This window comes from Biomphalaria glabrata, chromosome 2 (genome assembly GCF_947242115.1).
Source record: "Biomphalaria glabrata chromosome 2, xgBioGlab47.1, whole genome shotgun sequence".
NCBI lineage: Eukaryota > Metazoa > Mollusca > Gastropoda > Planorbidae > Biomphalaria > Biomphalaria glabrata.
The window spans coordinates 65,048,436-65,120,524 of record NC_074712.1 but is presented as its reverse complement, the minus strand read 5'-3'; the positions used below and the strand labels follow the sequence as shown (position 1 = coordinate 65,120,524).

The following is a 72,089-nucleotide window of genomic DNA, read 5'->3' as shown; positions in this document are numbered from 1 at the left end:
GTATTTTATTATTGGTATTTCCAAAACAACTTAATAAGGAAATTATAAGGCTTGTCTCCGAAAATCAAGATATCTCTTAAACTGTCGCTTCTATTCAAGTGAAATTTAGTACACAGGTTTCTTTTACCTCCTAGATGCTTACTAAGAACGGGTTTTGATAGAATAAAAACGTTGGGACCACAATTTGCGAAAAACCACAGGCTTGTTATCAAAGCTTTGTATTTTATTATTGGTATTTCCCAAATCAACTTAATAAGGAAATTATAAGGCTTGTCTCTGAAAATCAAGATATCTCTTAAACTGTCGCTTCTATTCAAGTGAGATTTAGTACACAGGTTCCTTTTACCACCTAGATGCTTACTAAGAACGGGTTTCGATAGAATCAAAACGTTGGGACCACAATTTGCGAAAAACCACAGGCTTGCTATCAAAGCTTTGTATTTTATTATTGGTATTTCCCAAATCAACTATAAATAAATATTAGGAGATTATAAGACTTGTCTTTGAAAATCAAGATATCTCTTAAACTGTCGCTTCTATTCAAGTGAAAATTAGTACACAGGTTCCTTTTACCTCCTAGATGCTTACTAAGAACGGGTTTCGATAGAATCAAAACGTTGGGACCACAATTTGCGAAAAACCACAGGCTTGCTATCAAAGCTTTGTATTTTATTATTGGTATTTCCAAAACAACTTAATAAGGAAATTATAAGGCTTGTCTCCGAAAATCAAGATATCTCTTAAACTGTCGCTTCTATTCAAGTGAAATTTAGTACACAGGTTTCTTTTACCTCCTAGATGCTTACTAAGAACGGGTTTCGATAGAATCAAAACGTTGGGACCACAATTTGCGAAAAACCACAGGCTTGCTATCAAAGCTTTGTATTTTATTATTGGTATTTCCAAAACAACTTAATAAGGAAATTATAAGGCTTGTCTCCGAAAATCAAGATATCTCTTAAACTGTCGCTTCTATTCAAGTGAAATTTAGTACACAGGTTTCTTTTACCTCCTAGATGCTTACTAAGAACGGGTTTTGATAGAATAAAAACGTTGGGACCACAATTTGCGAAAAACCACAGGCTTGTTATCAAAGCTTTGTATTTTATTATTGGTATTTCCCAAATCAACTTAATAAGGAAATTATAAGGCTTGTCTCTGAAAATCAAGATATCTCTTAAACTGTCGCTTCTATTCAAGTGAGATTTAGTACACAGGTTCCTTTTACCACCTAGATGCTTACTAAGAACGGGTTTCGATAGAATCAAAACGTTGGGACCACAATTTGCGAAAAACCACAGGCTTGCTATCAAAGCTTTGTATTTTATTATTGGTATTTCCCAAATCAACTATAAATAAATATTAGGAGATTATAAGACTTGTCTTTGAAAATCAAGATATCTCTTAAACTGTCGCTTCTATTCAAGTGAAAATTAGTACACAGGTTCCTTTTACCTCCTAGATGCTTACTAAGAACGGGTTTCGATAGAATCAAAACGTTGGGACCACAATTTGCGAAAAACCACAGGCTTGCTATCAAAGCTTTGTATTTTATTATTGGTATTTCCAAAACAACTTAATAAGGAAATTATAAGGCTTGTCTCCGAAAATCAAGATATCTCTTAAACTGTCGCTTCTATTCAAGTGAAATTTAGTACACAGGTTTCTTTTACCTCCTAGATGCTTACTAAGAACGGGTTTCGATAGAATCAAAACGTTGGGACCACAATTTGCGAAAAACCACAGGCTTGCTATCAAAGCTTTGTATTTTATTATTGGTATTTCCAAAACAACTTAATAAGGAAATTATAAGGCTTGTCTCCGAAAATCAAGATATCTCTTAAACTGTCGCTTCTATTCAAGTGAAATTTAGTACACAGGTTTCTTTTACCTCCTAGATGCTTACTAAGAACGGGTTTTGATAGAATAAAAACGTTGGGACCACAATTTGCGAAAAACCACAGGCTTGTTATCAAAGCTTTGTATTTTATTATTGGTATTTCCCAAATCAACTTAATAAGGAAATTATAAGGCTTGTCTCTGAAAATCAAGATATCTCTTAAACTGTCGCTTCTATTCAAGTGAGATTTAGTACACAGGTTCCTTTTACCTCCTAGATGCTTACTAAGAACGGGTTTCGATAGAATCAAAACGTTGGGACCAAAATTTGCGAAAAACCACAGGCTTGCTATCAAAGCTTTGTATTTTATTATTGGTATTTCCCAAATCAACTATAAATAAATATTAGGAGATTATAAGACTTGTCTTTGAAAATCAAGATATCTCTTAAACTGTCGCTTCTATTCAAGTGAAATCTAGTACACAGGTTCCTTTTACCTCCTAGATGCTTACTAAGAACGGGTTTCGATAGAATCAAAACGTTGGGACCACAATTTGCGAAAAACCACAGGCTTGCTATCAAAGCTTTGTATTTTATTATTGGTATTTCCAAAACAACTTAATAAGGAAATTATAAGGCTTGTCTCCGAAAATCAAGATATCTCTTAAACTGTCGCTTCTATTCAAGTGAAATTTAGTACACAGGTTTCTTTTACCTCCTAGATGCTTACTAAGAACGGGTTTCGATAGAATAAAAACGTTGGGACCACAATTTGCGAAAAACCACAGGCTTGTTATCAAAGCTTTGTATTTTATTATTGGTATTTCCCAAATCAACTTAATAAGGAAATTATAAGGCTTGTCTCTGAAAATCAAGATATCTCTTAAACTGTCGCTTCTATTCAAGTGAGATTTAGTACACAGGTTCCTTTTACCACCTAGATGCTTACTAAGAACGGGTTTCGATAGAATCAAAACGTTGGGACCACAATTTGCGAAAAACCACAGGCTTGCTATCAAAGCTTTGTATTTTATTATTGGTATTTCCCAAATCAACTATAAATAAATATTAGGAGATTATAAGACTTGTCTTTGAAAATCAAGATATCTCTTAAACTGTCGCTTCTATTCAAGTGAAAATTAGTACACAGGTTCCTTTTACCTCCTAGATGCTTACTAAGAACGGGTTTCGATAGAATCAAAACGTTGGGACCACAATTTGCGAAAAACCACAGGCTTGCTATCAAAGCTTTGTATTTTATTATTGGTATTTCCAAAACAACTTAATAAGGAAATTATAAGGCTTGTCTCCGAAAATCAAGATATCTCTTAAACTGTCGCTTCTATTCAAGTGAAATTTAGTACACAGGTTTCTTTTACCTCCTAGATGCTTACTAAGAACGGGTTTCGATAGAATCAAAACGTTGGGACCACAATTTGCGAAAAACCACAGGCTTGCTATCAAAGCTTTGTATTTTATTATTGGTATTTCCAAAACAACTTAATAAGGAAATTATAAGGCTTGTCTCCGAAAATCAAGATATCTCTTAAACTGTCGCTTCTATTCAAGTGAAATTTAGTACACAGGTTTCTTTTACCTCCTAGATGCTTACTAAGAACGGGTTTTGATAGAATAAAAACGTTGGGACCACAATTTGCGAAAAACCACAGGCTTGTTATCAAAGCTTTGTATTTTATTATTGGTATTTCCCAAATCAACTTAATAAGGAAATTATAAGGCTTGTCTCTGAAAATCAAGATATCTCTTAAACTGTCGCTTCTATTCAAGTGAGATTTAGTACACAGGTTCCTTTTACCTCCTAGATGCTTACTAAGAACGGGTTTCGATAGAATCAAAACGTTGGGACCAAAATTTGCGAAAAACCACAGGCTTGCTATCAAAGCTTTGTATTTTATTATTGGTATTTCCCAAATCAACTATAAATAAATATTAGGAGATTATAAGACTTGTCTTTGAAAATCAAGATATCTCTTAAACTGTCGCTTCTATTCAAGTGAAATCTAGTACACAGGTTCCTTTTACCTCCTAGATGCTTACTAAGAACGGGTTTCGATAGAATCAAAACGTTGGGACCACAATTTGCGAAAAACCACAGGCTTGCTATCAAAGCTTTGTATTTTATTATTGGTATTTCCAAAACAACTTAATAAGGAAATTATAAGGCTTGTCTCCGAAAATCAAGATATCTCTTAAACTGTCGCTTCTATTCAAGTGAAATTTAGTACACAGGTTTCTTTTACCTCCTAGATGCTTACTAAGAACGGGTTTCGATAGAATAAAAACGTTGGGACCACAATTTGCGAAAAACCACAGGCTTGTTATCAAAGCTTTGTATTTTATTATTGGTATTTCCCAAATCAACTTAATAAGGAAATTATAAGGCTTGTCTCTGAAAATCAAGATATCTCTTAAACTGTCGCTTCTATTCAAGTGAGATTTAGTACACATGTTCCTTTTACCTCCTAGATACTTACTAAGAACGGGTTTCGATAGAATCAAAACGTTGGGACCACAATTTGCGAAAAAACACAGGCTTGCTATCAAAGCTTTGTATTTTATTATTGGTATTTCCCAAATCAACTATAAATAAATATTAGGAGATTATAAGACTTGTCTTTGAAAATCAAGATATCTCTTAAACTGTCGCTTCTATTTATTTGAAATTTCGTACACAGGTTTCTTTTACCTCCTAGATGCTTACTAAGAACGGGTTTCGATAGAATCAAAACGTTGGGACCACAATTTGCGAAAAACCACAGGCTTGCTATCAAAGCTTTGTATTTTATTATTGGTATTTCCAAAACAACTTAATAAGGAAATTATAAGGCTTGTCTCCGAAAATCAAGATATCTCTTAAACTGTCGCTTCTATTCAAGTGAGATTTAGTACACAGGTTCCTTTTACCTCCTAGATGCTTACTAAGAACGGGTTTCGATAGAATCAAAACGTTGGGACCACAATTTGCGAAAAACCACAGGCTTGCTATCAAAGATTTGTATTTTATTATTGTTATTTCCCAAATCAACTATAAATAAATATTAGGAGATTATAAGACTTGTCTTTGAAAATCAAGATATCTCTTAAACTGTCGCTTCTATTTACGTGAAATTTCGTACACAGGTTTCTTTTAACTCCTATATGCTTACTAAGAACGGGTTTCGAAAGAATCAAAACGTTAGGACCACCATTTGCGAAAAACCGTAGGCTTGCTATGAAAGCTATGTATTTTATTTTTGATATTTCCCAATCAACTTAATAAGGAAATTATAAAGCTTGTCTTCAAAAACCAAGAAATCTCTTACATTGTCGCACCTATTAAAAAGAAATTTCTTGCACAGGTTCTTTTTACCTCCTAGATGCTTAGTAAGAACAGTTGTTGACAGATTCGAAATCTTGGAACAACCTATAGTGATAATCTGCAGGCTTGCTTTAAAGCTTTTGTATTTTATTTTTGGTATTTCCCGAATGATCTTAATTAAGGACTTAATAAGGCTTGTCTTCGAATCAAGAAATTTCTTAAATTAATTGTTGTTTGTAATCCATTTTTTTTTTTGTGATTGCTTTTTCGGAATCGACATTTTTGTAATGACTGTTATGTTGGTTTTTTTTTTTTTTTGTGGTTATTTAGAATCAACTTCTACTCTTTTGGGGGTGGCTGATTGAATAGACTTGTGCATTTTTTTTATATATGAACATTATTCGTAGTTTCTGTTTTGAATCGACCTGTTTGTTATTTGTAGTGGCTATTTGAAATCGTCTTGTGCTTTTTTTGGGGGGATGGATCTTTAAAATCGGACTTCTGCGTATTTAAGGGGGATGCACAGTGAGAAAACATCGATCTAGGTCAAAAATATCGATATTTTAAAATTAATTGATTTTAATAGTTTAAAATGTCTAGAAAACGAATTCCCTATCAGAATACTAAAAAAACTGCGCTTTATACATCAATTTTGTATTTTAAAAGTAGATGTATAAGCAAAATTTTGATGTTTTGGTTAAAAATCAACATTTTGTAAGCTAAAGTTGATAAGCTAATGTACGCTCTTATCCCTAACAGATGGTATCGATACAAAGGTCTACTTTTCTAGTTCCGATTATGTGCATGGTTTCTCATTCTATAAATATAAACTTTCAAAATACGTCACTACCTCTTTTTTTTCCCTATATCCTCATATACACACTCACTAAGCCATATTTACGCATGCGCACTATCAAAGCTACATTGGTAACTATGACAACAAAATTTACACGCATGCGCACATGACGTGAACCGGTCCTTCTTCTGTAAACATTTGAAAGCCTCGATTCATTATTCAAACTCAGAAATGCCAACAAAAGGTTATATGTTTGGAAAGAAAAAACGTTACTGTAAGCCCAGAGGAAGACATGCTTCAAAGACAAATGCATAATTACAAAGGTAAGTCTAAATCTAGAGTTTTTTATTTACTAGACCAGCGTGTGCTTACACATAAAATAATGAGATAATCACTTTGCTTCATCAATCTTTGAATTCGACAAACGCAACGTGTTTATCATATCGATGAATCACATCTATGTCTATATATAGATCTAGACATTAAATAAATATCATGAAAGTGATTGCAAACATAGAGATCTATCCTTTTTTAGATCTAGTATAGATTAAAGACATAGATCACATTAGAACTAGAATGACTAGATATTCTAGATTGACTAGATTAGCTCTGACTAGATTCTAGATCTAGATCTAGACATCTAGTCTAGAATCTAGATTCTAAATCTAGATTATCATGTAGTTGTAGGACTTCAACTTGGTCTTTTTTTTTTTAAGATCTAATACATATATCAAGGTTCGTACGCGGTCTGGAAAAAGTCTGGAATTTCAAAATTCAGATTTCAGTCTTAAAAAAGTCTGGAAAATTGCTACTTTTCGATGCAATTTTGTTAAATGTCTGGAATTTGAAAAAAAAATAATCCGATGTCATTCAGCCCTCAGGCGCCGTAACCGGTAAAACGCTAGGCTGCTAGATCTAGTTGGGCATAGAGGCTTCCATTAATAGGCCTACTAGATCTATCTATTGTGAAAGCATGCGCAATCCACAGCATGTCGGTGAAATGCCAGCCAATTTCTAGACTGTGTACTGTAGACTTAAATCAGATTTAGTAATAGATCTAGTCCTAGACTAGTAACTAGTTTATTATGACTGCTGTTATCTTATCTTATATAATACAGACGTTACTTCAAAAAAAGATGATGATTATCTATATTATCTAGATGGTCGATCAAATTTCAGTTAGGCTACCAAAGGTCGGGAAGTTTTTGGCCTAGATTTATTTATGCATGGGCGAAACTCCCCCCCCCTCCTTTTTTTAAATAAAGAAAACAAATATATCTCGTCAATGACGTCAATATAGAATATATATAGAGAGTCTAGATCTAGATCTTGAGTCTAAACCAAAAATATTTGGCAACAAGAATGACTTACTAGATCTAGATCTAGGTCTACTACTAGATTTAAAAGTCTCGATCTATTCGCGACTTAGATAGTTTACTAGATTTACTAGATTTTCACAATAGGATGGCTGCCTGGTCGTGCGGTTTGCACGCTGGACTGTCGTTCAGATTTATCGATGGTCCCGGGTTCAAACCCTGCCCGCTCCCATCCCCCGTCGTCCTGCGGGAGGTTTGGACTAGGAAGTAATTATCTTCAACTCTGAAGGAACATCCGAAAAATTTAAAACATTTTACATTTTTTTTTTACATTTAGGTCTACTACTAGATTTAGTCTCGATCTATGACTATGCGCGACTTTTATTACTAGATCTATATCTGTTCTAGGTCTACTAGATCTACTAAATTCTAAATTCTACTAGACTAGATTACTAGATTTAGTCTTGATCTATGCGCCACTTCTTAATAGATCAAGGTTTTCTACTAGCCTAATGTTAGCCTCGATCTATGTGTGATTACCCCCCACACACACACACACACACACACACATTAAATAAAGAAAACAAATTATATTATAATATATCTAGTCAACATAGAATATGCCTATAAGATCGGTAAAACTTCCCATCGAAGGCCCCTAGTTTTTTAGGTTAATTATTTGGCAGCTGTCTATGCGCACTTGAGTCTAAACTAAAAGACTAGGCCTTTAGAATGACTTCCATTACTAGGTCTAGAATTAGATTTAGTCTTTATCTATGCGCAAATTAGATTACTAGATCTAGGTCTACTACTAGATTTAGTACCTAATTTAGTCTCGATCTATGAGCGATTTCCCCCCCCCCTCCCCATTTAAATAAAGAAAACAAGTTATATTATATCTAGTCAACATAGAATATAGATCTAGATCTTAGTCTAAACTAAAAGATAAAAGACTAGAGCACAAGAATGACTTAGATTACTAGGTCTGCAACTAGATTTAGTCTCGATCTATGCACGATTACCCCCCCCCCCCTTTTTTTTTTTTTCCCCAAATCTATTCAATGTAGAATATAGATCTTGAGTCTAAACTCAAAAACTAAAAAGACTTAGAATACTAGATCTACTACTAGATTTAGTCTTGATCTAAGTCTAGATTTAGATCTAGCATACTTAGCATATAGATCTATAATTATAATCTAGTATGGTTATGATATAGATTTAGATCTAGATATCAATATTATCAATTTTTACCCCGTTAAAAAAAACAAGTCAGTATTCACATAGGCCTATTGTGAATTAGACATAAGTAAGCCACTACTACAAATTAAATTTCAAGTTCAATACAGTTAATCTATCTCTAGATCTTTATTTAAAATTATCTCCTCCAATAGAATTATAGGCCTACTAGAGGTAGGCCCTCTAACCTAGGCTAGTCTAAATAAGTCTTTACTTTTTAACTAGTGTCTAATGTTTAAGCCACTAAATATCTATATAAAAATTATAAAACTATTGGACTAGTTATGAGATTAAGAATAAGATTTTACAACTAAGTTAGGCCTATTAAACTATATAGGGCCTATTAAATTTCCCAAGTCTAAGTGCTACAAGATTAGTGACTTTTTTTCCCCCTTGTATCGTATGTTCCTTAATAATTGAAAATTATTATTACACCCTAGTCCAAACCTCCCACAGTACGACAGGGGTTAGTTATTGGCCGGGTTTGAACCCAAGATCACGAATACAGCAGTCCAGAGCACATATGGCATGCTCAGGTAGCCATCCTTTTTACTGTTAGTAAGTCTGGAAAACATAAGATAAATGTCTGGAATTCATTTTCACAAAAGTTGTATGAACCATGTTATATAGATCTACATGTAACATGTCTCTTTACATTTTTTACTTTTGATGATTAATACAATATATGATTCCTAAAATGCATTATAAAATTTAAAATAATCTTCATGTTGTACATAAATAGATGTGACGTGTACTTTCATACTATTGAATTTTTTTTTAAAGAACCTCTAATTTTTTTTTATTTGTTTGCAGCTCTGTTTTGGATACAGCTGGATCTGAAGCAGCAACAACGCAGCCTGCAAGTGCAGCTGAACGAAAAATAATTCTAACTGCAATTACTAACGCTGATAACACCAATAAGAGGCTGCCTGAAGATTTCATATACGTCATGATGAATTCAATGGAATTGACCACAATGGTCTCCTTGTTGTGCTGTCCACATTGCTTCGACAAAAAATTAACCATGTGCATCACTTAATCAAAAGGCATGGCTCATTTGATTAAAATCAAATGCCTAAATTGTGAAACATATTTGTGGCCTGACTGGACCTAAAAAAAAAGTAATAATGTTCATCTGGATATTAATGTCAGCGCTGTCGCTGCATTAAAAGAATCTGGAATCTCGCATTCTAAATTTGATAGGTTTTGTGGACTTATGAGTATGCCCTGCATGCACAGAAATACTTATAACAATCTAGCTAACATTTTCAACACTGCTATAATTGAAGCTGGTGAAGAATGTATGATTAGGGCATCTGCTGTTGTGCATGGAAGAAACATTTCACAACCTCTGACTACAGATGATAGAATAAGTTTCTTTTGATGGGACTTGGCATAAAAGGGGCCACTCATCTCATTCAGGAATTGGCACAGTTATTGATTTTGATACTGGACTCGTCATCGACACCGAAGTCCTATCAAATTATTGCTGTTTTTGTGATTCAAACTCTGCAGAACTAAATTTTGATGCCTCTAAGCATATGTGTCAAAAAAACTTCAGTGGCTCAGCAAATGCAATGGAGGCCGCAGCAGCATCCAAAATTTGTTCTCACTCTGTGGCATCAGAAAACTTGTTTATGGCATGATGCTGTGTGATGGCGATAGTAAATCACATTCATCTGCCATTACCAACTCAGGATATGATGTAGAAATCTTAAAAGAGGACTGCATTAACCACATCTCAAAAAGAATGTTTAATGCTTTGAACAATTTAAAAATGTCTAACAAAAAAGAACTAAATTATAGGCTTACAAAGCCAAAAATTGAAAAAATTACAAATATTTTAAAGTTCTGCGCCAAAATGCTCCTGACATTCAAAAAAATGAAGCTGGCTGTTATGGGCTCATTTTTTCATATGATGAGCTCAGACCTCGATCATAACCACAGGTTGTGTCCTGATGGCACTACATCTTGGTGTCACACTTTAAGAGATCAGAGGCACTAAAACAGCCATACAAAAAACATAATCAGACCATCACATCAGAAATAGGAAAACTGTTATTTCCTATAACAGACACAGATCTGTTAAAAACATGTTCAAGAATGGGAACACTAAAGGCCAATGAATCTTTTCATTCCCTCATTTGGCAAAGATGCCCCAAAACAGAATTCGCAACATTAAAAACTAAGGACGGCGACATACCTTGCTGTTTTAGCCTTCAATAATGGACCATTTTAATGAATAGTTTTTTTATTATCTATTATGTTATATTATGTAAATATTCCCTTTTTTTTTCATTTTTATGGTTGCAATAAATATTTTATATCATTTTAAAAACTTTAAATGCGTTTTTCTCAAAATGTATTTTTAGGTGCATGTTGTCCACAAGAATCTCAAAATCTTAAGTTCTGTATAATTTAGACTAATAATTTTTCACATGTAGTTTATTGATAGTATATCATAGGTAATAGGCTGCAAAAATTTTCAATATGTTTAATTTTCATAAAAAAAAAAGAAAAATAATGATGTGACCGCAGGTGAACAATGTGGTCGAAAAAAATAAAAATTTTAAAAATTCATTTTGAGGTTATGATGCGACAAAATGTATTTAACCCATATACATTTTTTTTTAGTATACACTTCTTTCACTACATCTTTAATTAGGTGATTTAATGGCTGAAGGTTACAACACATGACTTCTGAACCTGGTAAAGACAAGGGCTTTGAGATTCAGAATATTTATGATACCTCTAAGTCCACCAAACTCTAATGGGTACTAAAAATTAGAGTGTGGTATCAGCCAGGATAACCAACTACTTAGTAGGCTAAAGTTTATATTATTGATTAACATGCATGGCTAGATTCAGTGGCGTCACTAGGGTCGGTGTCACCCTGTGCGGTAGGCTCAGGGCCCCCCCCCCCCCCCCCCCCCAAGGAAAACGAAATCTCTCCCTAAAAACAAACAACTATTGTGGGGTTTTGTTTCTTAAAATTGAACAATAAAACTGTAAGCTAAATTATTGATTTGTTACACCCGAATTTAGGCAGTGTTATCACGGATTGGAAAGCAGGAGCCATCTTTCAAAAAGCACGGCCAATTTGAACAAACAAATCAATTAGCTTGGAGATGAAATCCACCTACTCAAAACAATCATTGTCCCAACGCCACCTTGAAAAAAGACTGAGCAGTGACGGCTGAGAAGGATCATTTGAATAACATACCGAGATAATGCTACCAATAGAGAAATATTTTCCAGCACAGGCATTCGCCGTCTACGGAAAGAGGCGACTGAACGTCGATTGACATTTGTGAGATATATCATTAGTGTCAATGTGTAATGCTGAGTTCTTGCTTCCTGAAGTACTCTAGACACGTGACAAGACGAATATTATAAACTAACTGAAGCTCGTTTCAGCAGACAAACATGAAGTTTACTTTACTACAATAATAATGCACTGCACTCCTTGTTAGTGCTACAAGTCAAGAAATAATAAACAATCCTATCCGCATAGCAGCGGTATCAAATGTATCAATCACGTCCGCATCTCAGCGGGTAACAATAAGAACAATTACTACTAGTGACACTGGAGCTTCAACTATAGATATCCATTGAAATACGAATAATACCTTAATATTCAATAAGCACATAATGAAATCAACTCTCAAATATTATTAATCATTAGTCCATCGACTTTCATCCTATATAGATATATATACACCAGTCCAGGAAGCAACGTCCAACCTTCCTGGACCGGGAGCAAAACCTTACTGACTTGACTTGACTTGACTGAACTCAAAGTCAACTTTATTCATTCTACTTCCTGTTTTCTACATCAGGAATTCCACGTGTCTTTTAAACTCTTAACATGACGTGAACTTTAGATCATGCAATATCAACTAAGACTGTGACAATTAGACAAGACGAAACATGTTTACTTAAGTCATCCTTAACACGAAAGCCGAAAAGAGGAGCGCAAAAACATGCCGTCAACGTTTAATCATGGTGTCACACCGATTCAAAAGGAAAGTATAACGGACTTAGGTTAGTTCTTTGAGGGGCTATTTAAATGCCCCAATTGTATATTGTCAAGAGAGGGGTGTGTAAAAAGTGAAATTGTGTGTGTGTGTTTGTTTATTTTATTAGTTGAGTTGTAGATTGTTTTTAGCACGGGTTTTTTCAAGGGGGGGGGGGAGGGGACAATAAGGTTTCCTGTGGTCCGTCTAGTCAGAAAGCTGACCTTGTCTGAGTAGGGTGTTGGTGATTGTTTTTCGGTTATTATGCCTAGAGTAAGGAGATGTTATATTATTATTATGTGTGCGTACTGAATATTTGGGGTAATGCTATGATGTGTCATGATACCCTTATGTAATATATTATATTATATATTATATTGTTTGCAGTAAATAAATACTAATTTTCTACTCCTTCGTTGAGTGTACTTTATAATACTTGTACGCTTGTAGAGAACTACATAAAGTAACTAATCTTTTACAGACCAGTGTAACAAACCGTGTTAGTTATTATAATGGTAGGGCTAAATTCATAGTTGCACGAGATTGTAAGATCCTGGTCAACAGGTCCAGGTGAATGTGTGTAAGGAGTCAAGGACAGATGAGAGAGCGAGTTGGTGACTGGGGCACAAATGAGAGAAAGTGCATATACTTTCAGAGGTTAGTTTAGAGAACTTTAGACTATAGTTTGGGTTTGAGTAAGTCGAGAGCTTATTAGTAGGAAAGTTTTATCGTAGATAGTCTTTGTTGGTGAGCGTTGTATTTTCTTTTGCGTTTATCTGCGTACGGGACGTACTACTTAATACGTAAATACGTAGAATAGTTAATAAAGTGTTTCATTAACTATAAAGTTCTGAGATGTGTCTATTTAAAGAGTAGCCTATGTTCATAGGGCCGGATTTAGGACAGGACATGGTGGAGCTACTGCCCCAGTGAATCCACAAGAAAGGGGCCTCCACAAGATTTTAAGTCTCAAAATTTTGACGTTTCAGCCACTTTTATGTTTGTTGTTTTTTGTTTAGAACATTGTGTCCGATAAAACTTTAAATTTTACGATTGACAAGAAAGAAGTGTATGCTTGTATCATGCTTACAACTTAGAAATGCAGTTTCGAATCTCTACGGCAGTGCGTCAAACCAGGACCTTACCCTCCACAAACTCAAAGATAAATTAAATGTACCTTCTTTGTTTAACTAAAAAAATACAATAAAAATTTTGTTTAAGAGTCTATAAAGTATAAAGTAGAATAAATTTGCAAGTAGGCCTACTTTGTTTCTTTCTTCCAAAACATGGCATATAGTTTTATTATTAATAAGTGGATTTTTTAATTTATGATTTTGAAAAAGTGTACGGGACTCTACAAAATTTCTACCCCGGGGGCCTCCACATAGTTAAATTTAGCCCTGTATGTTCATGTTACACTTTTACAAGTTAAGATGTTTCTGTTGTCAAGAAGCTAACTAAGGCTTAGAGTCGCTTTCCAGTTACCCAACCCCCTAGACAATGACGTTTACAGCCAGGGCAACTCTTGAGATAGGCCAGCGGTTCTCAACCTTTTAAGTGCTGCAACCCCCTAATAAGATTCTCCACTAAGCATCGAACCCCAAACGTAATTTTTTATTCGTTCACGGACCAAGTTCAATCGCAATTGGCTAATGTTATAAAATCCTAATCGTAATGTCTATATTTGATATTAAACTGTTACTCAGCCCTGAGTTGTCAAGTTCTTTGAATTGGTTGTGTCGTGTGGTACAGTTTGCAGAGAATCTGTTTAGTGAGAAACGTTACAATATATATATCTTTGCCAGTGCTACAAAGCCAAGCAGCTTAATGACTTATAAGTAGATTAGCAAAGTATAAAAGATATAATGAGAAACAATGTAGTCTTAGACCAAGCTTAATTTAATGATTTAGATATAGTCTTTTTTTTTCTCAAGACTTTGCAGCTACCTTCGTGTACAAATAAAATGACATTGTGCAAAATTTTGAACGCCAGAGTCTTTAGAAAATGTGAATATGTTTATCTTCATGCATAGTGAAAACGAGATTGAATGAATTCTTTTGAATACAATGACATTGTGCTTATTTTTGTGTGAAATTAACAAATCTTTGGTAACGAAGTAACATTTTGTTTACACTACAGATGATTATATTGTGATTCGCCTCCTGTAACCATATTTTCTTCATAGAGAATGTATGTTTAACTCTTATAAAATAATTGATTTAATAGAGAAAACTTTTTCAAAGTATTATTAAAAAAATTTAAGTGAGTTTACTACTTAACAGTACTTTGTAGTTGGGCTTCTAAGATTGTAATTGAATAACTTTTAAGGCCCTTTTTTCATTGCTCTTTTTATGGTCACTAATAGAAGTTGCTGTAAACTGGTATGCTCCTCCTGACATCCTCCAAAACTTAGTTAGTCATCATTGACACTTAAACATAACAATTCTCAATCTTATCATTGACACTAAGTCATTACCATTCTCAATCTAATCATTGACACTAAGACATTACCATTCTCAATCTAATCATTGACACTAAAACATTACCATTCTCAATCTAATCATTGACACTAAGGCATTACCATTCTCAATGTAATCATTGACACTAAGACATTACCATTCTCAATCTAATCATTGACACTAAGACATTACCATTCTCAATCTAATCATTGACACTAAGGCATTACCATTCTCAATCTAATCATTGACACTAAGACATTACCATTCTCAATCTAATCATTGACACTAAGGCATTACCATTCTCAATGTAATCATTGACACTAAAAAATTACCATTCTTAATCTAAAAACTGACATAACATTCTCAATGTAATCATTGACACTATGACATTACCATTCTCAATCTAATCATTGACACTAAGACCTTCCATTCTTAATCTAATCATTGACACTAAGTCATTTCCATTCTCAATCTAATCAATGAGGTTAAGATGTTTCCATTCTCAATCTAATCATTGACACTAAGACATTACCATTCTCAATCTAATCATTGACACTAAGACATTACCATTCGCAATCTAATTATTGACACTAAGTCATTACCAATCCCAATCTAATCATTGACACTAAGACATTACCATTGACACTAAGGCATTACCATTCCCAATCTAATCATTGACACTAAGACATTACCATTGACTCTAAGACATTACCATTCTCAATGTAATCATTGACACTAAGACATTACCATTCTCAATGTAATCATTGACACTAAGTCATTACCATTCTCAATCTAATCAATGAGATTAAGATGTTTCCATTCTCAATGTAATCATTGACACTAAGACATTACCATTCTCAATGTAATCATTGACACTAAGACATTACCATTCTCAATCTAATCATTAACATAACATTCTTAATGTAATCAATGACACTAAGACATTACCATTGACACTAAGTCATTACCATTCTCAATCTAATCATTAACATAACATTCTCAATGTAATCAATGACACTAAGACATTACCATTCTCAATGTAATCATTGACACTAAGACATTACCATTCTCAATGTAATCATCGACACTAAGACATTACCATTCTCAATCTAATCATTGACACTAAGACATTACCATTCTCAATCTAATCATTGACACTAAAAAATTACCATTGACACTAAGACATTACCATTTTCAATATAATCATTGACACTAAGACATTGCTATTCTCAATGTAATTATTGACACTAAGACATTACCATTCTCAATCTAACTATTTGTACCGTCTTGAATGGTGTGAATGTTGATTGAATGGTATAAGGGCCTGTTCTGGCCTTGATGTAGTGTTCTTGTATTCTTAATCAAACACATCACATATTATGGATAAAATAATTACAAACTCCTCTCTGGCAGACAAATATTTATTACATCAAATAATAGTTCATAATCTCAGCCATAAAATATCATCACGAATTATTTCACATCAAATACAAACTACATCCTTAGAAATATCTCCAATTATGTACTCATATTATTTAATCCTATTTCATAAAACAGAGACACCTACGTCTCTTGATACATCATGGTGCTAACTTACTAAAAAATCGTGGTCATGTGATCAAAAATGGTACCTCTTTGCTCGACAATGTGTAAGACCCATTTTCACGTGAACTGAAATCATCTCGTGCATCTCACTCTAATCATAGTGTTACACCATTGACACTAAGACATTACCATCCTCAATCTAATGATTGTCTCAGTGTTATCATTGGCACTAAGACATTACTATTCTCAATGTAATCATTGACACTAAGACATTACCATTATCAATCTAATCAATAACACTAAGACATTACCATTCTCACTGTTATCATTGACACTAAGACATTACCATTCTCACTGTTATCATTGACACTAAGACATTACCATTCTCACTGTTATCATTGACACTAAGACATTAACATTCTCAATCTAATCATTAACACTAAGACATTACCATTCTCCATCTAGACAAAATTTACATGGTCACAGTTTAAAAGTGAGTAAAGCAACAAACAACAATTAAATTTAAGAATCTATATTCATTACCCAGCTCAAATACAAACAGATGCTTAGATAATAATAAATAATTAATAATATAAATAAAAAATTAGTATAAAAAATATCAATAGTGCAACAACTTGTATTTTTTTTTTTATTGCATTTGCACAGTAACAGAACTGGTATAGAAAAATACAAAAGACATAAATGTGGGAGCCACCGCTGGGCCAAAGTAAAAACACAGCATATTTGTATTTTTTTAAGCATTGTTCACCCCAGCAGCAGTAAATCCCTACATGGCAAAATAACAAAGCAAAATTTGAGTAATGGTTTAATAATAATAATGATGCTGAAGATAAAAGATGAGTGCAGTGTTTTCATAAACCCTATTACAACCTACTTTCCTCTATGGCAAAAAGGTGCCTGAGTTAATCTTTATAGTGCTTACAGGAGTACCCCGTTACGCCATCCTTGAAGATACCATTTGGCATGCAGTCGCCCCCCATGTGGGATAATTTTCCAACCCATCACAGCTGTTGAATAAGTATTTCTTCTATACTACCCACACCAGCCTCCAGCAGAACATTTTTTTAAGGTAGTTCTGCCAGTGTATGAAAGTTTGGTGAGAACTACTGCTTGGATATATATATATATATATATTTAATATGAAACTTGAAAAAACTTCTTTTTTGAAACAAAACTAAATATAACTTTTATTACAACATAACACTAACCCTAATACTAACCTAGATGAAATGAAATAAATCTAGTAGCAATAATATAAAATGGTATTTTAAACAAAATCTAACTCACTACAAAAAACCTGTCTGTACAGTTTCAGATCCCTGGGTAATTTGCATTACACTAGACCATTTTTGTAATTTCACCATCCTCACTGCATATCCGCCAACCAATCGCTAATTTCTCAACGTTACCTTGGAAACACCCACACACACACACTCCATAACACTGCTATACACATTTTTATGAACATACAAAATATAAACATTGTATAATTATGTCTTTATATAACTTTTGTTTTATAATTATTTTATCTTTACTAAGTAATTGACTAAGTAATTGTAATCATCGTCCTAAATATAATTTTGAGATCTTGTTTTCTAGTCTTAACATTACGAAAGATAACAATCTAAAAGGTTAATAGTTATTGAGCTAACAAACTAATATTAGAAAATGGTAAAATAAAAAAATCACTGAATACAATATATTTACAGGGTGCGTCAAAAAAAATGTATACACACTTTGAACTGTCATAGACAATTTATTTCCCGTTCTACAATGCTAAATTTCAGCACATGGAAAGCTTAATGTCTAATTAAAGTCAAAGTCATCAAGATAAGGCAGAGGAAATGGTTGGGAGGGAGGGGGTCTGTCAATGAACGTTGAATGGTGTAATATTGAGTTCTTACTTCCTGAAGTACTCTAGACACGTGACAAGACAAACACTATACGACTGACTTAAGTCCGTTCAGCAGACAACATGAAGTTTATTTTACTATAATAATAATAATATACTGCACTCCTTGTTAGTGCTACAAGTCAAGAAATAATAATCCTATCCGCATAACAGCGGTATCAAAAGTATCCAATACGTTAACAACAAATCATGTCTGCATCTCAGCGGGCAACACTGTGTAGAAATATAGATTAACTAATACATGTCTCAAAAGACCACTGGCAACAACTGCCCACAAGTTACTTTCTAACTGAAATTACTACAGACTTTTCTAAGTCGCTACTGTCCATCCCGGACTAAAATATACTTGACCACTCGGTCCAAAGAATAACACTTGACTTCTAACTTGACTTCACTTGACTGCTTTACTTGACTGACTGACTGACTTCAAAGTCAACTTTATTCATTCTACTTCCTGTTTTCTACATTAGGAATTCCACGTGTCTTTTAAACTATTAACATGATGTGAACTTTAGATCATGCAATGTCAACTAAGACTGTGACATTACGCCCTTTCCCTAAAAAAAAAAAGATTTTGTAAAAATCTTTTGAAATTTAAGTAATAATACTATTATATGTATAGTCACATCTTTTGAGAGAGAAATAATCCATACAAATGTACAATGTGTGCTATAATCTCTGGCACATGTCTTATCATGCCATCAAAAAATTTGATGAGACTAATATATGGTCTCATTTGACCTTACAATATTTGAAAAAATATTTGTCTGTGTAGACAATACTCATAGTTGTCAACATTACTCAAAAAGCAAGTGTTTCTTTACACAAAATTTCAAAGTAAATTCTCAATTTATCAAAAGAATGCTTTCAATATTAATTTTACAAAGGAATGAGCAGCCATGAAAAATGCTCGTATACAAATATACTTAGTTTATCCCATCAGGTTACATAATCAAATGAAAAATATTGACAATGGTTACATGGTCAAATGAAAAGATATTGACAATGTTCTTTAAAATAAATCAATGCAAGTGAAATGTATCTATAATAAATATTTATGTTGTCTCAATGGTTTATGTACAAAAATAATGGCAATGTTTTGACAATGCTACTAAATCATGAAAGTCAAGAAAATATATTCTTTAATGATGATTTATGAGGAACATATTTAAATCATCAAAGTCATAAGCATATTAAAGCATCAAGGTCGTTATCATGAAATTCATTTGGCTCATATGTCTTACTGTGAGCACAAGTTCTTTTAACATAAGTGTAAGTTACAATCTTCTCTCGAAAAAATGAATCAGCTTTTCACGTTATGTAACATCAAATATGTTACTTCGAGCCATTAATAGTGCTCTAATAGTCTTCATCACTCAAATACAATGTTCTATTCAAAAATCAAATATATTACTTTGAGCCATTAATAGTGCTCCAATAGTCTTCATGAATCAAGTACAATGTTCTTTCAAAAATCAAGTATATTACTTCGAGCCATTAATCATGCTTCGATAGTTTTCTCATATCCATACAATATTCTTCTCAAAATTAGTGTTATCATCACATAATATAAAATATACTGCTTGAGCCATCAATAATGCTCCAAAAGTTTTGTCATTAAATACAATCTTCTCCTCAAAAAATATCAGTGTCTACATCACACATCATCAAATATATTACTTCACGAGCCATCAATAATGCTCCAATAATTTTCTCATATTAAATACAATCTTCTCAAAAAGTCAGTGTCTACGACACACATCAAATGTATTGCTTCACGAGCCATCAATAATGCTCAAATAATTTTCTCATATTAAATACAATCTTCTCCTCAAAAAATCAGCGATTACATCACACATTATATATATTACTTCATGAGCCATCAATAATGCTCCAATACTTCTCATATTAAGTACAATCTTCTATTCAAAGATTCAGTTTGCATTACACAGTATCAATTATTTTTCAAGCCATCAGTAATGCTCAAATAGATCTCACTAATTAAATACAATATTCTTTTCAAAAAATCATTGTTTGCATTACATATCATCAAGTGTATCGTTTCAAGCCTCGAATTAAGCTCAAATAGTCTTCAAAACTGATATGTGGGAAAAAATAAATTCATCAGTGAAGATCAATGTCACAGTCATATCTATACAATTTACAAAGGTTATGTACATTTGAAAAAATGAAAAATACATTTCAATAAATAGTGTCACATACTCAGGTTTTAATATGACTGCGTTCTGTTCAAATGGACTCTTGGAAAAATAATTTACGCATATGCAAAAATTGGGCACATATGACCTTTTGAAGTGTCATGTGTACAAATACAATCAAAGTTATATGTAGAATATGGCATCAACAGATTCAATGAATTACACTTGTACTGGCTAATGAGTCCTTAACGGTGCTAGTGTTATGTAAAATAGTGTGATAATTATAGTTGTTGACTTATGTGAACAATGTCATTGTTTAGTTATATTACTGATATTTAGTGATTTTGTGATGGTGTTGTATCCTATTGTATAATAAACAAGATTGTATGTTGTGCTGCCCTATGTCTAGCTTGCTAACTACTAGTGTCATGTGTGTTTCCAGTTCTAATGTTACTGTTTCGTGATGCGTTGTCCAGCCCGTTTGTAAGTAATGGATAGGAATTATTTTCTGGAGTTGAGTTCATGAATGCTACATGTTCGTGTTCGTGAGTGTCGATGGTTGCGGCTGAGTTGTCATAACTGCTAGGGCGTCTATGGATTCTATTGTTGCTGTTACTTTGCCATCTGTTTGAAGTATTTCTGTTGTATCTGTTTCGTTCGTAGCCATCACGTCTGGATTGTCTGTGATAGTTCTGAAAGTTGTTGGTATTGTATTGCTGTCTTCTTTGATAGTTCTGGAAGTTGTAATTATCGTTGTTGGTGTTGTATTGCCTTCTTCTATCATTAGGGCTGTAACTTTGGGTTGCTCTGCTGTTTCTTCTGTTGTCATATTTATTGTCTCGATATGTGCCACTTTGATACTGGAAAGTGCTTCTGTTGATTGATCTACATTGGCTCTTTATGTGACCCTTTATGCCGCAGTTAAAGCAGGTTTTATTGTTGCTGCTGTATTTGAATTTACTTGAATCAGTGTTAATGGTGGCAGCTATTTGATGGTCTCTTCTGTCGATGGTGTGATTGGGATGGCTGTCTTTGAATAAATTCAGGTTAGTTATGAGTTCTGTTTCGTTTTTAATTTTCTTCTCTTTCAGGAAAGTGAAAATGTTGTCTGTAACATTCAATAGTACACTGTCAATTAAGAACATATCAATGATTTGGTCTGGTCTCGTCATATCACAGTTGGAGAGTTCAAGCCACTTTAAGATATTTTGCTTAATTTCAAAAATAATTCTGTTGTAATCACCGTTCTTTTGCAATCTGATGTCTCGAAAGAGTTTTCTGTAGTGGTCCTCGGATTTGCCAAAGTGTTCGAGGAGTCTGTTTTTCACAGCCTTGTAGTCAGTCTTTTGTTCAGGTGTCAGGGTGGCTATTATGTTCAGCGGTTCACCTGCAAGATTGGCGAGTAGGTGCTTGGCCATATCTCAAGGAGACATGTCATACGTTGAGGCTATGTGCTCAAATTGCACAATGTAGTTTTCAAGAGTTTCGTTTTTCTCATTGAACTAATGGAACTTCGAGACGTATGGTTTGGCTTGCTGTGTCAGTGGTTGTAATATGTTCGGATTCACTTTTGCAGCTTCCAGTTTAGCTAACTCAACTTTTCCCTCTATTTCTTTCATTTCTTTCTGATGCGCTCTTTCTGCCGCTCGTTCATCTCGTTCCGCTAATTCACGTTCTTTCTTCTTTAATTCATCCAATTCTCTTTCGATAAATTCTCTTTTCTTTTCACCCTTCAATTCCATTTCTCTGGCCAACTCCAAGATTTTATCATAGGTAGACATTGTTGATAGGTATGGGTTTAGGCTTCAAGTGTGTATAATGTCAATAAATATTAAATAATCTTCAACGTGTATAAAGTCAACAAATATATAGGATTCCAATCTGTATGTAGTATTAACTGTGTAGTGAGTGCTTAGTTATCAAAATACAAATAATAATGTCTCACTTTGCATGTATCTTTGATATTTAAATAATAGATGGCCAATAAATGTGTTGAGTTTGTAATCAATGTGTGCCAAATACAATGTACAAATGAGTCAATAGTAATAAGTGTTGCGTCAAAATGTACCAACAAAATAATCAGAGTACGAGAAATGTGTCAATACAAAATAAGTACAAGAGCTCAAAAAATAAGGCTCTAATTCAAGTGATAGTATATATGTACACAATATTATTACTTCAAATATATCTTTGTAACATGTTATATGTGCAGTGAAAAAATGAAAAAAAAATTAATTAATGAGAGAATAAAGAGATAAAGTATAGGTGACGAACACAAAAACAATATAGATAACAATACAGTCTGCTTTAAAAGAAATCAATAAATAGAAGACTTTGACAAGAGAATCACAGATATGTAAATACAAGACTTACACAAACAAACAATATGAATACAAAGAGAAATCACACTACGATTGTACAAACAAAACTATATACCACTAAACAAAAAATTTCAAAATGATCTAGAAGTCCCTACCGAACAAGGCTGGTCTACTCAGACCTTATTAGGACTAGGAGAACAACAAGAAAATCCCTAAAGATCCCTATCAGATGAAGTGAAATGGAACGGAACAAATAAATTGTGCCGATTCAGTCTCAAAACATAAGACAGACCCACGCCGACCGCCCTTTAAGGTAACAAATATAAAAAATGAAAATCAATTTAATATGGTTCCAAGAGTTATCAATCACTAACTCTATATATAATCAACTTCAATTACTGCTATACCACAGCAAAATCAATGTACTTTATTAATCATATGAATATATTCAATCCTTAATTATAACTTACAGACTTTTTTTTGTAGACTGATGTAGATTAATCCTCTCTTGTAGCTTGTCAAATACAAATACAGCTTGAGTAGTTCAATAATAATCCATGGGTAAGGTAACTAAGTAATCCGATTGAGAATACACATCAATGTGAGCATCAAAGTAGTAGTAAAATAATCCAGTCATATGCCATAAGATGGCTCAAATGCTCAAGTAATGTCAAAAAATATTTCCTCTTGACCTTTACAATTAACACAAGTCCAACCAGGTAATCCAAATAATCCAATAAGATAATCCAAAATGTAAGTGTAGTAATGCAGGCATGTGTTATTTCTTCGTCGTACAACGATGACTAGGAGAGTGCCAATAGGTACAAGTTAGTCCAACTTCAACGTCAAAGATCAATAATCCAAAAGTACTTGAACATTCGTATAAATAATCCAACAGTACTTAAGTGGAGAACTTCAGCTTAGATAATCCAAATATGTAAAGTCTCTGAAAAATTAGAATGACCATAAGTGAACAGAGGTCTAAATGGAGGACCTTCTGTATAGCAATGTAAGGTGAAACCTCGACAATGCAAGAGCGTGTCAAAAGTTGGTGATGAGCGCTCACGTGGAAACGATGTATCATCTATCTTCAGGCGACGCCTTGAATTTTACACCCACACAAATGTATCAGCTGTCTTCGAGCGAAGCCTTGAGTTTTTCACCCACACAAATGTATCAGCTGTCTTCGAGCGACGCCTTCAGTTTTTCACCCACACAAATGTATCAGCCGTCTTCGGTTTCTGCCGATGGTGATGTCTCAAGATGTCGACAATAGTGGAGAAATAGGCATTGACCAGGTTTAAAATATACATATAAGATCCTTTTTTGTCCAGTAGATATAATGGTCAGTTTGTAGACTTCATCAAGCCCTAACTTGAGAACTGCTTGGTCAGACACAAACTGTGAAAGATGGAATGTGATAATATGAATATATATATATGAATACAATATTAAAGTGCTGACTTATTTATTACTAAAGCATCTCCAAATTTTCTTTTGCTAAGTCTTTCTTTTAACCAACTGGTGTGGCACAGCAGTAGGCTCTTTTTTTTTTCATTGCAAGTCTATGGTTATTTTTTAAAAATCTTTTTGTCTACCAACACTCTTTAAACTATTTCCCAGGTGGATTCCCTACTTTAAATTTCTGTCTGTTAACATTTCAGCAAAGGTACAAGATATGAATACATTGCTTATGTCCTGAGAATGTTCTGCATTAGACACTTTAGGCCTTCTCTGCTACTCTATCACCTAAATAAATTAAGTTATGCTTCTTTTCCTTGCTCTTTGTTTCACTGCCAAGTTTGATACGTAATACAAAAAGAGTCAAAGGAATTCATCAGATTAATTTAATATTTAAAAATAGAATTGACTCACCATTAGCTGTCCCAATGAATGAACCATAATGTCAGGTTGACCATTAACCCTATCTTACTGTACCAGACATTCATGCTTGTTAGTTTAGCCTAAAGATAACAATGGTAGTGATATTTAGCTGCAAACATTTTACTAAATTTATATAACTGGTAATAAATTATTGTTAAAACAAAAGAAAGTCCATAGAAAAGAGATACAAATAAAACATAAAACAGTCTAATTTAAAACTAAATAAAATGATTAATTAACACATTCTTTTTAAGACTGGATGGCTGCCTGGTTGTGCAGTATGCACACTGGATTATCTTTCACAATGGTGGGAAGCGTGGTCGAGAGGCCAAGTGCGCTTGAACTTGGCTTGGCTACCTAGAAGGGGGCTCGAGGTTCGACACCCGACTCGGGCAGAGATGTGTTTACTGAGCGCCCAAAGGCAGCACAGAAAACCAACTCCTAGATACCCCCTCCCCCCCACCGGTCCACAAATGAGATTGGACCAAAAAGCACTCTGAGCATGCTATAAGCATGAAAGTAGCGCTATATAAAAGCTATAATAATAATAATAATGGTGCCAGGTTCATATTCTGCCAGCTGACATCAAACTTTTGAATTCATTTGTCAGTAATTATATTTTCTTTTTTTTTTTTTCAATACAAGCCTCATGCAATAGCAGTCTTTAACTTTTTCTTTATTGTTATAAATTATTTTAAGCAGAAGAATCTAATGAAATATACTTACAAAACTTCCTTTAAGATTTCAAGTTAAAAGTTGTGGGTGAACATCATCCCAGGGTATACCAGGACCTATACAGATAGAGTGGTCATGAGTCTGAAATACAAATAAAGTGATTGTGTCTAAAAAAACTTTTTTCTTTTATTAATCAGAGTTAATATGTCATCTAGGTATGTCAAATAGATAAGTTGTCCAACCTGTAGGTATGTCTGACAGATATGTCATAAAGAGTCTTACAGTCTAGTAATGTAACATGCTGACAAATTTTTTCTTTAGAATCTTAAGGGGAGGGGAGGGAGGTAAGAAGAGTGCTTTTAAGAAATTATTACTCACTATGGTTTCAATTACAATGGTCAGGTCAGTTCATCAGGGCTGATCAATCCAACATAAGATCCACTATTTGGTAATTTACCTACGCCACTGTCATGCTTTAAATATTTCCAGCCAATAGAAGTAAATTGAGTTGTATGTGCTGAGAAAGGAAGACAAAAAAATGTTTGTAAAATGTTTCACATATTTTAGTTGTTCCTTCAGAGTTGAAGATAATTTACTTCCTAGTCCTAACTTCCAGCAGGATGACAGCAGGCAGGGTATTAACCCAGGACCATCGAGAAGTCCAAACAATATACCACACAACCAGGCAGCCAGCCTGTATGTATTATAAGTGTGATTCAATATGTTATAAATCTATATTTTATATATGTTATAAGTGTGATTCAATTTGTTTAAAACTACAAAATTCATTTTTTTTTTAGGTTTACTGTTTTTGACAGTCAAAATAGTGGTTTACATTTTTTTCCCACCATTTAAGAATTCCGATTACAATACAAAATTTAAAAAAATAGAAAAAAAAACCACATACACACATACAAAAGATTTGTAAAAAGCCTTGGCAGTCACATCAAACATTTTTTCAAAACCAACAACATGCATATCCTTGATACAAAACACACACACTGGTCATTTTAGCCATAAGAGATGTACCTGTTACCAGATGTACCAGTTAGGTTGATTGGCTGTATTGTTAAAGATTAAAAGCAAACCATTATCCATACAGATCTAGTTTCACTAGAGAAAAGATTTTTTTTCTTGGTATCCAAATTCTTATATATAAGATTTCTATAATGTGTCTTCTTTCTACTATAACATGCTCAGTACACTTTTATTGTATAAATACGGTAAGGGTTATATAATTTGGCTCTAAATGAAAGATTTACCTGCTTTCCATATGAAGGGAGGGAGGGGGGGGGGGCAAACATTATAGTTTGGGTTCTAATGCAGTCATAAGACCATATCTAGTATGAGTCGACAGTAGAAACTTGCAATTAGATTCCATTATAGTTTCGGTTCTAATGCAGTCATAAGACCATATCTAGTATGACAGTCGACAGTAGAAACTTGCAATTAGATTCCATTATAGTTTCGGTTCTAATGCAGTCATAAGACCATATCTAGTATGACAGTCGACAGTAGAAACTTGCAATTAGATTCCAAGCAATAGTTCTACAAGTATATAGTGAATTTAAGATGTAGCACATAAATTATAATTTCCAAAATCTAAACATAATTTTTCTATTGCACAAAGTTATCCAGCTAGAGCTAAATTTTAAAGTAAGAGGCAATTCACAGTTGGAAACATATGAAAATATAAAGTAAAAATATTAATGTCCATCATGCATCAGGTTTAATTACAAAATGAGGATACTGAACACTTCAAGAACTTTAAATATTTCCTTTTCCACAACCAAGGTAACCAATCGAGCCTAGTAGGAAGCGTGGTCAAGAGGCCAACTACGCTTGAACTTGGCTTAGCTTGGCTGCCTATGAAGGGGGCAAGAGGTTCGACACACAACTTGAGTTGAGTTGTGTTTACTGAGTGCTTTAAGGCAGTTAGAAAACCTACTCCCACTGGTCCACAAATGAGATTGGACCATAGTGCTCTGAGCATGCTATAAGCATGAAAGTAGCACTATATGAAAGCCATAATTTATTTATATAGTAAATATTTAGGGTTAGAAACATGCTTACAATTCAAGTAGATTTCCTTATTGAATGACACTACAAAATGTAATCATGTATAATCAGGATACTCTTCTTTGTTTTTATTATTCATTAACTTCAACAGACCTACTTTTTTTTCAGTGTCAGAGCAGAAGCACCAACAAATGTTTCATTTTTTTTAATCTTTTTAAAAAAAAAGACTCACAACATAGCAAGTAAACTGCTTTACTATCGAAGTTAGTGGAATTAATTTAGGTGAATAGATAGTTCCAAACAGGATGCATGCCATAGTTTTACTTCTTCTAGACTTAATCATTATTTCAATTTATCAGACAATAGTTACCCAGATAACGATCCTGACTGCCAGGTCGTGCAGTTTGCGCGCTGGACTGTCGATCGGATTTATCGATGGTCTCTAGTTCAAACCCTGCCTGCTCCCATCCCCCTGCGGGAGGTTTGGACTAGGAAGTAAACTATTTTCAACTCTGAAGGGACATCCGAAACATGTAAAACAATTTACAAACATTCCAAAGATAAATACATGTTAAATTAGTTATAACTTATGAAGACATATAGCTATTGACATAGTTTTGATTTAAATTTGAGGATAAAATGTAAAAACAAAAAAAACCTTCATTAAAATTATAACAAATAGATAGTTGTATATTCTATAGCCCCATTTTCTAAAAGATCAATAGCAAATATTCTTTTTTTATGCTTTGTTTAAGCCTGCTTAGCATACTTTATAAAAGTGCATAATTTGACTATAGTAAGTATTGCTTATAATATTAGCCTTTTCTTGCATCAAAGTAAATCAGAAATATTATTTTAAAATCAATTGTTGATTTAACATAATCATCAATTTAGTGGCTCAGAAAAGAAAAAATGTCTGAAAAAATGATTATAATTTTTAGAATAGTTGCGGATTAAAATGTAATAAAAATGCCTTTTAAAACTTGCAATCTATAGGGCTTGCTAATAAAAATACCAAAGAGTGGAGATCTATCACAATGTGAGAAATGGCGAGGCATCACTTTGCTGTCAGTACCAAGCAAGATTTTTAGCAGAATCCTACTAAACAGAATAAAGGGAGCATGTGATGAACACCTAAGGGAAGAACAGGGCGGATTCAGAAAAGGGAGATCTTGTGCTGACCAAATAGCTACACTCAGGATAATTGTAGAACAATGTGTCGAATGGCAATCTCCTCTCTATGCAACTTTTGTTGACTTTGAAAAAGCTTTTGATAGTGTCGACAGAGAATCTATTTGGACTGTAATGAGACATTATGGGATCCCCAATAAAATAATAACCATAATCAAGAACCTTTATGATGGTTTCACCTGCCAAGTAACCCACTGTGGCAAGCTGTCAGAGGAATTTCCAGTCACAACAGGAGTCAAACAGGGATGTCTTCTTTCACCACTCCTGTTCCTTCTAGTACTGGATTGGGTCACAAAAGAAGCCTACTCTAACGCAGGGAAAGGAATCCAATGGACTCTCATACAAAAGCTGGAAGATCTGGAATTCGCTGATGACATAGCCCTATTATCACACAGACTACAGGATATGCAAGAAAAGGTCACAGCTTTAAGCGAAGTAGGAAAAAGAGTAGGCCTCAAAATAAACCACCAAAAAACTAAAGTACTTAAAGTAAACAATAAACAAAGTGGAGACATAGTACTGAATTCTCAGACAATAGACCAAGTAGAAAATTTTATATACCTTGGGAGTGTAGTCAGTATATCAGGTGGAACAGATGAAGACATTAAACGCCGTATAAATCTAGCATGTCAGACATTTACACAGCTAAAACCAACCTGGAAATCTCCTTACATCTCAAACAAGACTAAACTAAGAATCTTTAACTCTAATGTCAAGGCTGTCCTACTGTATGGTTCTGAAACATGGAGAACAACTGAAGCCACAACAAAAAAAATACAGACCTTCATCAACAGATGCCTGAGAAATATCCTAAAAATACACTGGTATGACAAAGTAGAAAACACCAAACTGTGGGAGATGAGTGGACAGAAAAATATAGAAGTGCAGATCTTAGAGAGGAAGTGGAGATGGATTGGTCACACCCTTAGAAAAGATACCAGCAACAGAGCTAGGAAGGCCTTAGAGTGGAACCCCCAGGGAACAAGACGCAGAGGAAGACCAAAAAGAACATGGCGACGCAGTGTACTTGAAGAAGCAGAGAAGACCGGGAAGAGCTGGGACACCATCAAAAAGCTAGCAAGAGACCGTGGAGAGTGGCGTGTTTTTGTCGAGGCCCTATATTCCATAAGGAACTCAAAGGAGTGATGATGATGATGAATCTATAGGGCAGATGATGTAAATGTCATCTGTTTCAGTGGCCTACAGTTATAAAGGTATCATGATATGGCCAGCACAATGATAAACCTTCTTTACTTCCCCAACTAATGTCATTAGAATTGCATGGACTTGAGGCACTCTAAGATCCTGAAATTCAAAAACAATCTTCACCAAGATTTGAACCTGAAAACTCTAGCTTAAAAGCAGTTGCACTTAACCACTTAGCAAGTCCCCCCCCCCCACATTAAAAAATCAAATGTTCCATTTTGAATCAGCACATCATCATTTGCAGAGAGAATTGCTGCCAATCTTTTGACTATACAGGATATAGCTAGCTTAAGTACAATAGAGATAACTTTATTCAAGAATTTTTAACTTTGGCTGAATGTGCATTGTGACAAGCTAATTCAGGAACTGGCTTATACTGTAATATTTATTTAAATATTTTAGACTAAAATTACAACTATTATACACTAAAATAAAATGTTATTTCATTCACTATGTCATTATGTTATGGAGTGTTTACCCTGGCCCAGCATCCTCCTCCTTTTGCAGCATTACATGTACTGTAATCTTCAGGGGCCCAAAGACTTTTTCCAGTGATGTAAGCCTCCAGAGAATCATATGTCCTTGGATAATGGCAGCTGTGAACAGAATCACTTTTGCATAACACTTTCCAAAATGTACAAACTATTTAAATATATTAATATATGCCTTTATTCTAAAAACAACCTCATAATAATATACTTATTCTTTTAAAAGTTTCATAGAATTTATTACATGCTAGATATCCTTATATGTTCACCTAGATGTCTACAAGCTAGCAGAGCTGTTTGTTAGAAAGTTGATTAGGTCTTTCCAAACTCAGCCACTTTCAAAACTTAATAAATAGTGAACAATACACAAGTTACACCTAAAATAAAAATGCCAACAAAAGAGCTATTCAGGCTTCAGATGGGAACCCACAGACACAAGGCACAGAGGAAGACCAAAAAGAACAGGACAAACACAATCTTCATATCTTCTAGATTACAGGCATTACTTCAAAATAGAATATAATTATGTCCTATGCATTTCATGATCTATCTAGTCAGGCATGTTAATAAGTTACTTCAACTCTACTAAGTCATTGGTTTTCCTGGCCGATTGAGGCATCCCATTCCCCCTCTCTAATGGCATTAGGGAAAATTGAAAATAATTATGTGGTGTTGTCTTTTTATCTGTTTCTATCTCATCATCACTAGTTTTGGGGAGTAAAAAACTTAACCAACATACCCAATAGCATAAACAGATTTAGCTCATTTTTTTTTTTTTATCTTTTAAGATGTCATGAGCAATATCCCATCCTCCATCATGTGCTATAATTAAAATATTTTTAAAAGCCATTTAAATCCCAAGCCCAGGTGAAAAAGGAGGAGGGTTTGGTGTGGGGCTAGCGACCCCCACCCTGTAAAACCACTATTGCTACAGAAACGGCAAACTCGACACACCAGGTGGGAGGAGGCTTCAGACATTGCCGATCATTATGGAGACAGCTTGCCGCCCAATGCGCCGAACGGCGCGGGAGGACCTAAGTCTAAAGTAAGTTTAAATCTAATGCATTTCTCAAAGTCTGCAAATAGAGAGATAAACAAAGATGTCTGGTAAATGTTGTATGCAGGCCTTCTAACAGAACTAATAATTTCAAAAACAAAAATGATTAGGAAAATATGACCCTAAATAGACAATCTGTTGAATTTCAATAATCAATTTATTTATGAACCATCTGGTTTATTATATATTCAAAAAATATTTTGATATGTTTAAAAGCTATAGAAGATTGTCCTTATGATCACTTGAGAAAAAATGTCAATATACATTAAAAGTCAGAATACTTTTTATATCATTTCTACAATGATTCACTATAGAATAAGTGATGCCTTGTGATGACAAGAAACTAATCTTTAACTCTTGGACAACTATCAGATACATCCAATATGATCTGGTAAAAACAAAGATCTTCACTTTTTCCAAAAATATACAAGTATTATTATACAGTATGTCTTATAAAGATAGTATAGTATAAAATGTAGACAATTACCTTTATAATAAGTCCCAAGATAAGTTAGGAATTCAGTATTTTTCGTGGCTGTGCAGCCCCAGCTGAGACCTACATATTTATATAATCAACACTATAGCCTCTCTCATTCCATATCTGATGAAGATAAATTAAAATTAGTTGTTAGATTTATACAAAGTCCCTGTGGGGCTGAGGGGCATACACCAGTTGGCTACCTTTCAAGGGGCTGGATTTAGAATTCCAGTAAGCACCACACATTTTCATAAATTTTCAATTTAGATTTGGCTTGAGCTATGTTGCAGAAAGGGTTAAGTAAGGGTTGGAAACAGCATGGAAATCTTCTCCCAAATACTGCTTCTCCCCACATGTTCCCCAAAGAGCTTAAACTGAGCACTGAGCAAGCTTTATGTTATGATAAACCAAAGAAAAATAATAAATAAATAAACATCTAAATTTCATTCAACAGAAAAGTAAAATCTAGACAGTCAACTGTTAATTAAGGCTAGTAGAAACTAGAACAAATATATTCGTTTTGTAGAGTTCATTTTCAAGAATGTTTTTTTTTTTATGTTGCTATCTTGACTAAGGCTAACTCATTTGACACAGAGGGCATTTCAAACCCAAGCAAAGGGGCATAGCACTTGTAATACATATTAACATAAACTTTTTCATATAGAGTTAAATATAAATATCTTTATATTATGAACTAAACTGTGTATGTAATAGAGACCAACAAAAAAACAAAAACAGTCTAGAGAAAACCAATACATAAGACCATAGAAAGTGTAGGGGCAGCTACGGAAACTTTCCCCAAAGTAGTCTATTGTTAAATTATGCCTTCTCTTAGCTCCAGTAATCCATCCCTTCTTTGTCTACTCAATCAATCATATACACTCTGGACTATCGTTTAGTGGTCTCCATGATCCTAGGTTAGACCCCTGCCTGCTGCCACCCCACATTTTCTTGTGGGACGTTCAAGCTAGAATGTAGTTGTTTTCAACTCTGAAGGAACATCTGAAACATGTAAAACATTTTTACAATAATCAGAATGGGTCACCACAATTTAGATCATGCACACATAATAATTCCAGACTCATCATAGATAATCAGTAAGTCAAAGTTAATAAGTAAATACTGTTTGCATCAGTTTAATTTAACTGAAAAAAACAACATTATTACATTATAATATATATATCATAGAAAAAAGCAGTTTTAAAATCATAATCAAGAAATTACTATTTTTCTCAAATTTACCTTAATTATAAATAGTCTAAGATTTCATTCCCTTGAATCTCTGGATAGTTGACAAAGTAGTTTTGAAGTTGCCTAGGAAAACATTTTTTTTTAGGAATTAGTTTCAAAAAGATCAAACTCATGCCTGTAATAAACCTTCCTCAGTTACCAGTACTATAAAAAAAAAATCCTGTGTTTGGTACCATGGGGTCAGTTTAAGCTTTATTAGTCTCATTGTAATTTTTTCATTTATGTTTTGAATTCTCTTAATTAAATAACATTAAATCTCTAAAATCAGTGGCCTGACTTTAAACTTATCTGTTTGTTTCTAGTGTAACAGTGTAAGCTTACTTTATCAACTCTATGCAGTCTCATTTATTCTATTTTACATGTTGTTGTTTTTTTATTTGCTTAGTTGTTGCTTTTTTTTTTTTAAAGCATCAAATTTACATAAAGAAAAAAATAATATCTTTTTGATGTATTTTTTTTTCTGCCTTTTTATTATGTTTTTCTTTTAATAGGCCTACATAGTAACATAGATCTCTATATATTTTGAACTTCCAAATTACAGCAGTTTTTTGTTTAGAAACCATAATGATATTATGCTTAGACTTAGACTTAGGTCCTCCCGCGCCGTTCAGCACATTGGGCGGCAAGCTGTCTCCATAATGATCTGTCACTGGCAATGTCTGAAGCCTCCTCCCACCTGGTGTCCACTGTTCTGAGGTCCTCCATGAAGGTGTGTCGCCAGGTAATACGAGGATGTCCCTGTTTGCGCTTTCCTCGTTTTGGCTTCCATGTTATCGCAACTCTTGGTGTGCGTAATTCATTTTGACGTAGAACATGTCCCGCAAATCTCATGCGACGCTCAGTCACAACCTCACTAAGTGTTCGACTCCCAGTTCGGCATAGGATTTCCTTGTTTGAGATCCGGTCTGTGTAACTGACTCCCAAAATCCGTCTCAGCCATCTCTGTTGAGCCACATTTAGTCTTTTCTCAATTTTGACAGATGACTTCCACGTCTCACATGCATATGTAGCAGTTGGAATGACGATTGTGTTGAGAAGGTGTATTTTTGTCTCGAGTCCAATTGCTTGGCTAGTCCAAATAGGCTGCAGCCTTTGGAAAATGCTCCCTGCCTTTCCTATTCGACATGCTACATCATGGTAAGCATCTCCATCATTTGTTATGATGCTGCCAAGGTACGTGAACTTGTCCAGCTCTTCAAGCTTTGACTCGCCAAGTCTGACGGGGACACCCTTTGCCTTATATCCAACTCGCATAATTTTAGTCTTATCCAAGTTTATGCGGAGGCCAATTTTGGGTGCCTCTCTGTCTAGGCTCTCCGTCATTTCTTGAATGCATTTATTTGTAGCCCCGAGTAGTGCAACATCATCAGCAAAGTCCAAGTCTGCTGCACCCAGACAACGCATATCTCTGAGTACAGTAACCTGAAGTATCTGCTGCACCCAGACAACGCATATATCTCTAAGTACAGTAACCTGAAGTATCTGCTGCACCCAGACAGCGTATATCTCTGAGTACAGTAACCTGAAGTATCTGCTGCACCCAGACAGCGCATATCTGAGTACAGTAACCTGAAGTATCTGCTGCACCCAGACAGCGCATATCTCTGAGTACAGTAACCTGAAGTATCTGCTGCACCCAGACAACGCATATCTCTGAGTACAGTAACCTGAAGTATCTGCTGCACCCAGACAGCGCATATCTCCGAGTGTGTTTTTTGTTCCTAGTCCAGGACAGTTGGACTTTTTTGGATATATATAGTCTAAGTGTGGACTCTAACTATTTTTCTGTATTATAGTGCAAATAATGTAATTAAACATGTTCTATGTCGGTAAAGTGGCATTCTGAATCTTATTTTGTCGTTGTATGTGTCATTATAATATATCATTTTAAATTTAAATGGTATTGCCCAGGACTTGGGTACATTTAGCATGACACATAGATCTACATATATTAGAGAGAAAATGAGTCTTGGACTGCACATTACCAAATTAGTTAATTTAATTAGGTTTGGACAAAGATGTACATTAGATTTATACAGATCTAGAGTCTAGTATAATTCATAACATGTTATTGTTATGATGACTGGTAATCTGATTATAATTATGACATGCCACATGGTGTAAAATAAAAATGATAAGATTCAACTTGGCAAAATTTAAGTCATTGCATGACTAGATGCATGACGCGTAGGACATAATAATCTTCTTTTTTTCAAAGTAACGTCTGGGGACTCTGTATTTTATAAGATAAGAAGATTCAACAATCTAATTCTAATATATCTAGATATCTGTCCAGTCGTCTAGATCTAGATCTACTTACGGTAAAATCTGCGGCGTCCTTGTCCTTATCTACCTTTTGTTGGCAGTGGCCAGGGAATGGTTGAGTGTGGTGACTTTATTATAGGCTAATCTTATCTTTTAAATTACAGACACGTCTTCAAGAAGACATGCTAATTACGTCAAATGCGTTTAATGTGTCAATCTAGTCATGCATGTTAATAAGGGGCTTAAACTCTAAGTTGGTGTTCCTGGCTGATCCAGGCAACCCATTCCAGACTCTAATGGCACTAGGGAAGAAGAACTTGTACTTGTAATCAAGGGCGGATTGGATGTCAAAATCGGTCCAGGCATTTCTAAACAGTACATTTCGTAAATTGTATATCATTTGATGGGTCTCCAATTATATGCCTATCTGTTCTCAAAATCATTGGGTTTTTTTAATGACGTATTGATAAATGTATGCATGCTCTATAATACTCTACATCTTTAAAAGAAATATAGGACTTATGTTGCTTTTGAATCGTCCTAAAGAATGAAGCCTACTAATAGCACTGTCTACGTATGTAGGTATATTAGCCTACATTATTTTTGAACATGTGTGAGATTAAATGAGTATTACACTGTAGTCTGTAAAAGATGTATTTAACTTGACGCTCATATAGCCCCTTATATAAGAGAATATTATAAAACCTTTAAAAATTTTATGCGTGCCATAGTGGCATCCATGAGACCATTTACGCCAGGCATGTCAAACTCATTAAGTATGGGCCACATAAAAAACTTACTATGACCTGAGGGGCCGCAGCCAAAAATCAGTTGCAAAACAGCCTACTAGTTTTATGTAATTATAAACAATAGAGAGGAAGTGGAGATGGATTGGTCAGACCCTTAGAAAAGATACCAGCAACAGCGCTAGGAAGGCCTTAGAGTGGAACCACCAGGGAACAAGACGCAGAGGAAGACCAAAAAAGAACATGGCGCATCAGTGTACTTGAAGAAGTAGAGAAGACCGGGAAGAGTTGGGAAACCATAAAAAAACTAGCAAGAGACCGTGGAGAGTGGCGTGTTTTTGTCGAGGCCCTATGTTCCATGAGGAACTCAAAATAGTGATGATGATAAACAATACAATAGAATACATTATTTAATAGCATACCTGTCCCATAGTTAGCTAAATTTGTAGTAGCCTACTATTTGGTAATTATAAATTACTATGATTACGCGTTATTTTCTTTGTCCTGATGCTTAACATTCTTTCTGGGATACATTAAGTTTATAAATGTCTGATTGAAGCTTGTTTGCCACTGACACTTTCATCACTGATGACAAATTTTGATCAGATAATCTCGAACGGGAAGGTGTTTTTGTAGCTTTCATTAAGGAAAAGAACTGCTCACAGAGATCAGTGCTTCCAAACATAGCAAGAATTCGGGCTGTAAATTTCCGCAATTTAACTTTCTTTACAGGTAAATAACTGTAAAAATTTTGGCACAGCCACTTCTATCTACTTCGCTTTCAACAAAGATCCAGACTGCTTTTCCATCAGCTCTAGTTGCACATTATAGCAGCATTTTCAGAAGCAAATAAAAATGGAGATACTAACAACGAAAATTCTTGCTCGTATGAAACGAAGTCAAGAAAACGGTCATTGAAAAGCATCTACTAATGATTCCAGGTGTAGGACATATTTACCTAATGTTGTAGCCGTATTTAATCTTTTTAGTTCCTGGCACGTTGAGACGTAAACAAGATTTTTTATTCATATTTGATTTATCCATAGTCGTAATTTTGTTTGAAAGCACTTGACATGATCACACGCAGTAGTGACAATTTTGTCTTTACTTTGAAGTTTCAAATTCAAGTCTTGCAGGTGACCATTGAGATCAACTATAAATGCAAAAATCCTGAATCCATTCGTAAGTTTGGAAATGTTCAACATGTTCATAAACAATACATTTTCTTCACGCAGTGCAAAAAATCTCAGCTTTAACGACACATTCCTTCATAAACTCACATTCACTAATGATTTGCTATGGCTTGCAATTAAGTTTGACAAAATGTAGCTTGCTTTCACTGCAGACTCATTCTCGTTGTTCAGCTTAACAAATACTTGTTTCAATTCAAGTAACTTGTTATCTCTTATTTCCCAGTGTAATAGTCTAATATTATTTTGTTAATTTTTGAGCTGGCCAAGCGGGCCGCATGCAAAGTGTTGCCGAACGCCGTGTTTGATATGCATGCTTTAGGCCCCTTTGAGTACCGGCCCACCGGGCATTTCCCCAAATGTCCATATAGCCAGTCCGCCCCTGCTTGTAATAATATAACATTATTATTGTTATAAAGGAGGCTGTTACATTTATATGTGTATTTGTGTATGCTGTGTGTTTGTTTTCTTGTAGTCTCCCTTATTCTACTGTTCAGTGTTTTCACGTTCGAACAGATCGAGACAGCTGGAGGTCACTTACAAAGGCCGCGGCATACACATTTAAGACCAAAAGAAAATCTGCTGCCGAGGACAGACGCAGACGGCGAAAAGAAAATCTAATTCGACCACCTGAGGACAATGGTTATTCTTGCCCTGTGTGTGACAGGGTATGTAGGTCACAGCGCATCCATGGGGAATATTGCATTCCTCACTAATCTTCGAGGACAAGCCTTATTAGTGTGTTGACGTGTTTTTCTCAAGTATGTTAGGCCTATAATTGTGTATTACAGTCTCCTGTTAGTGTGTTGTTTTTTTCATCTTCTTGTTTTCATGTCAATAAAATTGAGTTGCATCTTAAACATCAGTGTTGAACTTAAATATTAGACTTAATTGATAGCCTAATATATTAGAGGCAATACAGTATTTTAGATAAATAACCAACTAATTACTAGCCGCAACAGAGTCGATAGGATACCTCTAAAAGTCGCCTACTGGCATCTGGTTGGAGGCGGCTTCAGAACGAGACAGGTGGAGGTCACTTACAAAGGCCTCGGGATACACATGTGAGACCATAAGAAAATCTGCTGCCGAGGACTGTTGTAGACAGCGAAATGAAAATCTAAATTAGACCAGCGGCGGACAATGTTTACGCCTGCGCTAGATGTGGCAAAACATGTAGGTCGCAGCTGAGGAGGCGTAGCTACGGGAAATACTGCATTCCTCATTAATCTTCAGGATAGAAGACTCAAAAGTAAAGTAGCAATTATACATAAAACACTTTTTATCCATAATTTTCAAATACAAAATTTAATAAAATACTCAAAAAGAAACAAAGATAAAGGCACATTCTTCGTTCCGTATGCTAGGACAAATGAGTACAAATGCTCCTTCTTTCCTAGTGCTATTAGTGCTTGGAATGGGTTGCCTGAGCTAGCCAGGAAAAACCAGTACGTGGCTTAGAAGAATTTTAGGTCATTGTTTAATATGCATGACGCATAGGACGTAATCATCTTCTTTTTTTGAAGTATCGACTGTATAATATAATATATTTTGTCTCAATAGTGTATCTCGCAGCCTTTGTAACAAGTCTCGAAGTCTCGTTCTGAAGTCGCTTCTGCCAGGTGTTTTCTATGTCAATTAAAGCTTGCTGGCTCTAAGTTGATCTTAAAATGGTTTCTTGGGATTGGAGAGGGGGGGGGGGGGCTGAACATATGTTAGGCCGACCTTTCTGCTCACCCAAAATAAAAGGATTGCCTTAAGCGTATGGCCGATTGACTGCAGAGGAAGACACAAGGGGATCATTAAAAACGCTATGAAATTACACTCAAGATTTCTATCCAAGAATGTGGAACTAATATCGGACTGGGAAAACGTAGCTTAAAATCGATTTCTTGTAGTCGGAATTGTCTTGCTGTGAAAGAAGGACAACAGCTGCAACAAGAAACGTAGAATAGAGCTAATTTAATAAGGTATATGCTTCCGTAGGCCATGACTAATTTAATGATCCAGATAAACTCGCCTTTTGCATCCATATTAGTGAAGGCTACATTCAAAATGAGAATATACTTAAACTTTGCGAACACATTGAGATTTTATGTGTGTGTGAACTAAGAGGGATTCGTACATGACGATGATGTTTTATAGACATCTTTGATCACGAATGAGAAGCATTTTGTTAACCGGTACATGATGATGTTTTGTAGACATCTTTGATCATGAATGAGAAGCATTTTGTTAACCACAATAGATGAACAATGGTAATGCTGTGCTGCAAGTGGCAAAATATATAGGTCATAGCTGGTGCTGCGTAGCAACAGGAAATACTGTATTCCTCATCAATCTTCGGACTGGAAGACAAGCCTTATTACTATAGATCCTTAGTTTGATTCTTTCCCTTTAACAGGATGTTCTTCATTACGGAGAACTCATGATCCAACTCTACTAATAACATAATGAAACAGATTTGTTTTTCTCCGAAATGTTAACATGGACATTAAGCTGAATGTACTTTTGAGTGTATTTTAAGTTTGGCTTAGTCAAATTGTAATTAAAAATATTATTGTATTTATTGTTCTTTTAATGGCTGTAAACTGTTTTAAGTTCATTACCACATCTTTCAATTTGTAGTCACTCACCATTGCCAAAAGGCATTACCATTCTCAATCTAGTCCATGCATTGGCTCATATAAAGGCTAAAAGCTATAGTGTGATATTCAGTTTTGTTAAAAAATAAAAATATTGTGTTGAATAAAAAGTTGCATTTTACATTTTACAAATTTATGTGCAGAAATAAAAAAAAAAACATTTAGGAAAGAGTACCAAATCAGTTCTAGTAAAGAAATGGATTGCAAAAAGTGATCACTTATTCCAAGGAAGAGGTAATGAAAAACTGGGTAAAATTTTAAATTATCTTTAAATAGGAGAATCACAGAAGAGCGAGTCCATGTTTTGACTTTCATATATAGATTTATGGATTTCAAATATTTACACTTTTCTTTAGAGTAAACTATTCTGGTATTCGACATATGTCCAAGCTTGTGCAAGTTGTGTGCCAGACTAAAGAAATGTTTGCTTTACATGTTTCAGATGTACCTTCAGGATAACATAATTCCACGTACAAACCTCCTGCAAGATGACGGGGATGTCATTGGGCAGACTGCCAGAGTATGAACTCTGGACCATTGAGAATTCTGATCGACAGTCCAGAAAATGGATATTCAGTTTGACAACAATTGACAACCTCAGCACAACTACTGTAACAATAACATTATAGATGCAAATACGAACAACATTCACACACAAAACACAGACACACTCACAACCAGCGCTTTATGAATTAGACTTCTATGAACTTCTCGATGATGATAGATGATCTTGTAACACTCTGACCGACAGTGAGATGAAGGAGTTTTAAAATCTTTCTGTTTTAGTTCTAATGGAAAGGAGACAACCACTTCATTCAGATCTTATGTAACAGTGGTTTAATGGGTGAAGGTTATCTTTAAGAATAGTGAGTGTTTTGGAAAGGCATGTTTCATGGAAAAGCTCTTCTTGAGATGGTAGCAAACCGCTACATTACAACCAGGCAGCTATCCAATGTTTATGATGAAAGTTAATATAATTAAAATTGAGGCTTCCATAGAGTGGTTTCAAGAAAAAAAATATAAATGTTTTCTGGAACTTTAAAAAAAAAAAAAAAGTCAAGATAGGCTTACAGATGATCATGGTTTATAAGTGCGGAAACAAACAATTTAATTTAAGAATCTATATTTATGAACAAACTAAAACACAACAGATATGTAAGCATAAATAAATAAAAATGTTAGTTTAAAAATATCAACAGTGTAACAATTTCTTTTTATTTTTTTTACATTTGTAAAATAATATAGAAAATACAATAGACTTACATATAATAACCCACATACTGGACCAAACACAGTGGGGTTTCCTACATTTTGTGACTTTACCATCACAAAAGAGATACAAGACACTGATGGCAATCAAATCATTAAATAGAAACAATCTGATATAAACTTTTCACATGTAAATTATGAGTGAGTCAGGTGTGAATGTACTTTATTATTATACATGTCTATTGTATTTTAAAAAAAGTTTTTCATCCCTGCAGAAGTAAATCTTAATATTGTATAATAATAAGGCAAATTATAAGTAATTGTTTGCTAGACTATTAGTTATTAGACTCTCATTGTGGTTTAACAAAAAAAAAAAAAAAAAAAAAGATAATTTACAATTGTGTTCTGAAGGAAAAAAATTCAATAATGTTATGAAGTTATGGAGGAAATTGATAACATTTTGAAGGAAATGATTTGAAATTTTGGACACTGTCCAACATACATCTTTTTTTTTCTGGAAAGTTACTTCAGATATGGGTTTAAACATGTGCAGTTTTTCCTCAATGGTGAAGCAGTAATAGATTTAGAAAACACATCATCAGTATCAGATACAGATAAGCAGAAACATGATGCCATTAAAAAATTACACATTTTTATGAACTCAAATGTATAATCATTTTACAAAACAATTTACATTGTATGTTTTATAAATATTTCATCTAATAAATTTAAATGAGTTTAAAAATGTCCTCTAAGATTATGCAGACATCTTGTTTTCACATAAGAAAGACTGCAATCTAAATGGAAACAAACTGTTACCAAAAAATGAAAATCACTGATTACAATATACTGGTATACATGTTTATAAATAGATATCACATCCACCTTGATCCACTCTTGCAGCTACAAAAACTCCACTAGTAAAATTTATTTCCACAAAAATATAAGACCTGTAAAATAAAAGAATGTTTATTGTATTAATATCAAAAATAAAGTTAAGTAACTAAATATATTTAAAAAATCATTTTCTAGTGTGTGAAATGGACAGCTTACATGGCTAATCATGAAATCAGAAAGACTAATTTAACACACTGCAATGACTTAGTAAGGAAATTTAAGTTGTTTTAGTGAGTAACTTTTTATGCTAGAGATCTTTTAAATACAGAATGCTTAACTGTATATATTATATATCATCTGTTCCTTGACTTTTGTCATGGGGTTCACCTAACCAAATCCCTAAACTTAACCCAGTCATCATGCAGATAGAATATTATTTGATGTATATGCCTATAAACTAGGGGTGCACCGGATAGTTGCTCCGGCTCTGGCTTCTGCTGAATATTCTGCACTTTTTCACTATCCGGCTCCGGTTGGATATCACTACCGGATAGTAAAAGCTACACCTGTATTTCTATGAATATTGTTATGCGCCTCCGTGCTAAGTGTTTTCCAGATACGCCAAACGGAGGTAACACTTAAATATCGAAACAACACAGGCGAAAGGCAAACAATATAAAGGTAGTCGATGCTGATAAACGATGTCCAACAAGAAGTTTAAACTAAATCTCCATGTTAATAAAAATAAACCAATACTCATAAAGTGGACATGATTCAATAATGTCAGTTCTGAAATACATTAACTTTTTTGTTTCAAATAAAAAAATCTGTTTTTAAAACTAAAAACTATGAATATGCACCAAATATTTTTTTAGTACAAAGACAAGGCGTGTTAATCTAAATAGAAATAAGACTTTACATTATAAATTCGATTACATACATAGCAACGATGTCATGCACATTTTAAAAGCTTGTCTTGACTTTTGAGTGGTCTAGTAAACATGTAATATTCCTTAACTACGCCACGCTGATAATCTGTCTAGATGTGCGGGTATATCTCCAGAGGTAGAGATGAGCAACCCCCACCTCTTTTTGTTTGTATAGTCCATAACATTGAGTTCACAGATAGGCAGCTTACCACATCAAGCCAGATGTCAACGTGTTGACACTTTCCAGAGGTCACATCTTATGAGGGAACTGAGTTTGTTTACTTGGAGAAGAATTTTTATTAGGGGCGGGACTACAAGCCAAATCTTTATAAGGTTAATCTGGTATGAGTTTGTTTATTATGAGATAGGTTGTCAATCAAGGGTCTGGACCACATGCCACACCTTTTATACTTTTGGCCGGGACAATAAGTTTGTTTACTTTAAGTCTCAATTAGGAGGCTGGACTACAAGCCAAACAGACACTGACCAGGGGTATCTTTTAAGGGAGGGCTCAAGAGACTCAACATGCTCAACTTCTTATTTGTTTAATCCATGACAATGTATTGATTGACATTGACCATTCTTAAGCCAGAATGGATTAACGCAGATTGTTGAGAAATATTGACACTGTCTAGAGGTAACTAGATGATGAGACTAAGTTTGTTTACTTGGAGAGAAATGTCATTTAGGGCGCTGAACAAACGTTCGTTGCACAATAAAATAAAACAAATATGTTTTTGTTTTTTTTGGTTTTCCTAATTCTCTTAGATCTATATAACAGTAGATCTAAACATAGATATCAATAAAAGGCCTACAGACTACAATTAAATCTATGTTTCGCAACATTTAAGGCTCTGGCTATGAGTAGGTATAATAGATGTTCCTGCTGTTAATAAAATATCGTTTGCCGCAAATGGATTAATAAATATATGACCTACAACGCTTCAGATTCCAACTATTAACTAACAGCTATCAGTATTATGCCCTTGAATCCAGAAGCAGTCTTTGGACTTAAAATTACAAGTTGTTGGTCAGAAATTCTTGAACACATACATCCAACCACCATACAAGCCAGATGAGAGATTTACATTAGTAACTAGTTAAATATTTACTAACATATTTTACATTGACCCTCCAACACACAGCCTTTATAGTTGGTGGCCTTGTACATACATACAGACACGCTCATGCTACACAGATTAATTTTTGTTTATACTGTTAATCTTTTATAAATCAATCAGTAACAGAGTTTAAAACAATAAGGTATATAAAAGGAGAAAAAAACAAACAAATATAGGTATGTTATTAACAGTTTCGTAAAATGCTCAGCAATACAAGCTATTTACAAGACACTTAGGTATTCGGCTCCGGCCGGATATAAAAAAGTACTATCCAGTGCACCCCTACTATAAACAAATTTTATATTGTTTAATGCTACATATCCAATATTTGACTAATATGCCTATAAACCTCATTGAAAAAATAATCATTTATACATACAGAATATTATGAGTAGGACTAAAATCTAGGCTATATCAAGTTGAATTTCACAATTATTATTTAAATTATACAAAATGGATCTTTTAAATATTTTGACATGAATCCAAATAAAACAATTTTCAAAATAGGATTTTCAGAAGGCCTTGGTTCCTTTGTTGGAAAATAAAGATAGTTGGTATTTGTGATAAACACATGACACGCAGATTAATAAGTGGTTAAAAAATCTTGACATTTATCTTGACATATAAATTAATCATCATTTGATAGAAATTTTTTTCCCGGGCATGATACCTTGCCTCATAGTGGTGCCCGGGTGGAAGCGATCGTAGGAGGAAACGAGGTTAAAGGGTAGCAAAACAAGACTCCCGTGGGGGTGCCTAAGGGGGTGTGAGAGCATCCTCTTGCATTGCGCAGAGTTGTAAAAAAGCTCCCACAACCTTGTCACAATCCAGGCGCTGTTCCTCAAGGGGCTGTTACATAAATGGCGTGTCCCGCATGGTTAGCCTGGTATAGAAAAGGAAAATGGGGGTGGGGGGGAGGGGGTGTCTTAGTGTACGCGGCCTCTTGCCGTGAGTCTGACCCACCCGCCAGACAGAACAGTGTACACTGTTCTCATTCAGGCCAGTGAGAGAGAGCTCTTGTTCACTTTTGCTGGCCTAGAGTTCCAAATAGCCGAAGGCTCAACTCTAACTGACAGTTTCAAGAAGAAGAATAAATTTTTTTTTCTGATAGTTAGTGGCTATTACATTCAAGTTTTTATTTAGCACGCACAAACACATGCCTCCATTTTTTAACTTGAATTTTTTGTCTCACTAACTCTACCAATAGTTTAACATTAACTTCAATCAGTGATGGGAACAGACTTTGAAAACATTTTAGGAAATTTTGTCCACCAGCGTTTTTTTAACTGGCCTGTTGCAGCGACTTTAAAAAGATGTTGCTGAATTTTTTAAAATAATGTAGAATTAATTATATTTATTATATTCTTTAAATAATGTATCATTCATTATCACTAAAATCTAGGACTAAACCTAGATTTTCTAGACACTAGTAATTCCTAGTAAAGATTTATCTACTATAAATCACTCATTAGATGATATTTTCTTGATCAAGAATCTAGATTAGAACTCTAGATAAATCTAGACTTGTAGTCGGACTTTTATTAGTCTCATTAGATCTAGATCTATCTATATCTTGAACTACTTAAATCTAAATAGACATTATATATCACTGTGCAAAAGTTAATTAAAAAGTTAGAAACTTTTAGTTTAACTAAAACAAATTAATTAAGGCCAAAGTTTAACTAGAAAAAAATAGTTTAGTTAAAAGCATAGTTTTTTTTTAGTTACAAACTAAAATGTTTAATTAAAATTTGTAAAACTTTTCAACATGTAGTAGCGGTTGAAAAGCACATCCCAGTTTTCTGGTCTTGTGATATCAACAACATTTGATTATCAAAGAGTGATGCAGTTAACAACTATTTTGTCAGTCTGCATTTGAAGAGGGTAAAGTAGAAGTTACCCGTGAGTCAATATCTGCACTTGAAACTAGCAGTAGTATTAAATGTTGCTAAACATTTGTTTACCAAAAGCTTTTATGCAATATTATGAATAGAGTTGTTCCGAGTTTTTTCTAAAATCATTTTCTGGTGTTTAATTTCTGTTTATAGTGGGAATCTGATTAGCAAGTTAGGTCAATATTTAGTAGTTTTAGTCAATTCATTTTCTGCATACAATAATTTATTAACTGCAGGAACATCAAGTACAACCTTTTTATAGCTTAAACCTTTGATGAAGCAGAGACATAAAATAGATTCTAGTCTTAAGACTTATTATTGAGATCTATGTCTAAATTGACAAATTATAGATCTAAAAGCATTAGCATAATGAACTCTAGAAAAAAAAACATCCTTATCCATACCCTCCCAGACCAAAAAGTAAATAGACTGTAGGCCTAGTGTACTGTACATGTGTAGTCAATGATACTACAGGACCAGCCTGCGTTTTTTTTTTCATTGCACGTTATGCAATTGTGTTTGCTTAATGTTGAGTGGTCAAACAAGAAAATAACACACTGGCCCATGTTTAGTCAAGCATGTTCGTAGATCTATCTTTACACTGAAATTTGTACACACCCTTCCTGCCCAAAAAGTAAACAGTGATTTTAACAACCTGATCAGATAGACATAGACACATGTAGGCCTAGTGTACTGCAGTGTGCGGCCCATAGTGATAAGACCACCCCGTGGTTTTTTCTATGCACACTTTTAACGGTTATGCAATAGTGTTTGTGAGTGGTCAGACAAGAAAATAACACTCCAAAATTTTGTTTCTATATCTTTCGTTACTAGATCTAAATCTGAAATTCTAAATCTGTTATTTAATGAGATTTTAAACTTTACCGGTATAATAATAAGTTAATATAATTTTTTTTGTAAAAGTACCAGGTAAAGGTTTTAATTCAAGGCAAATATACAAGCGCACATATTTATTTAGACATCTTTTTTTTTTTTTTAATTTTATTGTGCATTAACGTTTATGTAAGAAACATCTTCCTTAATACTGATTTTATTATGCTCTACAATGTAAAAAGAATTAGTTCAAGCCGCAGGCATAGAGTCGAATGATTATAGATAGGTCTAGATTCCCCCTCCCCCCAAAGTTATAAAAAGTTTTGTATGGTATGATTAATCTTTAGTTTAGTTTAACTACATTTTGAAATTCATGATAAACTTTTAGTTTAACTACTTTTTGTTAGTTGAAACTTAGTTTTAGTTTAACTTTTTAAATTTAGTTTAGTTCCCATCACTAAGTACTGACCTTTCAAATTAAAGCTTTTGAAGTGTAAGTATGATTGGAGCCCAAGTCCTTAACCTTTAACATTTCTTCTTTTCTTTTACTTGAGTGTTCTTCAGAATAATGTCTGGAGTAGATGCCAAGTTCCTAGACAAGAAATAACCCAAAATTTTATTACATGTCTTAATCCAGAAATACTGTTGTACAGTAGAGAGAATTACAGCTTTAAAGTAACTGACTTGTGTTGACAAAACTCAAAAACTTTTTCTTAAAAAAAAAAAATTCAAACAAATTAGTTGATTTGTCGCAACGAAATGACTTCAAAAAAAGAAAAATGACTTACTACAAACAAACAAACTAAAGCTCCAGTTTTGTTCCACCTCTGTATCCTACTGTTTATGACTCCATCATCACCTAAATAAGAACAAATTTGTGTTAGAGATCAAGTCACATTAATTTTGGATATATGGACTTGGTAACAACTTAATTTTTATTTTTCAAATAATTCTTTAAAAAAAACATATGTACATGGAAATATAGTTGTTCATTACTGATTTAAACTGCATTCATAACACATTTTCAAATTAGTGCAAGCTGTTCCATGCACCCATGGCATTTAAAAATAAAAAGTTCTTGCATACTTTAGCTTTAAATTAGGAAATATGAACTAATTCAATAATTTGTTTTGTGCTGTCTGTTATTTAAGATCTCAAAAACTAAGACCACAATTAAAGAATTGATTCAAGATTCTATACTGCATTCCTAATAAACTAATTTTGCCTTTGAAACCAAATTTTTCTTTATGTAGTATGCAAACAGTTTTTTTCCTACACACAAACCTATTTTCAAAACATGATTTTAAAGTTTTTTTTATAGTATATATTAAATATAGAGGTTCTCATAGCAGAGAATCTATGAACTAGTATAGAATAGACACAAATCCACTTAAAACAATTGAACAGTTATATATCATAAACTTGAATCCTATAACAAATAAGCACAAACGATACTTTTAGAAAGGCTCAATATAAACTAACAAGAAAAATTACTTCACAATGAAATGAAAAAATAAACTGAAATTAACTGAATTTACTCAAGCCGATTTTCGCTTTTGTCTCTTCTTTAATATAATCTAGAAGTCTCACTTTTGTGATGTTAAAATTGTTGTATTGCCCTTGGGCTTTTATGAGCTACTTTTAGTTCTAAATACAAATATGAAGCTAAGTGCTAAAATAATGAACAATGCATACATATTACTTAATAATAAAGCCAGCACTAGGGACCATATTTTATTAATGAGAGAACATGGTGAATTAAATATAGCCAACTAAATGACAACACTGACCAGGACATGAACCAGTAGCACTCTAATATGACAACTCCACCTAGCAGCAATGCAGTGCTAAGTGAAATAATCATTAGATGAACTCTATCACAAAAAAAAAGGTCTTTCTGATCAGTGACATTTGCAAGCATGTCACCCAGGGTTATGTCAAGCACATATTGATTTGGTTCTTTGCTCTGTGTTTGACATGCTCTGTCAATGACCACATTCCCCACCTAGCCCTGCCCCCACTCCAAAATACACTAAACATATGTAAAACACATTTCCTCACAGATTATAAACATTATTATTATTATGGTAAGAATAGTTTAATCATGAGAAGGAAAAAATTAATCTCTTTCTGTTTGCAACACTAATTCTTAATATCTACAGTATAAACATTATTGCTTATTGTACCTGGTTTGAAGTGACTGATGAGCTTCTTCCTAAATAAAATGAAAAGACTGTTGAAGTAACTCAAAAACAGCTCCTTTCAAGATGTCTGCTGCCTCATTCATCATCTTCAGCAGGAAAAACATAACTATGAATAATAACAAAATACTATTTTATGAGCTTTTACCACATACAGAAATAAAAAAAAGATGATTAATAGATAAATAACTCCCTATTCCAACTGTGTACTTACATCTTTGGACTGTGTCTGGGAAATAGCAGCACTTAAAAACTGGATTAAATGTGACCATTTATCAGCAGCAATATAACTATTGACCTTGATTTGTTCTCCTAATCTAAAATCAACAAAGACAAAACAAAAGATTAGAAAATGACTTCATTGAAAGTGCATACTAATCAATAGACAGTATTTCAATGAAAGTGTGAATCTTTAATAATAAGAGATTATTAGAGCTACTTCACAAAGCATTTAGGTTTGTGGATAGAAAATAAAAATCAGTTTGTAGCTTGACCTACTTTACAACTAGTTTTAATTTCACTAACATATAAACATTCATCCACTTACTTATCAATCTGTTGGAAGCAGGAAGGAATGACCAACACAATAGCAGGGACTTCACTTTCTATTCCATCTAAAATTTTGATATGAAACACACAGAAGATGAGATAGTATTAACAATTTAGGCCAAGATTTCACTTAGGCTGTTATATTTATAAGAAGACTATATTGATACTTAATCGCTAATGAATTAGATTTATACTGAAAAAAATTACAAAAATTACCTTCCATCTTTCAGCATCAGAATTTTCCAAAATCTTGACAAAGTCCCCTTTTGCTAATGACACCTGAATGTATAAGAAACAAAAATCTTTACTATTATACCCCAACAAATACAACCACATTAAGAAGACTTAGCTACAACTAATCATTAATTAAACCTGCTCTGGTACCATGGGATCTAAGTGACATCAAACCTTTTTGGAACATTTTTTTCATATTACAATTAAGATATTTCATTCCACACAATTCCTTATGAGGCTTTCCAAATTTAAATATTGTCTGGTTATTTATTATTTCGGTCTTTGGATGAACTTTATTTCAAGCATTTTAAAACTGTGACTATGATATGATGTTGGTATACATGGACCAGGGACAAGTCCTAACACAAGATATATGGATAAGCTCCCAATTATTTCATGAACAAACAGGAACAATACAATTATTGCACCTAATTTTGACTGATAATTTAAAATCAAGGAAACTCAATTAGGAATGATGAAAAAGAACAAGATCTTTGATAACAACAATTGTATGTTTAAATGAGAATAATATTTTTATTTTTGTTTCAAAAACAGACTGACTTTTAATTGGGAATGAAGAAATAAGGACAACCTGCACCCATTAAACCCCTGTTACATAAGATCTGAACGAAGTGGTCATCTCCTTTCCAATAGGACTAAAACAGAAAGATTTAAAAATTCCTTTATCCCACTTTCGGTCGGAGTGTTACAAGATCAGCTGTCGTCATCGAGAAGTACATAAAAGTCAAATTCATAAAGCGCTGTGTTTCGTGTGTGAATGTTGTTATATTAGCAACTATCTGGTTAACCATTGAAAAAATCGTCTAAACAATTCAATGATGATAACTGTCTTTAGTTTATAGACACAGCTATACAGAACAATTATAGATGCAACTTTCACAATTTGGTTCTCCTCCAGAATAATAAAGATTCATACAAGGAAACTGAATGAAAAAGTCCCATAGCAAACTCACATGTTTGTGCTGATATTGGACAAGAGCTCTAGCCTTAAAAAGCCATTCTGGCAGTTCTTGGCGGTGATGAACTGGGTGAATATCTCAACTTCGCTCTGTGAGAAGATCTAACTAGCCCTGATAGTCCAACAACTGTTTATTAACTGAAAAAAAAAATATAAGCAAAAGAATTATTTTCCTATTTGTGCATCAGCATCTGACACTTTCTTTCTTTATATTTATTAAACCTTCTCTAGTGCTGTAAAAAACCTGTACAATTTTGCTAAAGAGTAATCTTAACATGAAATATGTTGCTCTGAATATAAAAAAAAGTAATTAAAAAAAGGACATAATCTTGAACTACAATATGAAAAAAAAAATTGTGTTTTGTTTATGATATATAATCTAAATCTAAACAAAGCTGAATGATAAATAATCTTACTCTAAAATGTTTTAACATGACATCAGGATCTTGAGTCTTGACTTGAGCTCTAGCTGTTGAACTGTCCATCCAAAGCAAGAATGAAAGCATGTCTTCTTCCAGGTGGCAAACATCATGGTAGAACTTTGAGAACATTAGAATAGAAAAGTCTAATCATTAAGGTACTTCTATCAGAACATCATGGTAGAACATTCAGAACATTAGAGTAGAAATGTCTAATCATTAAGGTACTTCTATCAGAACATCATGGTACAACATTCAGAGCATTAGAATAGAAATGCCTAATCATTAAGGTATTTCTATCAGAACATCATGGTACAACATTCAGAACATTAGAATAGAAATGCCTAATCATTAAGGTACTTCTATCAGAACATCATGGTAGAACTTACAGAACATTAGAATAGAAATGTCTTATCATTATACTACATCTATAAGAACATCATGGTCAAAATATCAGAGCATCTTGGTACAATTAAGATGCAATTATTGTAGACATAGACCTGGTTTCATGCATGTCTTACTGATTGTACTGAGATGTTTGATTTAGTATTAAAATTGGCATGCAATTTTGGTTTTCTGCCTGTATTAAACTGTCATCTGGTTGTCCACTTCTACAGCTATTGACACTTTGGTTAACTACTCAAACTTGTGTGTCAGTTTCATTTACTTCTTGTAATAATGTTTCACTTGGTCTACTGCTTCTAATTAGATTTCACTTTAGTTTTCTGCATTTTCCAAAGACCAGTTTTGAGCCCAGCTCATTTCATAATATTGCATTTTAAATGTTTCTTTTACCATATTTTTTTTCTATTTCTCTGGTTCTATATAAGATGAAAGTCTTGAAATACTTATTTTTATTTTTAATCTATGTTGGCTGGGTGAAAATTTACTACACAATTATTTACTGAGAATCAATAACTTTTGATTCTAGCTAGCAATTTCTAATACACAAACTTTCACAAAGGAAAAGGAATAATATTTACCTGATGAGTTAGCAGTATTTTCACTATGAATGCCTAAACATTCATTGACTGTTTGAATCCAAGATCAACTCTTATGCTTCGCTGAGACACAGTCCTAATTAGAACAGAAAGAAATTGTAAACAAATTTTCTTTTTAAACACATTTTGACAAAGTAGCAAATATTATTTATTTGTAGGAGCTGGTCTTTAAAGTTTTCCTCTAAGAACAATGGTATACTGACTTTCTTCATGCCTATAATCACTGGTATATAGATTTGTTATCCTAGAATGTATCTTGCACTAGACCTATTGTAAACCCTTTGCTTATTTAATTCTATACATAACATTTTTTTATAATTTAATAAATATTTATACTTACTTTATGAATTTTGGACTGAGCTGGGACATCTTGTCCTCTGTAAACACTGTCAAATACTAGTGGTCTTTGACTTAGATACAAAGCTCTGGCTTCAATATCTGACTCAACATTCTAGCGCAGAGTGAAAAAAAAATGGATTTATGGCATAAAACAGGTAAGTTGAAACAAAAAGGATTTACTTCAGTTTCTGCAGACTTTAGTGTTCTGACACTGAAAATGTGTAGTATGTAATTTTTTTTCCTTATAACTTTCAAAAATCCCAGAAAATGTTCATTTTTTAAAACTCTTTAAATATTATCCTGCCTCTCTATTTTAATGAGTATAATGAATAGAAGGTACTTATTTAAATAATGAAGTTGGTATCTAACCATGGATAATAAGTTATCAATAGCTAGTGATATTACAACATAGATGGCTATTTTTAGTATTCTGACAGTAAGCAAACAGTATTGTAAATAAGGCAACTTGTACTATTGTGGTTTAGAGAGTAATCTTATAATAAGTGTGACAAAGATATGCAAGATAAAAATGTTATAAGTTGCAAGAAATATTGTTGTGGATGAAGCTTGTCTGTCTACATCCTTTAACATCTCAATAGATGATCTTTTCCCTTTGCAACTACTCATGTGCCTTAAGAGGCCAGTCCTAAATCCTAGATACACATCTGCAGTCACAGGCTTGGTACTTTTGATCACTAAACATTGCATCATATTCAACTGTGATCCAGGTCATTTCTGTTATGCTTGCTTTCCATGAGGGTCTATCATGTGCTTTTGCTTTTTTTCTCCATGCTATTGGTGTTGATTTTGAAAAGCTTCATATAGAGCAGAGTGAAAAAACAACACCATGGATTTATGGAATAAAACTGCTAAGTTGAAAAAGTGTTCTATGAGATGAACCTTTGTCTTTATGACTGAAGGAGGCCAAGAATCATTTAAAAATGGAATAGAGAAGCTCTACTGCCCTCTATTTGATATGGACTAACCTCTCCATTACTGGGGAAAAATCTGCGCATAAAATGTGTGATAGCTGGGCTTTCCAACATCAGCACTCATCTCTCTTTCATGCTGACCAGATACTGATGTATCTTGTATTATTATAACATCACTGTTGATATCATGATGTAGGTAACTTTCAATATAATTACATCAATAGCTGATAATGTTATATTTTAGTAACATTAATAGCTGAAGTTACAAAATGTAGCTAAAATTATAGAATGATGTAAGTTGCTGATGATGATGAGGTATCAAGAGCTAATGATATTATAACATTTATAAAGTTACTTGCTAAAATTGGTCTTCCAAGTATCTTTACAATCCTCAGACAACGACGTCTGAGCTGGCTTGATCATGCCTGAAGGACAATCATATACCAAGTGTTAATTTTATGGACAACTCACGACAGGTTCAAGATGAACTGATGGTCCCCACCCTTTGATATGTTGATGTAATCAAACAGGACCTCAAAGCAGTGGACAATGATGTTGACAACAGGAAACGCAAGGCCCTACACCACACTATGTAAAGAAATGGTAACCAAGAAAGGTATGGACAGCGAAAAAGATTTGCCTCAGTTCTGGAAAAAAAAGCATGCCAAATGTCACCTTAACATGGGACACATGTGGAAAGGAACATCTCTCTACAGCCACATTAATGAAAAAGTGTTCTGTGAAATGAACTATTAAAAGAGGTCCACTAGTAGATCCAAATGTGTTGAGCTAGTAATATTAAGAAGTAGGTAGCTCAGAATAAGATGACAGCAATGATTGTTAGCAATATTATATCATCAAAAGTTAGGTTTCATTTTTCTTTCTGTAGACAAAGATGAAAAAATGTTGTCTGTACTAAATTATATATTATAATTGAAAGCCTTTACAAAACAAACAAAAAAGTAACTTTTAACACAAGATCCAACCATATTTAACAACGGACTCAACAAAAACACTAGCTGTGGCATTCATACTCTCTTGCCTTGACTACTGCAACGCCGTGCTAGCAGGTATACCTGATGACAAAATAGCCAAGATGCAACATATTCAGAACAACGCCGCTGTGGCATTCATACTCTCTTGCCTTGACTACTGCAACGCCGTGCTAGCAGGTATACTTGATGACAAAATAGCCAAGATGCAACATATTCAGAACAACGCCGCATGAATAGTACTTAGAAAAACAAGACAAGATTCTGCTTTTGTTAATTGGAGGCGCAGTAGCTGAGTGGTAAAGCACTTAGCTATCTGAACCAGGGGTCCCGGGTTCAAATCCTGTCAAAGACTCGAATTTCTAATTTTGGGATCTTTGGGTTTAGCGGTTAGTTGTTGTGCTGGCCTCATGACACCCTATTTAACCATGAGCCAGAGAAACGGATGAACTTTACATCATCTGCCACATGGTCTGAAAGGGGAACTTTTTTTTTTTTTAATAATTATGTCAATTGGCTATGAAAACATTTTTATTCACATGACTGATGGACCAATACATTTTGAAGTAACTCTTTTTAAAGGGATCTGCTTAATATAATAAAGCAATCATAAAAACTGCTTATCTATTGTATCAATGAACAAAACTATACTTGCATACACTGACCTTTGGTGAGCATCAGCTGAGGCTTGTGGGTAAGTGTAGCCCACATAATTACCAATGAAAACAATTTTTTGCAGCTGTATGTGATGAATTTCATTCCCAGCATGCCTTCTATACGTCTGCTGCTATGGCTCACCTGGTGTGGCATTGGAAGTAAGAAACTAATTAGATTATTCCAAGTCTTATAGAGTTTTATATTCTGGTGTTAGAGAGACACATTACAAATGTTAAATCAATTTCAGAATGAAATGTTTGTTAATCTTCATCTGCTGAGAGAGACAATATTTCTTTTCCAAGCTGCATTCCTTCATCACATTTACCTATCCTTTAGCATGTTAGACCATTGGGGCACCACAAAGATCTGTTGACCATCTTTCTGCTTAGTTCCTTAGCTTTAGATTTTTTAAAAACATGGGCTGCCCAAACATTATTGCCTCTCTATTGATCTTAAGAAATGCCAAGCTTTACATTAGGCACCCACCCTTTCCAGCAGCTGCCCAAAGAAATGACATAGTTGGTAGTTTAACTAGATACAGTTTTGATGAATGCCAGAAACAAAGAAAAATCTAGAATGAACTAATAGTGCAATGCAATGAGCTGTAAAACACACTGAGAACATGTTTAGCTTTTTTTTTTTTTTTCAATTTCAAAAATTGTTTTTAAAAACTTTTAAATTATTTGTTATATGTAGGGTTCTTGAGTTTATAAGGCTCATTTTGTCACCATTTTGTTCTAGAGTTATTTTAAAAGGAAGTTGAAAACTAAAACAGTCATAACTTAGGAATGTTTTAAAGTCAACTTACTGCTGAAAGTGTACCAGCAATAATACAAGTGTGGACAGTCCAGGATACAGACAGTTGTTGGCTAACAAGGCAAAGCTGAACTCATCTAACCTAACCCATCTTTACGCACAATATGATCGGTGAAGTACAAACTTTGATGTCAAAATGTAAATATATTAATAACATTACTCTATTTGAGTAAGGGCCTAAGAGTTTGGCCTGAACTGTGTGAAATTTGAACCAATCACTTGGCAGCCTCATCCAGGGGCTTCTTGTCCCAGCATTCAAATCTTTTTTTCCCAATTTATTGTTTTCAGAGCGTTAGTCTCCCCTTAAGTCATTATTTAGTTGAAGCTAACAAACTTAAGTTTATACCAAAAAGTAAAGCATTAAATGTATGTTAAGTTCCCCTTGCAGACCTTGCGGTCTATGTGGTAGATGTTGTTTCTGTGGCCCATGGTTAATGAGGGTGTCATGTGGCCAACACAATGATCAACCACCTTTACAATTCCCTAACTAAAGTCAGGTACCCATTAGAACTCTTTGAATCCTTAATTATTTTCCACGTTTAGATGGAATTAATTTTTTTTTTTGCCATTCGGGGTGAAAAGAATGCTTTGATTAGACTTTTATAAATTTTTTGTTTATAATATAGCACAAAGCAATTATAATAAAACAAAAAATTATTTTTATATTAATGTTTGAAAATTAAAAATAAACATTTACAGACTGCAAAAAAAGCCTCTAGGATCTAGATCTAGAGCAATATAATAAAAAATAAATATTTACCAACAAGTTTCAGATGTATTTTATTGCCGGCATGGAAGAGGTAAAGATACTGACGACAGTCCGGTGCAAAGTCTTTCACATCCCAGGATCTTAAAATGGTATGACGATCCTTAAAATACAAATAAAAACTCCATGAGTCACAAACATCACAATTTTTGTTTATCTTTTAGCTCACTTGGTTACCTAAACTAGTCTATATCAATATACTTTTTATAAAGCTTTTATCAAGTCTGACTGACTTTTTGATAAAAATTGTGTACATGTTATTCTCCCACTTCCCATACTCAGATCAAGTTGAAACAGAGCACTATTATTCATTGTCCTTAACAAAACATAATTAACCAAAGAGTTAAATGATTATTGGCTACATGTAATTTTAATTGGGGAAAAGTAAAGGCGGTTGGTCATTGTGCTGGCCACATGACACCCTCACTTACAATAGGCCACAGAAACAGATGACCTTTATATCATCTGTCCTATAGACCACAAGGTCTGAAAGGGGAACTTTCCTTTTTGATGTGTTGTTACAAACTGACAGGAGAAAGGATGAAAGGCGGAACACTGGCGCCTCAAAACCAGTTTAGCTTCGTGTTGATGGGGCACGTCAGCCTAAATAACGCAACCCATCTAGGAGAAGGAAAACTCTCCAAACCTCCACTCTGTGGCGATACTCCCCCGTGTGGGTATCGGGGCTTGGAAATGACCAAGAGAAATAAATAACCCCACTGCCTTTCCACTTGCATTTCACTAAGTGAATAATAGTGGACCTTCCCCCCCTCTAGGTGCTTTTTGACGGAGGTCTGGATTGCACTACACCAGACAGAGGTCCTTGTCTCACTACATTCTAATACTAGATATAAATCCATCATGAAGTGTTTTTTTTCTGGATCTGGTGAATGTGATATCGTGAAGGGGCCTGGATCCAGGATGTGACGATTCCACAGGGCATACCCAAGGCACAGTCCACTTTAAGCTTTCTACTGCAGAAAAGTTCCATTTGGAGAGCTCTATGGATGGCGGAGAATGGACCATTGGCCAACCCCACCTTGTCCCATGGATATTCCGGTTACAGTCTTCAGACCTAGATGTTTCCTTTTATGTCAGTATTGGAGAAAATTGCCAAGACCGAAAACTCCCTTAAAATGCGGGGACTATATATATTTATAGATTTTTAAAAAGCCTGAGGAAACAGCCAGCCTACACTAAATGCCAAGGAATTTAACGAAAAATCCATTAGAGCTCAGACGTCGCCTCGTAAAAGGTCTGCGCATGGCAGTTTCTTCCAGGACTGCCTGTGATAAGTCAGCTACTGGAAATAAAAAACAGACTAGCAGCAAACACCTAAACCTTTTGCAACTCAACATCTTAGGCCTACAAAACAAGACAACAGAACTCCAACACATACTCAAGAAGCATGATATACACATAGCGCTATTGCAAGAAACACTACTGCCCAAGAAAAAAATAAACATCACAGGCTACACACAGTACAGATTCCTTTGCACCAAATGTCAGGGAATTATGACCATCATAAGAAACAACACACAAGCCACAGTAAAACAAATACAGAACAATACAGACATCGACACGCAGGAAATACTTCTTTGGAGAGGAGGAACAACATCAAAAACTACTATTGCCCACCATCATCAACAGCAGAAATAGACATACAACTACCACACTACACAAGGACAATAATAGCTGGCAACATCAATGCACACACACCTTCCCTAGGCTACCCACACTACAACAAGCGTGGCAAAGAAATATAGGATGTAACAAATGCCTCTAACCTACAACTTCTGCAAAACAAAACTTCACCTCCAACTTTCCTCCACAGAGCACACAACACAACTAGCAGACCTGACCTAACTTTTATCTCTACAGACATTACCAACTCTTCTAAAATAACAGTACTTGAAAACATAGGTAGTGACCACAGGCCTATACTCCTCAATATTGGAATGCCAGGTAGATACCAATCCAACAAAACAACTAGATGGAACTATAAAAAAGCTAACTGGGCAGCTTTTTCACAAGAAACAGACACAAGACTATCAAGCATAATTGAGACAGACGTCAATTCAATCTACACAACTATAGTCTCCAACATCTTACAAGCAGCAAAAAAACACATCCCTCGAGGCCAAGTTAAGAAATACAAACCTTTTTGGACACCTGAATTAGATAAATTAGTAAAAGAAAGAAACATGGCCAGGAAGACTATAGAAAAAAAACCTACTAGAGAGAACAAGACAACATACAACAAATTGACAGGGCTTATAAGATACAAAATTAAAACAGAAAAAAAAGAAAAAGTGGACCACAACATGCGAACAACTACATCTAAACAAGGATGGTCGAAAGGCCTGGACCCTTCTGCACCGGTTAACAGGAAAGAAACAAATAACAAACTTCCAACCTATAAAAGGCACTGACGACATAATAACAGAAAACCTTAAAAAGGCTGAAACCTTCAATAAATATTTTGCCAGCATTAACAAGTCAAAGCCAAGAAAACAACTGGACCAGGCCTTCAGTAATATCTTAAAGAAAGAAGAAAAAGCTCCAACAGTCAACTGTCAGATCTTTGACACTCCCTTCACTCTACATGAGCTCAATACTGCCCTCAAGCCTCAAGTCAAGAAAATCCCCTGGAAACGATAAAATAACAAATGAAATGATTCAGGGACTAGGACCACAGGCCCAAAACTGTATACTTAACTTTATCAACCAAACATGGAAAACTGGAGACATACCACAGGAATGGAGAACCGCAAACATAATACCCATTTTAAAGAAAAATAAACCACCTGGAGACTCAAAAAGTTATAGACCAATTTCTCTAACATCCAACATTGGTAAAATGGCAGAAAAAATGATCAATAACCGACTTTATTGGTGGCTAGAAAGTACTTGCTCACTCCACAATGCACAAGCTGGCTTTAGGAAAGCAAGTAGAACAGAAGATCACCTCTTTCGTTTTATCCAGGACGCAGAAGAAGGGTTTCATGAAAACAAGCACACTACAGCAGTATTTATAGATTTGCAGCAAGCCTATGATAGAGCGTGGAGAAAAGGTCTATTTTTGAAGATGAAAAAAATGGGCATCCATGGAAAAATGTACAGCTGGATCAGGGCATTCTTAAAAAACAGAACCATCCAAACCCAATTCGAAGGTGCCATCTCTAGTAAAAAAAGTTTGGAAGAAGGACTACACAAGGTTCAGCCCTTAGCTGCACTCTCTTTCTAATCTTCATGAATGACCTTTCGGACCTCATTTCGGTCAATAAGGCACTTTATGCAGACGATCTTTTAATTTGGACTACAGAGAAATATCCAGTGCTGACTAGATCCAAACTAAATAGAGCCCTCACAACTATCTCCACATATTCAAAATTATGGAAAATGGAAATAAACAAAGAAAAGTCAGTTTATTCAATCTTTAGCCACAGCAACAAAACAGCAAAAAGAAACTACATCCTAAAAATAGACTCTCAGCCAATAAATAAAGAAGAAAATCCAACATATCTTGGTGTAAAACTAGACCAAAGACTGTCTCTAAAACACTTTATGGCAGATTTAAAAGAAAAGGTATCACTAAGATTAAACATAATAAAACACCTAGAAGGAACATCCTGGGGAGCTGAAAAGAAAACCTTAAGACAGTTATACACTGGATATGTCAGATCTGTAATGGATAACTGTCTCTCCATTCAAGTAGCTGCCAACAAAACCTATCAATCATCATTAGATACAATCCAAAACCAAGCCTTGCGGCTAATTAGTGGAGGTATGAGAACTACTCCCACAGCAGCCTGAGAAATAGACTCCAATATTGAACCTCTTAAGTTAAGGCGCAACAGAGCAGCATTAGAAGCTATTGAGAGATACAGAAGGTTGGAGGAAATATAGGAAAAACAACCAAAAAAGCAAAAGACTCTGAATTAACTTACTGATGAACTAGCCCTAAAACACCACCTACCCAATAACAGAGAAAAAATTACCAGGTTTTCAAACATTACGCCCGGACTAAACTACAAACAACCAACCATCAAAATACATTTACTAAATAACACCTTAACAAAGAATTAAATCCACTGAAGCTCAAAGTAGGCACGCTTGAAACAATCGAAAGCTATCAAAAAACAGCTTTCCATATTTATACAGACGGATCGGCTTTCAAAGCTACCATCAGTGCTGGTCTTGGTGCCTTCCTGGTCTTCCCTAAAAATAAACACTTTGAGATAAGCACACCCTGTGGCGATTACTGCTCAAACTTCCAAGGCGAAATTGAGGCAATTACCATAGCACTTCAGACAGTGGAAAACAAATTATATGAAGGAGTGCAACCACCATCAGATATTGTTGTCTTTACAGACTCCCAATCTACTCTGCAAGCACTTAACAGCAGCACCTCAAACAGCCCAAGAGAGTTGACAACACTCATTGTGATAATCCACCAGATGATATCAAAATTAAATATCAATATCACACTACAGTGGATCCCTGGACACATTGACATCATGGGAAATGAAAAGGCAGATAAGCTATCAAAGGCAGGTTCATCTATAGAACAACCAGATAGACCTGTTACCTCACCCTAAGGTCAATGTTAGTCAACAATCACAAAGAGGAGTGGCTCAACCAATGGGCATCAGGAAACACAGGCAGAGCCATGTACAGAGAAATGACTACGCCTAACAAACTGGACAGTATTAACTTCCTCCCCCGCAAAGAACAATCTACAATCTTCCAACTAAGAACAGGACACACACCACTATTAAATTACCACCTGAACAAAATAAACTCCATACAACTACCCCTTTGCAGACACTGCGCCCACCCCTTTGAAACCGTAAACCATATCCTCTTTGAATGCCCCTCCCTAATCCACCTTAGGCAGACCCTACTTCCACTACAGCCCAACATAACCAACACCCTGTATGGCAGTGCTGAACAACTGAAGAAAACGGCACACTTTTTTTCCTTGGCACAGTCTACAAAAGAGCTCACAGCAATAAAGCTGGCTAGAAGAAGAAGAAGAAGAATGTGAAAAGTGAAATAGAACTAACAGTATTGAGATATGTGCCTGTAAATGTGCAGCTATTTTATAAGCTTTGTTTATTTTTTATTTTGCTTGTTACATTTCTTTCTTATTAGAGGCTCAATGTATTGAGAAACTATATTGTGATCTTATATTTCTGTATTACAACATTGTTTCTTTATAAAATCAACTTGTCAGGATGTAACCTTATAAAACGAGAGCTTTAATTCATTCTTCTTCAAGCCACATTTATGTTGCTGACTTTTAGGCTCTTTAGCTGCCCACTTTTCCTCATTTAGACCTTGTGATCTATAAGACAGATGATGTATAGGTCATCTGTTTCTGTGGCCCACAGTTAATGAGGGTATCATGTGGCCAGCACAATGACCAATGGCCTTTACATGTCCCCAACTATTTCCAGGTACCCATTACAGTTTTGTGGACTCAGGAGCGCCCTTAAAATCCTGAAATTAAAAACCCAGTCATCACTCGGATTCAAACTCGAGACCCCTCAGTTTGAAAGCCAAGTGCTTTACCACTTAGTCACCACAACCTGTCCCATAGAAAAAAATGTGCTGTTTACTTTTTAGCTGTTCTACACTGCCATACAGTCTTGGTTATTTTGTGGTAATTGGTTCTGTCTGCGATGAATCAACTTCTGTGAAATTTCCTTTATTAATTCACTTTTTGTGTTTATTATATTTCTAAGTAAAAAGGGAAAATGGTGTCAGATCATGTCTCAGTGGTTCAAGTGTAGTTACATAAATAATTTAGTGTTCTTGCTACAAGTCTGGAGCATAAAATTGAAAAAATTTCAGAAACTCAATAAAGTCTCATACAAACTAGAAAATCTTGATGAATTTTATTTTTATTTAATGTACATAATCCAGCTCAGGCTTTAGAACAGCCACAAAAACAGTGTTTCTTGTTTTAAGCACCACAGAGTTCTTCTTCATCATTCTCATTGTTATGTTGGAGTGTTCATATGACTAGACCAATACATGAGATGAACTGTGCAGTGGTTTCCAAATCAGGGAGCTCTCCATATAGTTTTCTTTCTATTGGGGCGATTTGGGGCCAATGTCTTATACGGGCCTCTTGGTAGAGAGAGCAGTTTTGGTGGACGTGGTCGGCATTTTCTGGTGATACTCCACATGGGCAGATTTCACTGGTTCCAATTTTGAGCTTCCGGAACATGTGTTGTCGCATTCTGTTGTGTCCGGTCCTGAGTTGAAAGATTATATGTTGGTCTTGTCGGGATAGCTTATAGTAATCGTCATCTTTCTTGTGATTTGGATGAGAGCTCGTCCATTTCTCATTTATTTTGTCTACAATTAATTTCTTCATTTCTTCTGGATAGAGTGCAGAGTTTACTTGTGAGTTTGTTCTCCCACTCTTGACGAGTGTGTCAGCCTTCTCATTTCCTGCTAGTTGTATATGAGCTGGTATCCATTGAATAACAGTTTTTTTGCTATGTTGGAGTTCAGTAACCAAAGAGTTGTTTTTTTAATATTTGGCATGTTCAATAGAAGTGGAAGAAAGAGAGAAAGAAAAATATTATGGGCTAATAGCTTGAACAAATTTGCTTCTTTAATTTTTTGTTATTTTTTTGTTGCCAGTTTCAACATGACGCTAAATGCTGAAACAATGAACAATACATACATATAGCATATGTGAAGCACTAGGGTCCACATTTTTATAAGAGAAATTAGTGAATTATATAAACACAATAAGGGACTGTAACAAGCAGGGCAATAACCAGTAACCCCAGAAACAGTCTTTATATATGTAATATGTATGCATCATTCAGTTTCGAAGTGAGACTGCAATTTGTGTTTTCAGTTAACCAAGAGATTGCAAGCTTCATTCAAAGACCAATGTCTGAGTACCACTCATGGAATCAAAGTTTTAGACAGTCTTACTTACATGAGGTTAAGTGAAGAAACATGAAGTTAATCTTAAAAAGAAATTTAAAACAAAAATCTAACATAAAATGGAAAAAAATCTTACAGTCTGTGCTTTGTCTTGTGTTAAACGAACAGCCAAAAGAAGAAAGCAAAAGCTTCATCAGCTTGACACCACATCAGGTCCACATCTTTTAGTGCTGATCGCTTGATGTACATGACTCTATCAGACCTCTATTAGAAGACTTGCTTACTGGTTTCCAACTCACGGGGACACAGCAGAATTACATCTCTATTCTTGAAAAAAAAAAAGATATATAAGGTTAAGCATTCTGATAGCTGAATTAAACATTTTTAAGTTTCTTGGGTTAAATTTTTTCTTTACAACTAATCAAGTTTTCAGTCCAATTTCTTTTGAAATATAGACAAATGGTCAACATCTTAACAAACTATATTTATTACGACTGTTTCTTATTGCCTTAAACTCAGATTACTCTGCTAAGTCATTGGTTTCCCTTGCTGATTTAGGCAACCCATATAAGGTAGGCATTAGAGTTTAGTGGACTCTAAGGCATCCTTGATTCCAGAAGTTCAAAACACAGTCTTCATCTGTATTTGAACTCAATATCCCTCAGTTTGGAAGCCAAGCCTTTTACGACTCAGCACCCATGCTCCCAGGTATGTTTGTAACTAATTTTTATTACATGGTTCCCTGGTCATATGTTATGCACTTTGGGATCCCCACCACCCTAGAGGAGGTTTGGATTACTACATAAACTTCATTTTTCAAGGAACATAAAAAAAAACTTTAAAAGAAACAATCTCATTTGTGGACCAGTGGAGGGGAGGGGGTATCTGGGAGAAGGTTTTCCGTGATGCCTTTCGGTGCTTTGCTCAAGTTGGGTGTCGAACCTCGAGCCCACTTATTAGGTAGCCAACACAAACGTACTTAGCCTCTGGACCATGCTTCCCAACATATGTCAAGATCTGTAAGTCTGTTAATAAGAGTAATACTATGTGTACAGAAACAATCAATCTTCTGATCAACACAAACTCGACAGACCCAGATTAGACATATTATTGATCTAAATCAGACAATATAAATAATAATAACAATTGCTAGAGTTCTTAATGTCAAACGTGAAAAAGCTAATGAAAACATTGTTGCTTATGTAATGTGTCTAGAAGAAAGTGGAACTCTTGTTGTCAAGTTCTTGAGTTAGATGTGTTCTGTTGAGCAGTGTTTACAGAAGGCCTATTAGAGAGAATCAGAATTACAATATACAAAACCAAACAAATATTTTTTTTTCCAATTAATATTGAGAGAAGATTCTCCCGACAGAATAATAATTGTTTTGCCATTTCTTCACTAAACATTGTGTAGGTTGATGCTATGTGTTCAAATTGATCCAAGTAATTTTCAAGAGTTTCCTCTTTGATATTAAAGTTATGGAATTTGGAGATGTTTGTTGGGTCGATATATTAGGGTTTACTTTGACTGCTTCTACTTTTGCTAATTCTATCCATTCCTCACTTTCTTTTTGTTTGGTTTCTAATTGTTTTTGTTTGAGTTCTAAGTCTTTTAATTGTTTTTGATGAGCTCGTTGAGCTGCTCTTTCATCTCTTTCTCTTATTCCCCTATATCTGTTTCAAGTTTATCCCTCTCTTTCTTTTCAGCTTTTTCTAATTCTAATTCAATAAATTGTGAGAAATTAGTGGAGGGATCAACAAAGGCTATGGCACCTTACCCAAAAATAAAGGCAGCTATCCAGAGAGATGAAAGGGGCAGTCCCCCAGAAGGTTGTGCGCAGGGCTAACTACTTTGTCATATAAAAAACAAATACTGTCCTGAAAGCTTCTACTCACAAGAAAACCTGGACAGATCTCAAAGGAAAACAGCCTTGGCCTGGAAAAGACATGATTTTTGTTTTGCAACATGGAATGTGCAAAGCCTTTATAGAGCAGGTGCGCTAGCCCAACTTACTGAAGTGTTAAAGAAATAAAGGATACCTCTTGTAGCCATACAGGAAACCAGGTGGAAAAACATTCTCAGAACTAAGGAGTATACTATATTTTATAGTGGTGGAAGCATTAACTTAGGTACAGGTTTTGCTGTAAAAAGAAAATTGCAGGTAATGTCATTGGACTTACACCTGTAAGTGATAGACTCTGCTCACTACGTTTGAGAGGAAAATTCTTCAACATATTATTCATCAATGTCCATACCCCTACTGAAGATGCAGATGATAACACAAAAGAAGCCTTCTATGATGGACTGGAAAGAATTTATGATGAAGCACCAAAGCATAACATCAAAATAAATCCTAGGAGATTTTAATGCAAAAATTGGAAAAGAACCAGCATACAGACCAACAATTGGCAAAGAAAGCTTACATGAATAGTCCAACAATAATGGCATAAGATTACTGAATTTTGCATCAGGAAAAGGAATGTCTATCTGCAACACTAAATTTTAACATGAGAGTATTCACAAGGTAACCTGGATCTCACTCGATTTAACACCCAGAATCAAATAGATCATATACTCATAGATAAGAGACATTGATCGGATATGCTAGATCAGAAGTGTGCAAATTACGGCCCACAGGCCACATGAGACCCGCCTAACTGTTTTATGCGACCTGCGCATACCTACAGAAATTAGGTGAGCTCATAGAATATACATATAAAGAATGCTAATATATAAAAAATAACTAATTTTAAATATCTATATAAATTATTGAAATTTCTGATTCTTATCAGTTATGATGAAGAGGTGAAAGAAATAGTCTCTACACATCATTCTAAAAAGCCTAAACTAAACCTAGCGTAAATTCTTATTTGCAATATTTTAAAGATCCAGTCAAAGATTGAAACTCAGAGAAGTACTTGAAGATTTGGAAATAAAACATTCCAATGATCGGTACCACAGTAGTGTCTGCTGGCTTAACATGGACAAGATATTGAGTAGAATATTGGATCTCAAGGAAGAAATTGTTACGTTCCTTAAAGGACATTGACTATGACTTTGCTACTAATATTTCTAATGAAGAGTGGAAGACTTTTTTTTCTTCGGAGGTATTGCACATGAAATGTATGTGCATGCTAAATCTTTTCAAACAAAACTTTCCCATTTTTCCAGGCAAGCAAGTGAAAACAGATTTTGACATTTTCCTTTGCTGAAAGGTAAAACTATTTCTAGTAAAACGGTTGAATTATTTGAATTATTTTATTGTGGAATGGGCTGAATACTTTGAGGGGACAATGGAGAATATGAACTGCCACATTGGAGGACCAGATCCCTTAGTGAACCAACACTCATTGAAACATCAGAAATAATTAGGACCACAAAGAATCACAAAGCACCAGGAGAGGACCAAATTACAGCACAACTAATTAAATATGGAGGAGAACACTTAGATTCCCAAATACACAGACTAATATCAAGAATTTGGGAAGAAGAAGTAATACCAACAGAATGGGAAACAGCTCTTATAATCTCAATACACAAAAAAAGGATCCAAGCTAAAGTGCTGCAATTACAGAGGAATCTCTCTACTAAATGTGACATAAGATCCTGTCTAGGCTTATAACTAAGAGGCTAGGAAAATACTCAGAAGAAATCTTAGGTGACTAGTAATCTGATTTCAGATCAGATAGATCCACAACTGTGGGTCCACAACCAACAGGGACGATATACAGCTAACCTCTACAATACCTTGCTTATGCCGATGACATTGCCTTATTGGGTAAAGAAACGTCTGACATTGCTAGTTTTTTCACACAACTAGAAGAAGCATCTCGACCAGCAGGACTTGAGGTCAATGACAGTAAACTTGAGTAAACCCAAGTACCCAAATATCACGTCATATAATTTAGATTATTTTAGATTAGATCTAGATCTAGTTGCCTTCCAATCTCCCCTTTCACTAGATCTATTCTAACATATATTCAATACTGGATCTACTCATGATCTAGCATCAATTTTTTTATTCATTTTCACTACTAAAAAAAATTGGTCTCAAATTTGTCAAATGTTAATGAGACAAATTCAACAAATTTATACAAATTGCTACCCAAATTGCTACTAGAAACTCTAGACCTAGATTAGTCTAGTTAACTCTAGTTCTAGATTTTTTCTAGATCTAGACTCTACTGTAGTACTGTCTCTACTGTAACTATCTAGATTCTAGTTTGTCTAGATTACTCGTCTCTAGAATACTCTAGATCTAGTATAGTCTAGTCGTCTAGGTCTAGATCTTGAATCTTCATCTAGTCTATCTCTATAGTCTATAATTTATTTCGTAGAGTTATTTATTATATAGTAATATACTTATTATATAGATCTAGATCTACTCTATAAACTATAACTCTACTTACTAGATCTAACTATCTAGATCTAGATCTACAAGTGTAGTACAAGTAGTACAAGTACAAGTCGTAACAAGACAACAAGTGACTAGAATTTACTAGAATGTAGTCTAGTCTACTACTTCACTACTTACTACTAGAATTACTTACCCCAATCATTATTTATATCCATATTCTACAGCTGAAACATTAATATTCCCATTAGAATCTTATTCATAAGCCTAAATATGTTTCATTTTGAAGGCTTTCAAAAAATCCATTCCAACATGGTGCGGAGATGAGATAATCATAAGCCATGATAAGCACCTAAAAATAGCTTCACTATCGCTCTTCTAGGTCAGAGTTAGTAAAGGTATATATCGTTATTTAAAAACTAGCAGTGCGTGCGTAAACGAAACAACCCAAAATCGGCGACTAATCGGCGCCTTCGACATAGCGGTCACGCTCTAGTTGTCTACCTACAGTGAAGTCCAGAAGGGCGTAGGCGCCATTATCCCATTGGTGGTTAGAAAGGCTTTTATCTAACTACCAGTCCTGGACGTAGGGCTCTTCACCTCTGTCCTGTCTGAGGCAGGGGCGTAGCTAGGAATTTTTCATCGATTGGGGGCCCGGGGGGCTTGGCCTCTTTGGGGGCCCCTGCAGTTGCTTAATATTAAACTTTCAATGTAAAAAACACTCATTAGGGGGCCCCCCTCAAGTGGGGACCCGGGGGGATTTTGAAATGCTCCCCCCTCCTACCCCCACTTTAGCTACGCCACTGGTCTGAGGGCTCCCAACGGTAGACGGCCATATCGATTGACTGGGCCAGACCAGACCTAGACGTGTACAGTACACAGCGCACCGTCCCCGTTCCTGGGCCCCACTCGCTACAAGTGGCCGAGAACAGTGCTAACTTGGGGAGCTTGTCTCATATTCCTATACTGTAACCGCCACTGTTCCGTGCAAGGACCGCCACTCCAGCTAACGAGACACTGATGACGGCCCCCTTGTGGAACGGCGTGACGGACTTTTTGGACATTCGCAACTATAAATTTCAATATTGTAAAAGGAAAGTTTCCCTTTCAGACCTTGCGATCTATGAGGCAGATGATGTTAAGGTCATCTGTTTCTATGGCCAACTTTTAACGAGCAGGATGTCATGTGGCCAGCACAACGACCAACCGCCTTTACTTTCCCAAATTAAGTCAGGTCACCATTAGATTTGGGTGGACCGAAATTCAAAATCCCAGTCTTCACAAAGCCGAGCGCTTAACCAATATGCCACCGCGCCCCCCTCCCCAGTACAAATTTGTTATTTTTTTTTGTTATTGATTCATGTATTTTCTTCGCCAAAGAATAATTGTGCTAAAGTTTCAACTTGATCCAAGAATGGGAATGGGTGAAATGACATGTTCAAACTTTTTACCAGACAGACAAGATTTGGTATACGCTTTGTAAAAAAACAGGTCTATTGTGTAAGTGATGTGGAATTTTTTTTAAAGTTTCGGACACTTCTTTCGAAATGAAGATCATTCATTCCAGGCCAAACCTCATGCGTGACGTCGGGGGATGACATCATTGACGACGAGCATTGAAGTGCATATCGCTCGAACAGGGGGCCACCAGGGGCGTAGCTAGGAATTTTTCATCGTTGGGGGGCCCAGGGCTTGACCTCTTTTGAGGCCTCCGCATTTTGCGTAATATTTTTTTTTATATAAAAAAACACACTAATTTGGTTGCCCTCCAAATTGGGGGGGGGGGGGTCGTGGGAATTTTCAAATACTCCCCCTCCCCTTCCCCTATTGTTTTTACAAAGCTTATATCAACTCTGTCTGGTCAAAAAGTTTGTAGTTTTTTTTTTCTAAAAGTATTTTTTTTTTTTAATTTTCTTGTTCATATATTATTTTTTAAGCGATGGGAATTTCAAGTCACTGTCCACTGAAAGAAAACCTAGATAAAAGTCAGCGCTATTGTGTCTCTAGTGCAATGTTTCCCAAACTTTTTCCTTAAAGGAACACTTCGCACGTTCTGAGTATTTAGCGAAACTTTTCGCTTATTTTTTTTTCACTTGGTAGCCTTAATTAGCCTTAATATGGATTGTGTATGTGTGTGTGTTTATATTGTTACGATCTTCTCTATCAGGCCTTTTGCAAACACTGCCAACAACACAACACATCTAAAACAACTTGACTACAAAAGCTTCAATAAACAAAGTGGCGGTTTAATGACAAATTACATCAACAACAGCCAATAAACACAATTGGCTACACTAACTGAAATGCTTTTCTTCACAACAGAACTGCCTAACTAATCCCTACAAGTCTCTCTAGCTCGCACAGCTACATCTTAGAGGACTCTCAAGGTACTGCACAGTCTTTCTCTTGCTGTCTTGGACTCAACTGTCTTTCTTTACACACGAGTCTCTCCCCCGTAAAGGCTATCTGTCACATGACCTCAGCACAGGTCATACTTGCGTGCACTAGCCCTTGACCTGTGTGATTGGCATGAGTAATGTATGTCATTAGGCCGCACACACATTAACCCTTTCAGTCCGCCACTAAAGTTACTACAATATGGTGACGGTGGGAAGAGTTTAGCGGTTGTCCCTAATTAACATGCGTAACTAGATTAACACATGTATTTGATAAGGACGTAATTATATTTTTGAGAAACGTCTGTAATTCATAAGATAAAATAAGAAGTATTCTTAAAGCAACCCAATTCATTATAGTAGAAGTAAATAAGAGATTGTTACGTAAGACTTTGGTCCTTTTTTATAAGATGTCCGGCTAGATTAGGGTCACTTTATACATGCAAGCCCAAGGAGCACAGAAAGAAGGACAAAGCCTTCAAAAGGAGGACAATGAAAATAAAACTTAAAAAAAAAAAAGTTTTGCAACTTAGTTAATGAAACGTGTCATTCAATCTTAAATTGCAAAACAACTCATAGGTAGCCTACCCATTTCAGACCTTGCTATTGATAGGGAGGGGTAGATGACGTTAAAGCTCATCTATTTCAATGGCCGACTGTTTCAACGAGGGTTTTATATGACCAATACAACGGTCAACCGCCTTTACCTTCCCCAACTAATGTTAAGCACCCATTAGAGTTGGGTGGACTCAGCAGGGGGGTCCTAGGAATCCACGTAGAATGCAATTTTTCTGTTCTCTAAATGATTTGTGTAGTTCTGGTCACACACATGATTATATTTCACACCTATCTCCCATTCAATTCATCATTTGAGAGTGAGTTTATGTGATTAAAGCAGAAGATATAAAGCAGTGGTTCCCAAACTTTTTTGTCTCGTAGACCCCTTGCCATTTTTTTCTGGTTTTCAGTAGATCCATTGCTTAACTTGCAAATTTTTTGCAAATTCATAAACATTTTTTAAAAATAATTTCTAAATGTTGTTAGTTGAAGAGTGAAAATTGTAAAACTACATATGAAGTCATATAGAACTATTGCTGGCTGCCTGGTCGTGCGGTTTGCGCGCTGGACTGTCGATCAAGATTTATCGATGGTCCAGGGTTCAAACCCTGCCCACTCCCATCCCTCGTCTTCCTGCGGTAGGTTTGGACTAGGAAGTAATTATCTTCAACTCTCAAGAAACATCCGAAACATATAAAACAAACATTTATATTGAAATTTAAACCAATTAAAATAACAATTTATATGTATTGCTGGAATCACTAAACACACTGGAAATGTGTTTTTTTTTTAAGGCTTATCCTCCGTTGCTATGAATATAATGTTTCATATAGGAATTTGTTGTTCTATGAAGTAGTCCTTCCAACATTAAATATTAATTAGTTAATTTTCTTGAAATATCATTGTAAAAGGTTTCGCAAAGAGCAGTTTCTTATGTATTTCTTGATTTTCACGTGTGGCACAAATATTGAATCTGCGGAACTGTTTTCATTAACCTTGGTTTGCTACCCACCTAGCAGACGGAAAACAGAACTCAAACCTTTGCTGCCTTGCACATATACCCAAACGTGGGAAAGGTTTTGTGGGTCACCCTGTGGAAAAATAAGGAGACGGCGTAGG

The 72,089-nt window shown here is 34.7% G+C and overlaps 1 protein-coding gene and 2 long non-coding RNA genes across 12 annotated transcripts; all 3 read right to left on the bottom strand.

Annotated features, from left to right (window-relative positions):
* Positions 1–16,860: 16,860 nt before the first annotated feature.
* Positions 16,861–32,708, bottom strand: LOC129924807 (probable ATP-dependent RNA helicase ddx42). 6 transcript variants are annotated; one of them, XM_056022005.1, is made up of 6 exons: positions 31,949–32,708; positions 30,395–30,512; positions 25,879–26,017; positions 25,552–25,641; positions 24,817–24,905; positions 16,861–24,342 (listed from the first exon to the last, which is right to left on the bottom strand). In XM_056022005.1, exon 6 carries the CDS (start codon positions 22,036–22,038, stop codon positions 21,034–21,036), a length of 1,005 nt encoding a protein of 334 aa, XP_055877980.1. In that variant the 5' UTR covers positions 22,039–24,342; positions 24,817–24,905; positions 25,552–25,641; positions 25,879–26,017; positions 30,395–30,512; positions 31,949–32,708; the 3' UTR covers positions 16,861–21,033. The 6 variants fall into 6 exon arrangements, with proteins under 6 accessions (XP_055877980.1, XP_055877982.1, XP_055877979.1 ...); XM_056022007.1 differs by lacking the exon at positions 31,949–32,708 and having other exon boundaries at positions 30,368–30,929; XM_056022004.1 differs by lacking the exon at positions 31,949–32,708 and having other exon boundaries at positions 30,395–30,929.
* An 8,522-nt stretch (positions 32,709–41,230) lies between these two features.
* LOC106066263 (uncharacterized) lies at positions 41,231–51,390 on the bottom strand. The gene is made up of 9 exons (XR_008776743.1): positions 51,241–51,390; positions 50,820–50,962; positions 49,828–49,890; positions 49,610–49,676; positions 49,277–49,379; positions 49,048–49,171; positions 47,650–47,720; positions 47,331–47,453; positions 41,231–42,195 (listed from the first exon to the last, which is right to left on the bottom strand). It is a non-coding gene; the product is annotated as an uncharacterized LOC106066263 (long non-coding RNA).
* An 842-nt stretch (positions 51,391–52,232) lies between these two features.
* LOC129924806 (uncharacterized) lies at positions 52,233–68,363 on the bottom strand. Of its 5 annotated transcripts, XR_008776741.1 has the most exons (9): positions 68,213–68,363; positions 63,798–63,988; positions 56,741–56,849; positions 55,973–56,282; positions 55,173–55,305; positions 54,483–54,591; positions 53,570–53,691; positions 52,585–52,695; positions 52,233–52,320 (listed from the first exon to the last, which is right to left on the bottom strand). It is a non-coding gene; the product is annotated as an uncharacterized LOC129924806 (long non-coding RNA). The 5 variants fall into 5 exon arrangements; XR_008776738.1 differs by lacking the exons at positions 53,570–53,691; positions 54,483–54,591; XR_008776739.1 differs by lacking the exons at positions 53,570–53,691; positions 54,483–54,591 and having other exon boundaries at positions 52,302–52,320; positions 55,973–56,033.
* Positions 68,364–72,089: the final 3,726 nt, after the last annotated feature.

Excerpts from the sequence above, each read along its gene's own strand:
- LOC129924807 (XM_056022005.1), bottom strand. The coding sequence starts at position 22,038 with ATGGCCAAGCACCTACTCGCCAATCTTGCAGGTGAACCGCTGAACATA.